The sequence below is a fragment of the Notothenia rossii genome, assembly GCF_949606895.1.
Source record: "Notothenia rossii genome assembly, chromosome: 5".
Lineage (NCBI taxonomy): Eukaryota > Metazoa > Chordata > Actinopteri > Perciformes > Nototheniidae > Notothenia > Notothenia rossii.
In genome coordinates, this window is record NC_136903.1 from 59,188,442 (window position 1) to 59,260,530 (window position 72,089).

General features: G+C 42.2%; 3 protein-coding genes across 4 annotated transcripts; 2 read left to right on the plus strand and 1 right to left on the minus strand.

Moving 5' to 3' along the window:
- Nucleotides 1-6,465: 6,465 nt before the first annotated feature.
- Nucleotides 6,466-40,041, minus strand: LOC307038846 (uncharacterized protein; the record flags this gene model as incomplete). Its single annotated transcript, XM_079680522.1, has 3 exons — nt 6,466-7,385; nt 39,875-39,944; nt 40,014-40,041. 3 exons carry the CDS (start codon nt 40,039-40,041, stop codon nt 6,755-6,757), a joined length of 729 nt encoding a protein of 242 aa, XP_079536648.1. The 3' UTR covers nt 6,466-6,754.
- Nucleotides 24,545-34,111, plus strand: LOC307040651 (uncharacterized protein). 2 transcript variants are annotated; one of them, XM_079683702.1, is made up of 2 exons: nt 24,545-24,657; nt 25,470-34,111. In XM_079683702.1, exon 2 carries the CDS (start codon nt 26,401-26,403, stop codon nt 27,847-27,849), a length of 1,449 nt encoding a protein of 482 aa, XP_079539828.1. In that variant the 5' UTR covers nt 24,545-24,657; nt 25,470-26,400; the 3' UTR covers nt 27,850-34,111. The 2 variants fall into 2 exon arrangements, with proteins under 2 accessions (XP_079539828.1, XP_079539827.1); XM_079683701.1 differs by having other exon boundaries at nt 24,561-24,833.
- A 24,299-nt stretch (nt 40,042-64,340) lies between the features above and the next one.
- LOC307038847 (E3 SUMO-protein ligase ZBED1-like) lies at nt 64,341-65,413 on the plus strand (the record flags this gene model as incomplete). The annotated part of the gene is made up of 2 exons (XM_079680523.1): nt 64,341-64,823; nt 64,951-65,413. The coding sequence occupies 2 exons, from the start codon at nt 64,341-64,343 to the stop codon at nt 65,347-65,349; spliced, it is 882 nt and encodes a 293-aa protein (XP_079536649.1). The 3' UTR covers nt 65,350-65,413.
- Between the last annotated feature and the right edge of the window lie 6,676 nt (nt 65,414-72,089).

Below are 72,089 nucleotides of genomic sequence, written 5' to 3' on the forward strand. Positions count from 1 at the left end.
TGGGGACAATGTACAGCTACTATTGGAAGAGATCACAGCTGAAATATGAAACTAAAGTTATGGCTAAACAGTAATAAGTTATCATTAAACTTGAATAAAACAACATTAATCACATTTGGAAATAGCAATACACAAGCAACCATTAAGATAGATGGGATTTACATTGAGAGAGTTAAAGAACATAAATTCCTTGGAATCACAATTGATGAGAAACTGTGCTGGAAACTACACATAAAACATATTGATTCCAAAGTCTCAAGAAGAATTGCAATATTAAACAAGGCAAAGCAGATTCTTGATCATAATTCCCTCTACATTCTTTACTGTTCATTGGTTTTACCTTATTTAAGTTACTGTGCAGAGGTTTGGGGCAGTAATTATAAAGCTACAACAAAATCCCTATTTATTCTACAAAAAAGAGCAATAAGACTTATTAAAACTGTCGGCTATAGGGATCATACAAACCCATTATTCTTAGAGCTAAAATTATTAAAACTGTCAGATCTTCTTGAATTCCAAATCACACAAATCATGTTTAAGGCAAAAAACGTTCAATTACCTGGGAATATTCAGTTATTGTTCAATGAAAGACAAGGGAATTATTATTTACGTGGGTTAATTTATATTCACTAATGTTAGGGTGCTCACAACAAAGAGAAGTTTTTGTGTTTCTGTTTGTGGGGTGAAGATCTGGAACAATTTGAGTGAGGAACTAAAGGGATGTCCAAATATAAAACTATTCAAAAAGAGGTATAAAGACACAATTCTCACAAGGTACAGTGATGAAATTGCTAAACCATAACTGTTTATATTCTTGTTTTGTATTCTATTTAGGAATTTGTGTATGTATGAATTTGTGTATGTATTTGTATGTGTACACATGTATATATATATAAATATGTAAAGACCATTCTCCTAACTTGCCTGTATATATTATATGAATGATTATATCAATTATTCAAGATTATATTACTATATATAAATATACATTTATATTGTTTGTTAACTTATATTAAGATGTAAAAAAAAGGGAGAAGGGAGTCGGATTAAATAAGTGTAAACTCCTTCCAACCCCTTTTCGGACATGTAATTAGCTAAAGCTTTGTTGTTTAGTGATATCAGACAATGATACTACGGATTATTCAATTATTAATTAAATGTTTCGTTTTGTTATTGCATTCATTTGTATAGGACTGTATCATGTCTGTATCACCTTTTGTTTCATTTGTATTTTCTTTAGTTTTACACGCTCTAAATAAATAAATAAACTAAAACTAAAATGTTACAAGCTGCTGTCTGTGCACTCGGCGCGAGTTGGCAGACTTCTTTTTGCTTGCTTTGACATAATTTTTCATGGTCAATCAATCAATCAATGTTTATTTGTATAGGCCAATATCACACATGTTACATTTGTGTCAGTGGTCTTCAGTGTGTACAGAATATCAGTAGGCTATGACAATACGACACCCTCTGTCCTTAGACCCTCACATCGTACAAGGAAAAACTTCCAGATAAAACCCCACAGTTTAAAGGGGGAAATGGGAGAAACCTCAGAGCAACAGAGGAGGGATCCCTCTCACAGGACGGACAGACGTGCAATAGATGCCGTGTGTAAATCAAAGAGATAATACATTTTACAGCGTAGGTAGACCAAATGTTTGGAAATGCATGTTCTATAATAAGAAGATGAATCCACGAGGATGTCAACAATCCTGTGGGAGCCATCAGGGAAGTAGTATGATGAAAGTCAGGCAGGACCACAGCCACGGCTCGAAGTCCAGGACTCAAATCCAGAACTCAGGATAGGGGATCCAAGACACAGGAGCGCAGTAACAAGATCAGCCACGACTCAGGATCCCGGTCTGGATAGACAACCCAGTCTCACAAAAAAACGTGTATATCTACGTTGGTCCACAACGTAGGATGTAGTATTTCTACAAAAACGCCTCTGAAATTGTAGGATCCCTACGTTTTTTTTCACCATTCATTCCAATGGCTGGCGTCTATGTCACGTGATCTTCAAATTTGTCCCTGCAGAAAAAAAAAACATGGCCGAACTTCGTTTTACTCTCGGTGTAAAATGCCTATTTTAAAGTTAGTTTGGCCATTAAAATGCGTTTTGATGTCATTTGATGCGAGAAATATGAGTTGTCATTTCAGATTATGTGTGCAGTGGATCTACATGATCTTTAGTTTGCTAGTTATTACGAAGATTACTTCAGGAAATTGTGTCTAAACAACGTTTTCATTGTTACCAAGGTGGTTGCTAGGGACGCTGCTATCGATATTATTTCTGTTATGTTGTGTAAAATGGTGTTATCTTTATTGCCACCCCCTTCCCCGTCAATGTATAGTGTTGGTCCACCGCGCAAACGTATTAGTTTAACAACATCCGCATCTAAAATTGTGGCATAGTGTGGCGCCAAGAGAGTCGGAGGCGGGGTATCAAAGGTACAAGCTATACTTGTATTTAGCATCTCAAAACACATGTTAACAGCTTCATGCCCGGGAAGCGAAGACCGGCGGAGACAGGAAGTCCGGCTCACAAAATGTTTCGTGCAGAACAATACCCTAACCCATAAATCCGTGGGTTAATAATGTCAATCACCACAATATATACGTTATTTTCCCCTGTGCAATTCTCCATTTACTCAACAATAACACATAATTATCCTTGTGTTTATTTATTTGTTTGATTAATAAACACAAGTTGGAGTCCTTCAGGACCGAGGGTCGGAGCAGCTCATTTGATTTACAGAATATTACACCCGGAAGTAAGTATTCTCTCCGCTTCGCTTGACAAACCCTTTGATAGTCCGCAAGCTCTGTAATTGGAGAGTGTGCTCCGAGGGTTACGCCGAACGTCGAAAAGCAATTGAAATGGGATGGAACCACGGCAGACTGTCCAAAACTGGATTTGAACTGGATTTGAACGGGTCCACCCCGTCCCCCCCTCCCCAGAACGACACATGCTGGCTATTGTGTTTCGCAACATGTTCTTTATCTATGGCACGTCTCTACTGGGAGTTGTAGTTTTAAAAGACGTTTTCATATTTCCCATAATAAGAAGTTGCCAGTATTAAACTGTGTACATCCCTGGAGGTTTAGGGGATAGGAAACACTCAAATTTAAACATATAATTAATAAATGGGTGAAAATTGCTTGTGCCCATAATGGGCAGCATTAATATTACATTACATTACATTACATTGTATTTAGCTGACGCTTTTATCCAAAGCGACTTACAATAAGTGCGTTCAACCAACAAAGTACAAACTTGAAGAAAACAGAATCATATAAGTACATCAGGTTTCATAGAGATAAAACATTTCAAGTGCTACTCAACTGGCTTTAGATAAGCCAGTCCTTCATACAACTGCTTTGTTAATAGTTCTATCGCTCGAAGTGGAGTCGAAAGAGATGAGTTTTCAGTCTGCGCCGTAATATATACCCACATGACAGCTAAGGTCAGAAGAGCTTTATTTAACAGCTGGTCTTATGCTTGTGACCCCTCCTGTTGTTAATTGATAAGCCTGAAACATGCACTTGTCAAGGTTCAGAGGCACATTTTGCAAATATGGCAGTAGCCATCGATCATCTTAAGATAAGATATACTTTATTGATCCCAAGTTGGAAACATTTGCGTTACATCAGCATGTGTAACAGTTTTAAATATGCAGTGGTGTTTATTTGTAAATCATTTAGTATATTCACACAAATTCTGTGTTTTATATTGAATAATTCTGTGTTCTTTATTTATTGATTGTTCAATACCTGACATGGCCGGAGATGAAAAACTTTGGTCGCAGGTTCCTCAACAGTGCATCACAAGACATCTATCAATATTTGTGTATACCTCCACCATTAAACTGTCGTATTCTGCACATTCCTTATACTATCTACATACATCTTATATAAGAGTATAATACATATGTATAATATCAGTTAAAATAAGTGCTTCAACATAGTTAACATTGCTGGAGGTATACACAAAGTTTTTCATTTATTGCATAACTACACCGTTTGTGTATATGTCAATAAACCTTAGAAAATCTTGAAATCTTGAAAGGGATGTGCAAAATAGTCATTATATACAGTCTTTAATTAACTATTAGTAGAGAATAACGAGTAATGAATATACTTTATAGGGATCCTATTAATATCTAATAATAAAAATAATGAAATTCAATAACATGCTTTCACCACTAGGTGTCCCTTTATATCAGGAGTGCACATTTATGGTGTAAATACCGCCTATCTACCAATTGGATCAAATATAAAAGACAGCCGAATTAGTCTTGATACTGTAAGGAGATGTATTGTGTGAAAATAAATGTAAGATGTTGTTTATATATTTATGATCCACGTCACGTTTTCAGTGTTGGCGGCAGTTCCTCATGTTTGTCTAGAAGTCTTCTCATCAAGGCTCTATAAATAGAGAATTACAGCAGATATGTAACATTTAATGCAGCCGAACCGTGTATTACAATGCCGTTATGTGATGACCTCCAAAGAGAAAAGCAAGCACACTCGGAATAAAGTGTTTTCGGTCTGTTTCTGGTATTTGTTTATGACGATGTGATGTGACATGTGAGACTGGAATTGCACAGGGGAAAATAACGTATCTATGCCACCATTTTAGATGCGGATTTTGTTAAACTAATACGTTTGCGCTGTGGACCAACACTATACATTTACGGGGAAGGGGGTAGCACTAAAGATAACACCATTAAACAGTTACACAAAATAACAGAAATAATATCGATAGCAGCGTCCCTAGCAACCACCTTGGTAACAATGAAAACGTTGTATAGACACAATTTCCTGAAGTAATCTTCGTAATAACTATCAAACTAAAGATCATGTATATCCACTGCACACATAATCTGAAGTAACAACTCATATTTCTCGCATCAAATGACATCAAAACGCATTTTAATGGCCAAACTAACTTTAAAATAGGCATTTTACACCGAGAATAAAACAAAGTTCGGCCATGTTTTTTTATTCTGCAGGGAGAAATGTGAAGATCACGTGACATAGCCATTGGAATGAATGGTGAAAAAAAACGTAGGGATCATACAATTTCAGAGGCGTTTTTGTAGAAATACTACGTCCTACGTTGTGGACCAACGTAGTTATTACACGTTTTTTTGTGAGACTGGGTTGGGATAGACACCAAAAAGAAATTTGGGGGAAGCTGGGTTATTCGGAACATGAGAGTACACAGGTACAGACAGAGAGAAGGAAGAAGTAAGGTGTCCCCGACAGTCTAAGCCTATATAGCATCAAAACTAACGTGTCCACGTACATGACTCCTTTAGTATAGCAAGTAAGAAGTAAGGAACAGCGGTGGAGAGGCACAACGTGTACATGCACTCCCTTAGGATAGGGTCAGGGAAAAGAGTAGGAACTAAGATGTATGTGTCACATCTATACCATGAGTGCATTGCTCCTAAACGTTTTTTTGGAACTGACCAATCAACAGTTGTGCGTCGACTCGGCAAGGATCAAGGCACGTATATGCCTCTCCCTGCTTCCACCGTCTAGACACACAACCAAATTACATACCATCAGTAAGGAAAAAGAGTAAGAACTCAAATGCATAGGTGAAGAGGCACAACATGTCTAAGTCAATGCACTCTTATTAGATTATTTTATCAACTATAAGCTTTATCAAAAATTAAGGTCTTAAGTGTACTCTTAAAAACGGATAGGCTGTCTGCCGCCCGAACACAAACTGGAAGCTGATTCCACAAAAGTGGAGCTTGATAAGAAAAGGCTCTGGCTCCCATTGTACTTTTAGAGACTCTAGGAACAACCAACAACCCTGCATTCTTGGAACGCAATGCCCCAGAGGTGTGGACTCGAGTCACATGACTTGAACTCGAGTCAGACTCGAGTCACCAATTTGATGACTTTGGACTCGACTTGACAAAATCACAAAACACTTGCGACTCGACTTGGACACCAATGACTCGGGACTTGACTTGAACTTTAGCCTTCTGAATTTGAGATTACTTGATACTTTAATTCAGAGGTCTCCAACACGCTGATCGCGAGATGCCGCTAGAAGAGCAGACTCCAGTCGGGGAGAGCAGAATCTTCAGCCGCTCCTACTCTTGCTGTGAATCCATGCAGGCAGGGGTGGGACTTTATTTTGCTGAGCCACCATGCGGCCAATCATATGCGAGGACACACTAGGATCATACCATTATGTGAAAGAAGGGTGGGGGGCAGACGCTCCAAAGACAGCAAGTGTAGAAGTACAGGCCAGCTACACAGAGCGACGGGGAGCCGGATTTAAATGCAAGCGCGTCGGAAAAAGTCAAGAAATTTGTCTAAAAAAGTAGCAGCATCTGGCTGCATTTCAATGATATTGGAGAAAGCAAAGCTGAGTCCAGGATTTGTAAAATGAAAATAACCTTCAGAGCAGGGTTTTTCTTTGGGTAACCACCATTTATTGCCAGAGGTGGGAGAAGTTCAGATCTTGTACTTGAGTAAAAGTACCAGAGTGTAGGAATACTCGGTTACAATAAAAAGTCCTGCATTCAAAATGTTACTCAAGTAAAAGTACAAAAGTATTAGCATCAAAATATACTTAAAGTACCACCTGCAGAGGGATCTTGTCAGGGTTGAGAGAGGCAAGCTGGCAGGACCCCCAGCGGAACCTCCATCGGCACAGGACACAGGGTTGGCAGGACCCCCGGCAGAGGAATCGTCGGCGGGGCCTCCAACGGCACGGGACATAGGGTTAGCAGGACCCCCAGCGGAACCTCCAACGGATCAGGACATTGGGTACGGACTTTAGAGGGAAGTCGGGAGGAGCCTCGAGAGGGAACTCGAGAGGAGACTTGAGAGATGACTTGAAAGGGGACTCGAGAGGGGACTCGAGAGGAGACTTGAGAGGGAACTCGAGAGGAGACTGGAGGGGTGACTTGAGGGGTGACTTGAGAGGAGACTCGAGAGGAGACTCGAGAGGAGACTTGAGAGGAGACTTGAGAGGAGACTTGAGAGGGAGCTGGAGATGTGGCTTGAGAGGGGACTTGAGAAGGAACTTGAGAGGAGACTTGAGACGGTCGGTTCGCCGACAGAACACGGGGAGCTGGCGTCGGCCGGTACGCTGACAAAATAAGGGGAGCTGGCGTCGGCCGGAGACGAGGGGCTGGAGTCGAATCCATGGCTGCTGGGGCCTGTACTGGAGCCAGAACCATGGCTGCAGGGGCCAGAACTGGGGTTGGAACCATGGCTGCTGGGGCCAGAACTGGGGCCGGAATGGATGCTGGGGCCTGTACTGGAGCCGGAACCATGGCTGCTGGGGCCAGAACTGGGGCTGAAACCATGGCTGCTGGGTAGCTCTCGGTAGCCTTACCTTACTGATCCCTCTTAAAATAGAAAAAACACATTACTTTATCAGCAGAGAGAAAATTGAGACTTGACTCGGACTTGAGCGCAAAGACTTGAGACTTGACTCGGACTTGCAAAACAATGACTTGGTCACACCTCTGTAATGCCCTAGTTGGACAGTAGGGTTTAAGGAGATGGCGCCTGCCCATCAAGGGCTTAGTAGGCGAGAAGAAGAATTTTAAATTCTATCCTGTGTTCTATAGGGAGCCAGTATTTTTTTGCAGCATTTTGAATTAGCTGAAGCAACTTAACTGACTTTTTGGTACACCCTGATAATAAAGAGTTACAATAATCCAGCCTTGAAGTAATAAATGCATGGACTAGTTTCTCTGCATCGTTTTGGGGCAAGATATGCCTGATTTTTGCAATGTTGCGTGGATGAAAGAAGGCGGTCCTTGAGATTGATTTTATGTGGGCGTTAAAAGATAAATCCTGATCAAATATAACACCAAAATTCCTTACAGTCTCACTGGAGGCCAAATTAATGTCCTCCATAGTTAATATATCTTTAGATAGTTTGTTTGATAGATTATTTGGGCCGAGTACAATAACTTCAGTTGTGGCCGTGTTTAACATAAAAAAATGAAAGGTCATCCACGTTTTTAAGTCCTTGAGGCAGTGTTGAATTGTATTTAGGTGATTGGTTTCATCAGGCTTGATGGATAGATATAGTTGAGTATCATCTGCATAACAATGAAAATGTACAGAATGATTCCTTATAATACTGCCTAACGGAAGCATATATAGGGTGAACAAAATAGGTCCGAGCACTGAGCCCTGTGGCACTCCATGGCTCACTTTGGTTTGCATGGAAGATTCATCGTTGACACACAAACTGAGAGTGTTCAGATAGATATGACCTAAACCAGCCTAAAGCAGTTCCCTTTATGCCAACTAAGTGCTCTAGTCTTTGCAATAGGATATCATGGTCTATAGTATCAAATGCAGCACTGAGATCGAGCAAGACAAGAATAGAGACAAGTCCTTTGTCTGAGGCTATTAGAAGGTCATTTGTGACTTTAACCAGAGCTGTCTCTGTGCTATGATGTGTTCTAAAGCCAGACTGAAAATCTTCAAATAAATCATTGTTTTTTAAGTAATCACACAACTGTTTTGCGACTGCTTTCTCAAGAATGTTTGAAAGGAACGGAAGATTAGAAATAAGTCTATAATTGGCTAAAACCTCTGGATCGAGGTTGTGCTTTTTAAGAAGAGGTTTTATCACTGCTACTTTAAATGATTGTGGAACATAGCCTGATAATAAAGACGTATTCATAATATTTAATAAACAAGTGTTAATTAATGGAAAAACTTCCTTTAACAGCTTAGTTGGAATTGGGTCTAAGATACAGTTGTTGATACTAGTTGATGGTTTAGAAGAAAGAATCATTGAATTTAATTGTTCAAGGTTTATGGCTGAAAAGCATTCTAATTTACTATCTAGTGTAATATTATAACTTATGTTTCCGGGAGCTGTTGATAACACTATACGGGTCAAAGGCAAGAGGTCACTCATTTTGTTTCTAAGAGTAACAATTGTATCATTAAAAAAGCACATAAAGTCATTACTACTGAGTGCTATGGGAATAGAAGGCTCAATCGAGCTGTGGCTCTCTGTCAGCCTGGCTACAGTGCTGAAAATGTATTTATTTTTACCTTTATTTAACCAGGATAGGTCTCATTGAGATTAAAAATCTCTTTTTCAAGAGAGTCCTGGCCCAAGAATGGTAACAGCACAGTTTCAGACAGTTTTACAGTTACAAACAATTAAAAAATACACAATCACAACACAGTCATACACCAAGTTTAGACAAAGTATTTACAGACACAGCGGCCTGCTTCGAGGTCAGTTAAAGTTGCTTTGAGTGTTTCAAATGAGACCAGTGTAATATTATGTTCTGTGGACATGTAAGTGTTTACATAAACAGATGAAGCGGACTACTTCTATCATTACGAGTGTCCATCTTTATTTCCACTGACGCGTAACATGCACACATACATCACGTCATCCACGTGATCTCTGTAATCAAAGATCTTGTATTCACCAAGATGTTACAACCAGCTCTCTGAGTTTCAGCTCAGTTTGAAGCAGGTTCCAAGTTTGAGGGGCAGCGTAACTGAACGCCTTTTTCCCAAGTTCAGTACGGACCTTTGGTACAGTTAAAAGGAAAAAGTTCTCTGAGCGAAGCCAATAGGATCCAGTGCATTTTCTATTTATGCACATCCTTAGATAAGGGGGAAGAGCACCAAGAATAGCCTTATATATAAGGATGAGCTAATGTTTCAGTCTACGCGTGGTCAGGGAAGACAATCCAACATGAGTGTATAGATTGCAGTGGTGCGTCAAGGATCTGAGGTTTGTGATGAATCTCATAATAAATCTTGCATTATTCTGTAATCAAAGATCTTGTATTCACCAAGATGTTACATCCCCCTTCTTTAGAAAAGAACAGTATAGCTGCCATAACAAATTATAACCATATGTATTTTAAATAAATGTACGTCTTGAGGCACTATATCTACTAATTGTGATTACTCTATCACTGAGGGAATATTATAAGGCTGGTACATTAACATTTAGTACTTCTGCAGTTTAACTTATCTTGTTGAACAGTTTCCCAGAAATAATAATAATAGAGCATGTAGTAGGCTACTGCTTCTGAAACAAAACTGTTGAATTTAATTTCTAAACAAACAAAAATCACAGTGCATTGTCAGTATTACATTTCTCTTCTCTTTTTCTTTTTTCACAGGTTTAACACATCTCTTGGCTTCACTATGCGGCCTGATCTTGTGATCTTATTGTAAACAATGTGTGATTGCTCTCTGGGGCCTGTTTGTTTCTCAGTGTCCTGCTGCAAAGTCTCAGTGTCCTCAGCCTCCAACTGCTCGTCTGAAGGATTCTCCTGATCTGTGTCACTCGCACACGTTTGTAGAAGGTGACGCCTGTTGCGCCGAAACATGTGACCTCCGTCCATACAGATGTTGTAGGATCTCTGGGTACCTGCTGGCTCGACTACTGTTGCAGGTTTCCATGTCCCTGTTGGAAGCTGGAAGCGGATCGTGGCTCCCACTGGTAGTGCAGGCAGTGATCTGGCATTCCTGTCATAATATTGTTTTTGTCGTGTTTGGCACTGTTCTCTCCTGCTGTGAACGGTGCTGCAACAGGCAAGCTCTGGTTGTAGATGCTTTTCAGTGGTGGGAAGGATGGAGCGCAGACACTTGCTCATGAGTAGCTGCGCTGGCGATTTCAAACCATCCACTGGTGTGTTTCTATACTCCAACAAGCAGAGGTACAGGTCAGTTCTCTGAGCGTGTGCTTTTTCCATGAGAGCTTTGGCAGTCTGAACTGTTTTTTCTGCTAGCCTGTTGCTCTATGGATACAGAGGACTGCTTGTGACATGCTTGAAGTCCCATGCATGAGCAAAAGCTTTAAACTCTTGTGAACTGTAGCAAGGTCCATTATCGCTGACTAGTGTCTGTGGTATTCCAAATCGAGCAAACATGGCCTTCAGCTTTTGGATGACTACTGAGGAGGTGAGGCTGGTGATTTGTTCTACCTCAAAGTACCTACTATAATAGTCAACTACAACTACATAGTCAGTACTGTTCCATGTGAACAGATCAGTGGCTATTACCTGCCAAGGTTGTTCTGGGATTGGGTGTGACATCATAGGCTCTTTTGGGAGTGAGCTGCGTCGCTCAAGGCAGGTGCTGCAGCTCCCTACTAGTGTCTCTATCTGCTGACCCATCCTTGGCCAGAACAGTACATCTCTTGCACGTTGTTTGCACTTTTCCATCCCTAAGTGTCCTGTGTGAATGCGTGAAAGCATTTCAGCCCTGAGTGAGTGCGGCACGATGATTTTCTCTCCTTTCAGTAGGATGCCATCTGTCTCTGATATCTCATCCCTATGATTTGAATACTCTGAGACTGCAGGTGAATGTTTTTCTCGGGACACCCTGCTTGGATCACCTGTCTCAGCACTGAGAGCTGCTCATCTTTGGCTGTAGCGGCTCTGATCTCTGCCATTTTGCGGTCGCTTACCGGAACGTTGCTGATCACAGTGTGTATTTAGTAGTCCATGCCCTCACTCATGGAGCGGTCGTAACACTCAAGTGGCTTTCTGGACAGAGTGTCTGCAACAGGGATTTGTTTTCCTGGTTTTGTGCTCGATAGTGATGTCATATCTCTGTATCATGCGTTGGAGACGCGGTGGTGCAGCTGCTAAGGGCTTACGCATGATTGACTCAAGTGGCTTATGATCTGACTCGACGATCACCTGTCGTCCGTACAGGTATTGGTGAAACCGCCTACATCCAAAGAGCACTGCGTATAGCTCCTTTTCGATCTGAGCATAGTTCTCTTCAGTTCAGTCAGTGTCTTTGATGCGTATGCGACTGGTTTCTCTTCCTGGAGCAGGACAGCTCCTAAGCCGTGTTTGGAAGCATCGACTTGTAACTTCACATCCTTTGTGTCATGTAGGTGAGTACTGGGCCAGGCTCCTGTGTTAGGATGTCTTTTATTCGTTGGAAGGCTGCATCATGATTTGAGTCCCACACAAACTCACTGTTTTCCTTTAACAGTTGCCGGAGTGGAGCTGTTGCCCCTGACATTCTCGGGGCGAACCTGGAAAGGTAAGTGACCATGCCCAGTATGGTCTCCAACTCTGCCTTGCTTTGTGGGTTAGGCATTTCTTTGATGGCCTTAATCTTGTTCGTGTCAGGGCGGATGCCTTCTCTTGTCAGCTTGTGCCCTAAATAGCTTACCTCAGGCACACATATTTTGCACTTGTCCTTATTCAGCTTTATGCCTTTTTCTCTGGTTCTCTCCAGCATGGCACGCAGGCTGGCGTCGTGCTCCTCTTTGGTGCGGCCGTAGACTATGATGTCATCTACGATGGCGGCAACGCCTGGAAGCCCCTCATAGGCCTCATCCACTCTCCTCTGGAACTCATCCTGTGCAGATATGATTCCAAAAGGCAGTCTCTTGAAACGGTACCTGCCGTAGATCGTGTTGAACGTGGTTAGCATAGATGAGTCGTGTGTGAGCTTTATATTCCAGTATCCAGATCTGGCGTCTAGTACACTGAAATACTGTGCTCCAGCCAGTTTTGGTGTGACATCATCTAGAGTAGGGAGTGGATAGTGGGGTCTTTGGATAGCTTTGGTCAGGGCGCAGGGTCTAGGCATATTCTCAGCCTATTTGTTTTCGGCTTTTCCAACACTACTAGTGCATTAACCCATTCAGTTGGCTCTGTGACTTTTTGGATAACGTCCAGTTTTTCCATGTCGTCCAACTCATCCTTGAGCTGGTCACGCAGAGCATATGGGATGCATCGAGGTGGACATACCACTGGTGGTACAGAGGGTTTGAGTTGGAAACTGCATTCTCCAGGAAACAGTCCGATGCCTTTAAACACATCAGCAAACTCTTCCATCAAGGTTGTGTGTGTTATTGGCTTTGCATCAACTACATGTATCATTTTGACTAGGTTTAAATCTAGACATGCCCTTAAGCCTAACAGAGGTGGAGCATTTGTATGGACTATGTCAAAACCTACCACGGCTGTTTTCTCATCGTGTTTACATGTCAGCCTACATGTTCCTTCTGCTTCTATCTTGTGCCCACCATAATCTGAGAGTTTGCTTGATGGGGGGCCTAGTATTACACTTCCATATATCTTGTGGAATGTGTCTGCTGGTATAATACTAGTCCGAGCACCAGTGTCCATTTTAAACTTCAGTTTGTTCCTCGCTTTTCCTATTTCTACTTTTGCATATGCCTGTTCTCTATCTGTGTTTTCATGCTCTTTTATGATAGCATCAATATAGAGTTATTCTAGTGACTGTTCTTCACTGTTTGAGATGGTATGCAATTTTCTGGGATTATATCTCGTCTGTGGCTGCTGTGTTTGTGACCTACACACTTTAGCAAAGTGGTTGGGCTTCTTGCATTTGCTGCATTGGCGACCCTTTGCTGGACATTCCTCAGTGCGGCTGTGCTCCCTCCCGCATGCTCCACATCCCACTTCTGACACCATGTAATATTCTGTTCTATGGACATGTAAGTGTTTACATAAACAGATGAAGCGGACTACTTCTATCATTCCGAGTGTCCATCTTTATTTCCAATGGCGCGTAACATGCACACATACATCACGTCATCCACGTGATCTCTGTAATCAAAGATCTTGTATTCACCAAGATGTTACAACCAGCTCTCTGAGTTTCAGCTCAGTTTGAAGCAGGTTCCAAGTTTGAGGGGCAGCGTAACTGAACGCCCTGTTCCCAAGTTCAGTACGGACCTTTGGTACAGTTAAAAGGAAAAAGTTCTCTGAGCGAAGCCGATAGGATCCAGTGCATTTTCTATTTATGTACATCCTTAGATAAGGGGGAAGAGCACCAAGAATAGCCTTATATATAAGGATGAGCTAATGTTTCAGTCTACGCGTGGTCAGGGAAGACCATCCAACACGAGTGTATAGATTGCAGTGGTGCCTCAAGGATCTGACGTTTGTGATGAATCTCATAATAAATCTTGCATTATTCTTATTCTCATCTATTAATGAAGAGTAGTAAGCTGCTCTCGCTTTACGCAGTGCTTTCTTATATTCATTGAGAGTAATATGCCAGATTAAACAAGATTCTTCAAGTTTAGTGGAACGCCATATCCTTTTAAGTTGTCTCGACTTTTGCTTTATTTTGCGGGTTTCGGCATTATCCCACGGAGCTAATCTATGTTATTTTATTTTATTCTTTTTCAAAGGAGCAGCAGAGTCTAATTTTATTCGCAGGGCATCTGTAGCACTATCAACAACATGATAAATTTGGGGTGGTGTGCATTTTGTATACGTTTCCTCCCCTACGTGCAGACATGGGCTCTTTCTCATTTCTCTAACTCCCCTCCTCGACTCCCCTCCTCGACTCCTATCCTCAAGACTTAGTCCCGCCCACAGGAGATGCGAGCGGAAGAGCCGAGGAGGGGAGCCGAGGAGAGAGGTGGGGAAGCAGCAGGCGGTTAGAGAAATGAGAACTCCTCTCCTCTGAGCGGTCATTTTAAAGAGACGTCCATTAATGATGACAGGACGCACAGCAGCCCTCTGTCTGATGGACAGATGTGTTCATGACGACTTATATATTTACTTTGATTCATTCACAGTGCGGTATAATGAGACAATAACAGGCTACAGATGCGGACACAAACACACACACACACACACACATATATATATATATATTTGTATATATTTATATAAATATATACGATTTCAGAATCAAACAGAGCGCTCTCATAATAACGTAACACTATCAGAGACTGGATATATCCCCCCCTCTCCCCTCTCTGGTCGCTACAATGTGGAAAATAAATTACGGGCCAAAAGTTTTATTTACAAGTATTAAAAATAAGCAGAGGACACCAAACCAACTGAGACCTGTCTGTTATGGAGCTATTTCAGGGTCATAAGTTTTGATCATTCAAAAAAATACAATTTATTTGAAAGTTCAAGTTTTTATCCTGAACTTTGAAAAATACAATGATGTATTCAAAATAAAAATAAGTATTTCAATGAGTATAATGAGTATTTGCTCGTGGAGTATGAAGCCCTCTGTATCGCGAATGTCAAAATGTTTTAAAATGTGTAACTTTAAAATATATAATTTCTTTTTTTAATCTTTAATACTTTTTTCATGCATGCTTTAGCTAGCATTAAGCTGTCTTTGGCTCTTCTCTGCTGTAACAATGTAAATGTATCCCCTGTGGGACTAATAAAGGTAATCTGATTCTGATCGCAAAAACCAAGCCAATACTATGCTGCGTTCATGGAGCTACGTGGAAGTGGGGAAGGACAATGCTTGATTGCGGACACGTAATTTCACATTCTAGCACAATTTATTGCTCTTATACCTTGATTGATGCCAATTACGATGCTCAACAGCTTGCTTTAAAGGAACTTTGACGCTGGTATCAGCTTACCACCAATCACGGGAGTATTGTGTATAGAAAGTATGGAGTTATACTTCTCGCGCTACCTAACATCCTTGAAGGCAACATGACAGAGGGAGGCCTGCCACTCAGGATGCCAAACTACTCTTTGCTAAGCCCCGCCCCCCCACGCAACATCAGGGCCAAAAGTCTGAAAGCGAAAAAAAAGGTCTGAAGGTGAAAAGCAATGTGAAACCTGAAAAAACAAGATTTGAAACTGAAAAAATTATTGTTTTGAATCTGAAAACGAAAAATCTGCAACTGAAAAAAATAAGGATTCAAATATCAAAATATGTATAAAAGTGAAATCTGAAAATAAATATTTTATTCAAAAGAAATTGCTGAACTGAATCAAAATAATATTCAACCTGAAAAATGATTTCAAATACTTATTTTTATTTTGAATACATCATAGTATTTTTCAAAGTTCAGGATAAAAACTTGAACTTTCAAATAAATTGCATTTTTTTGAATGATCAAAACTTATGACCCTGAAATAGCTCCATAGTCTGTCCGCTGCATCTACGCACACACCACACACACGCACCTACAGCTCCTAAAACAGGCTACAGCCGTTGTGCATTTTATTATGTGAAGCACTAAATGGTTTTAGAAAAATATGGACTCTTTGTTTGTAGATATCTTCTAAACTAAAGCAAATAAAGAGAGTAGGCCTGTTATACTGAGTGATATATATCTTACACACTGCTCTGCTTTCTGCACGGACCTCACAGCTGTTCTCACTGTAAACATCGCGTCGCGATGAAAGCAGTTAATAAAATAATATCCAGGGGATGCATGCAGAGCTGTCATTGGCTGAGATAAGTCCGGCCGTGCGTCACGACTCTTTGAAACATCTCTGTTCCCGGAAATGCATCTACGAAGGAGCCGTGGAGGACCCATCAGTGTATCCTCGGTTGGAGCTCCTCCAGAGAGCCTCCTCGACGCTCGATCCTCGGTCCTCGAAGTGCATTTAGAGAAATGAGATGTCCTTCAACATGGCGCGCTGAAATTCATTTCCGGGTCACTACCGGAGGACCGAGGAGTCGAGGAGTCGAGGAGTCGAGGAGGGGGATTTGATTAAATGAGAAAGGGCCATGCTATTGGGTTAAGTATTGATGGAATCTCTTCCTTCAATTTGGGTATAGCACTAATTGATAGGTTTCTGCTGCAGGAGCTTTTGACTAATGGTTTGTAGTCTAGTAACAGTACTTCAAAAGTTACCAAAAAATTGTCGGATAAAGCAGGATTATGCAGTTCGACTAATAGTTGTTCAATTTCAATACCATAAGTCAGAACAAGGTCGAGAGTGTGATTATAGCAGTGGGTTGGTTTATTTACACTGACGGAAACCAATATAATCTAATATAGGCCTAGAGTTAAATGCAACAGTAAGGCTGTTTTTATCGTTGTCAACATGAATATTAAAGTCACCTACGATAATTACTTTTTCTATTTTAAGTACCAAAGTTGATAAAAACTCAGAGAATTCTGATAACAATTCTGAATAAGGACCTGGTGCACGGTACACTGTAACAAATAAGATTGGCAGCAAAGTTTTCCAGGTCGGATGCGTAAGACTTAAAACAAGGCTTTCAAAGGAGGTATAATTTAGGTTTAGTATTGATAAGTAAACTTGAGTCAAAGATTGCTGCAACTCCACCTCCTCGGTCTGTGCCTCGAGCAATATGAGTATTGATATGGCTGGGTGGAGTGGCCTCATTTATGCTGATATATTCTTCATGTCTCAACCAAGTTTCAGTGAGACAGCATATATCAATATTATAATCTGATACTAATCATTTACTAATATTGCTTTAGATGCTAGGGATCTTATATTTAAGAGACCACATTTAATCTTCCTGTTTTGTTGCACTGTAGTAGTTGTTACATTTACTTTATTAGGTCATGATTATGTATGACATCTCTATTAGGTCTTACTTTAAATTGTCCTTGGCCAGACACACATGCCCCTTTCACACCAACATGTTTTCAGGTCCGGCTCGGAGCTAGAGCCTGAAAAGTACCGGGTTTTCCTCTTCACACCGCAGCGGCGCCGCCTCTTAGCTCCGGAATCCGGTTCGTTTCCAGCTCCAAAAGATTGCCGGTCTTGTAGCAAGATTCCCGAGCTAAGAGGGGGCGCCGCTTACGTCTCTCTTACGTCGAGGCGTGCAGGAAACTAAACCCACCTCCCCTGAACATGGGTAGACTGAAGAGTCTCGTCATGCCTGCCTACAAGCAGTAGTGCTGAGCAAAGTGACTAGAAGGCAACCACAAACTTGTAAAAAAAAAACACACTTAATAAAGTCAGGCAACACTAACCAGGCTTCGTGTGATTCTGTTTATTTGTACCTTACTTTGACCATCCGTTCGCTGTTATTGATCATTCTGGAGAGCAGGCAGACGTTTTGTATTATAGCAGCTATCGGATGGAATTAATACATGGGCTGGGCTGGGGGGGGGGGTAGTTCTTGGGTTATTGTAGTTCTGAGTGTTATTGTAGTTCTGAGTGCAATGCCTTGCGGCCTGTAGCACCATCCTCTTGATGGAGCATATGTGTGGGCTGGAACAGGAAAGGAGTGAGCAGAGGGTTGAGTTGTCGATTCTTGTTCTCTTTTTCTGTGACTATCTAGTTGCGCACGCTGGGGGTTTCACCAACTAATCGACTAGTCGACTACCTTTACCACTAGTTGGCGCTGTAGGCCTTAGTCGACTAGTCGTGAAAAAAATTGAGGTAAACGAGGTGCTGCAAAATGCTCCAAAACACGTCCGACATTCTTATGTATGGCAGTACTTCAACGAAGATGTAACCAACTCCACAGTGAAGTGTCAGTTGTGTACAGCTGTACTGAAGTACAAAGAAATGCATCTGCTATGCGCAACCATCTGAAGATGAGACACCCGCTGCCGACAGCTAGCACTAGCAGTAATGCTAGCACCAGTGAGCAACGGACCGGTGTCAGCACTGAACAGAGGCAAACGAACAGCAAGAAAACACGGGTCAACAGTGATGCGGATGATGAGCTACGGGATTACTGCCAGCGGACACCGCATATCCCCACAATGGATAATCCACTGGAGTGGTGGGCAGAAAACGTGCAACGCTTCCCTCCTTCCCTCACATGTCGATGTGTTGGTGTTCAAATCAAACCAAAAATATGGAAAGGTGGACGTTATCGTGGAGGACAGCGAATAAAGTGTTGTGCACTGGATTTACGTGGCATTTATGTAAACAAGAGTTTTTTGCTGTCGATTTTGGTGAGTCCAGTTACTGTTTGTTATTTACTCAGCCATGTAACACAAATTAAAATGCAGTGTTTAATGTTACTGTACATGAGTTCCAATATAAAATACAGTTGTACACCTCTCTTTGTGTGTCTTTATTATGACGTAACGACTAGTCGACTACTATTTTGAAAAATGTGTCGACTAGTAAATATTGGTAGTTGTGAAACCCCTAGCGCACGCTACTAAAGAGACGTGCTACCATGGAAACCAAACAATGGTGTAGCTGTAATAAAGTCAGAGTGGAAACAGTCGTGTGTAAATCAGATTTTGTCAGAAATTGGGAGAAATTCGGGAGAAATATGAAACCGGGAGAGGGCTATGAAATCGGGAGTCTCCCGCGAAAATCGGGAGGGTTGACAAGTATGGTGGAGAGAGAAGAAAAGAGCATATACTTGTGTTCGTCTGCACATAGTTTCTTGAAGAAATTGACGAGTAAAGGAGATGGGAAAAAAAGTATAAAAGTATCGATCCTATTGGCTCTAGTATCGATATTTTAAAACGTAACATTATCGGAAGTATCAATATTTTGGGATCCATCCGCCCACCCCTCCAACGCAGTCCCCCGTTGTTGTCGTTGTTGTTGTAGTGAGCGCTGCAACGCTGTTGAGGAGCTAATCAGTGACGTAAACGGTGAGGTCATGAAGCTCAGCGGCAGCACAAGTCGGGCTCTGGGCGGTGTGAACAGAACGGGAGCAGAAAAGGGAAAACGGAGCTGAACCAGAAAAGCTCTAGCACGGAGCTAGAACGGGAAAAGCGCTGGTGTGAAAGCCGCAACACACCGTTAATATTGGGTATTGAAAACAACTGTGATGCTCCTGTCACTCCCAGGAAAGAAACTTAAAATAACGAGACTAATGGAGTCTCTGAAAAGGTTCAAATGGGTACTTTAATTAAGTAACGTGGTGATAGAACAAACAGAAGGTAATGAAGAGACAAAAGCCGGCGTTGTCTCTGCTGGGTGCTGCAGCGAAGCAAAGGGCACAAGCTGTGCTCAGCCCTCTCCTTTTATCCTCTTCCGTGCTGTGGAGAAGGGGGGCCTCCCGCCTTATCGCGTTAAACAGAGGATTTCAAAATTTTACATTCATTGCTTATTTCCACACGCCTTTTCTCCTCCTTATCTCTTTCATGACTTTTTATTGAATGCATTATAAAGGCTGTAAATAGTTACTTTTGTAATAGGCTACTGGAAGTACTTTACTGCGGTTATCATTTACGGTAGTCCCGGACGTCGTCATATCTACACACGTCTGTAAACAAAACTTATTAAAATAAACTGTACCTTCATTTAATATTCAGCAATAGTAACATCTCGACGTGTATAGATGTAGTGTTAAAGTCAGTTGGTTTTGGTGTACAACACTCCGTGTCAATTCCACTTTACATTCACATCTCTAGAAAACGTAATATTAGCCATAATATGCTAAATGCTAACCGGAGATGAAGGATTTTCAGAATAAAAGCTTGGCATTAAGATTGTGCGAGAACTTCAGTTTTTTTCAGAATAAAACAGATTTTAAGCTGGCGGTATGTTTAAAATAAATTATGCCATTAAACATTGATTTTAATTTCTAACAATATTTTATTGGAGAGAGCGCAGAGAAGAGTGCAAGACTTCGATTTTGTCAAGGATTAAGTCCACAGAGCTCTGAAATGTTTGCCGAAATGAGATCTGCACCTTCCAGAGTAGGATGAATGCCGTCTCTCTTAATCAGACCAGGTTTTCCCCAGAAGGCTGTCCAATTGTTTACGAAGCCCACATTGTTTGCTGGGCACCACCAAGACAACCAGCGCTGAAATGATGACATGCGGCTATACATTTCTTCATTAATCAGATTGGGGAGGGGACCAGAGAAAATGACGGTGTTCGACATTGTTTTAGCATAACTACACACCGACGCCACATTAACTTTGGTGCATTCTGATTGGCGTAAACGAACATCATTACCACCGACATGAATAACAATCCTACTGTATTTACGTTTATTTTTAGCCAGCAGTTTAAGACGCGCCTCAACGTCACCCGCTCTGGCCCCCGGAATGTATGTGACTATGGAGGCTTCGGTTTCTAAATGCACGTATCTCAGAATAGAGCTACCAATAACCAGTGTTGGCTTCTCAGTGGGTGTCTCGCTGAGTGGGGGAAATCTGTTAGATACGTGAACGGGTTGGTGGGGACCTGCGGGTCTCGCCACTGGCAAGAGGTAGTAGACTGAGACTTCCAATTCACACTGTAGTATGAAAATGTTGCCTCATGTTGTTAGAAATTAAAATCAATGTTTTGACGGTATAATGTAGCTTAAACATACCGTCAGTTTAAACGCTCTTTTATACTGAAAAAACAGAAATTCTTGTGCACAAGCATTTAAGCTTTTATTCTGAAAATCCTTCATCTACGGTTAGCATTTAGCATGTGGCTAATATACGATTTCCTAAAGAGGTGAATTGAGTAGCGAAATGACATGGAGTGGTGCAAACCGAAACCTACTGATTTAACAATACAACTATAGATGTCGAGATACTACCATGCTGAATATTAAATGAAAGTACAGTTTATTTGAATACATTATTGTTTACAGACGAGAGTAGCATGTGACAACATCCGGAAACCAAACCAGCCGTGAAGTATTTTCTGTATATTTTGGAGTATTGATTACAGCGTTTAGAATGTGTTACATGAAAAGTGATGAAAGAGAATATGAGGAGAAAAGGCGGGTTAAGCATATATTGAATGTGAAAAGTACCAATCCTCTGTTTAAATGCAACAACGGACATTAGAGACGAGGCGAGCCGGCTGGCAGGGAGGAGCCAGCAGAGGATATATATAGCAGCTCCGGACGAGGGATTCGCTCTCTTCTCTTGCTCATGAGAGCCAGATCACAGCTGTTTTCTGCCTGAACAATATTCTGTCTGTAACACTACCGCGCCTTTTTTAATTAAAGTATCCCATTTGAATCTTCTCAGAGACTCCATTTCGTCTCATTTTAAAGCTTCTCTCCTGGACGCGAGAATAAAGAACATATTTAAAGTCCATGTAATGTCCAAAATAAAAGTTATTCTGTGTTAATAAATCGCTTCATCACTTTCCACTGTTTCATTTGACATATCAACATCAATGATTCTTTCCATAAATACCCCCCAAATAACATGAAATGTGTGCCACTTTCCCGTGTTATTCCGCTCCGGTAGCGAAAAGCTTGCCAGCCATTAACCCAGCTGTGTGACGTCACACGTGGCAAACACCAGCCTCGTCTGGATTGTTTGTTTTGTATCCTTCCGCTATTTTCGCTCAACATATGTGTAACCGGACCTCGCTAAACCTTTTTTTATCTAACAATTCATGATGGGGAAGCGATGTGTAGTTGTGAGCTGTGAATGTTTCCTGATTGCTATAAACATTGATCATGGGTGCTGGAAGATTGTGCACAAAACTCGGGTCAGAATTAAGTTACTACAGGTGTTATGCCAGCTTGAGCTAAATGTCACCAGAGTACAGTGAACTTGCCTAGTGACTGAAATATATAAAAGTTGAAGTGAAATAAGTAAGGCCAAAAATGAATTACGTCTGAATATCTTTATTATTTTTACCACTTTTAATTATTTGTGGGCTCGCACATATACCAAAATAGACTAATGTACACTGCAATAAAGATAAAATGTTACAAGTGAAAAATTAACAAAAGAACCCTTTTTTATTTATCAAACAGTAAATTAATACAATCTTACAAATTTGTGATTTGGAAAATGTTGTTATATTTACATGTTTCTTTGGAAAAATAATATTGTAAATGATGTACTTTGTAAATTATTTACATCATGCGAAACCATTTTAACCAGTTCAGCTGCATGACTTATGTCAAATTACAGATTTGGCTATTGAAATCCCTGATAGCGGCCTCCCGGCTCAGGGTAAGTCTTCCGTATCTCGGTTACAGCACATGCAGCGGGACTCTGATTTTTGGGCCGAGTAGGCCTACACCCCAGCACCAACGTACAAACTGTCGATAAGCTGTATATCGATACTTCCTAATGAAAAAAAAGTATACAGATTATAAATATATTTGGAGAAAAATAAAATGTTATGTAGTAGCCTACTATTATGTAGCAATTGTTACAAATTGGCTTATAACATGATATTTGTATTTTACTTGTACAAAATAAATATGAGGTTATACATGACTGCTTGACAGAATCATAGACCTCTTATATATTTCCTCACATGTGTAGTTGTTTCTTTTCTCAAGCATACATTGAACTTGCATACACAGAAAAAATAAAAGCCAAGCTGTTTTTGACTGCTTGAAAGAGTTTAATGGTATCTTTAAAAGTGTACCATATCTGTAGCGACTAAAAGTATTATATGAAAGCAAAGCTGCAATAGGCAGTTGGGTCAATCAATATTTACTTACTGGTGTAGTGGGCCATCAACTGCTCTGTGTTGTTGTTTGTATTGAAGATACGCTATTTTCAGTGTCCAAACACTGAGACAGCCTTCTCTAAAGCCTGGGTGGCTAATAATGCACCTTGGTTTCTCGTCGGTGTCTTCTATCTGGCAGAGTCCTGCACGGGTCTGATTTTCAAGACCCGCTCCCGCCCCGCACCCGTGACGTGCAGTACCGAACCCGCCCCGCTACCCGCACATATTGCCAATTAGTCCCGCAACCCGACCCGACCCGCCGGCACATGATCCGCAACCCGACCCGAACCCGCATATATATAAGCAGTGACAACGTGCAATTATTAACACACGCAGTTGCATATTTGGCTCAAAAAGCCTGGGATGTTGTTTATTTTCTCCATCTAGGATGACACCAAAAGCCTCCCAGACGTTGGATTTTGCTCTTGAGGAAGAGTTATTGAAAATGCTGTATTCTCCGCTATAGAGAGCTTCACCTCAGCCATTCAGAATGTGGTGCGCTCAGCAGCAGATAGATGCACTGCAGAGGTTATGATTATGCTCGGTACCGCGGAGGAGAGGTCTGAGGATTTAAACATTAAACTAAATTATTATTGTTTAAATATATTTATTATGCAACACCCGCAACCGGACCCGCATCATCTTTGTTTTACCCAGAAGCGAACCCGGAAAAAAGCGTTTGAAAAAATACCACCCGCAAATCACCTTTTTTGCGGGTCACCCGTCGGGTACCCGCGGATACCCGACCCGATGCAGGACTCTGCTATCTGGTCAGTAGGTTGCAAACTGTCTATTTGTTCCATCACCTGCCAGATCTCTCTGCAGCATACACATTCATCTGCAGTGGGCATGCTTTCACAGCATTGACATGTACACCTGAATATTGTACATAACATTAAAAAACAAAACAATATCTGCCGGACGTGTGAGGAACAGATGACAAATTAAGATCGACATTTAGTGCAGGTCAAACTAAATAAAACAGAATTTACCATTCAGTATTGCCGACTCGAGTCTCGCCGGCTGCGGAATCCGCTTCTCTTTCACAAGTTTCTGCCTCGTTGTTCGATTGCTGGGCAGGAGGCTCGTACTTATAAGGCAAAATGCCTTGAAGTGAAAGGCTAGCTGGTTCACTCTCTACTTCTGTAACTGAATCCAGATAACCCACTGAATCTGAGCTTGAATGATCGCTGTCGCTGTCGCTGTCTGAAGTTATCGCGTTGCTTGCCATTTGGACTGATTTGATCAAATGGCAATGTTTGCCACGTGTGACGTCACCGCTCGTTCGGGAGTGATCGGGGGCGTACTCGGCAAACTTCGGAACCAACATCGGTTTTTAACGTATATGTCATTTAATTATGACGAAACTTTAAACATTTGTATTTATTTTTATTCTGGTGATATCTAAACTACATGTTAAAAAACACCTGTGTTAGATGCATTACATGGCCTTTAACAATTGGTGTTTCCCTGACGTGATCCTCGCACAACCGGGAGAGACTACAGCAGGCTGCTCGCTGGACCCGCTGGCATCCGTTAAACACAGAGAGCTCAAATCAACTAGGTAAGGAGAAACCTGTTATATCGAATTCTTCAATAGTTTATGTAGGACAATGTTAGTTCTGTGTGTTTGACGGCGGCCAGCGGATCCTGAAAATAGCTGTGCAATTTAAGTTAAAACAAGCCTAAATTGATCATCATTGGTATCTTACCACGTGGCGTTGCTTTGTGACAGGCAGGGTGAGTTCAATTTATTTTGTTCTATTTAACCCTGCATGCTATTCGTTTGTCTGTTATTACATGTCGGCCAGAGGCCAATCACTTAAATAGGTGTCTTTTGTTGCGTTTTAAGTTAACGTGAATGGTTTTAGGCCATTAAGCAGTCGGGACTGCTTGAGGCAAAGACACAGCCAAAGTTTGAAGCCAAGGTTATTGGAGTGAGTGTTTTGTGTTAACAACAGTGTAAGGCTGTTTTAAAAAAGTCATTTTTCAAGGAAAAGGCCTGAGGAGTTTGAAGCTTTCAGTGGTTACTTTTTTCTGTCTTCAAAAAGACATTTCGTGTGGATTACGACGAGAAAAAGCGACATTCGTGCGTTAGATAGACAATATTCTTCTGATAGTGTTTGGATAGCGTCCCATTTTGTCCCATAATAGCGTATTTAAACAGAGGAGATGACCATACTGGTTCTTAAAGTCAAAACATTTACGTACATGGGTAGAGGGCTATGACGTAAGGGTATAAGGCCCATTTATCATTGTAAACTAAGTAGAAATGTTATTTTAAACTAGAGTGTTGTGTGTTGAATTTACTAGACAAAATATCACCCCACCATTATTTCAACTCCAGGTGTTTTCTCAAATCCCTTTGTTCTTCAGGTCAAAGGTTGGAAAACCAGTTGCCATCTTGTCTTGACCTCATGTTCACGGTGAGCCACACGGCAGTCGCCATTTCATGAAATGCTAATTGAAGTACTCTGTTTGCTTTAACACACTGAGGCTAGGCATTCCATCTTGTAAAGAACCATACTTCTTGTTAGAGTTAGAACTATTGGAAGTACTTCTGCTGATAAAAGTGTATTGGCTGGTTTTGTGAATATTGTTGTTTTGCAAATGTGTTTTGGCAGTTATGTGCTGTGTTGTTTAACCATAGTGTAATGTTCTTTCTATTTTAAAGATATTTTTAAGGAAGATAAGTTTCTCCTTGTTCAAAACAAGTCAGTTTTGCAACAGCTATTCCCTAGTGGATTAAGCTGGAAATTAAAATAGCGCACTCTGGTGGTAGTACAGAATTATTACACAAATAGAAGAAACACCATAACATTGTGAAGTATAATTTTAAGTGTTATAAATAAACACATGCTTGATCGCCAAGATAGAATTGCAAGTGGTTTCTAATTATAAGAGAAGAAACTTTACATAATACTTTTTCAAACACCAATTTATTGAAGCTAACAAAAGTAGTGACATTAGCATAATTTCATACATTTCGGTATGCACTGTACACAGGAGATTTGGATTTGAACCAGATTCATATTTCAAAGTCAAAACCATACACGGTACAACTTTATTTTAACATTTCATAATTTCAATTTTGCATTTTTTTTTTTATATATTAATTAACTTTATTAATATTTTACCTAAAACCCCAAAAAAATCTATAATTAAAAAAAAAAAAATAATAATAAAACCTTGAGCAATTAAAATAAATAAATAAATAAAAGATTTAAAGTTCGGACGAACAACAACGAAGGTGCTAGTCAGAAGATTAGTGCTTCATCTTTGATAAGTTAATAAATAATTAGAGAACATGTCACCAAAACAAACTAAGTTGAGACTAGACGCAGGGCCAGGCTCAACAGCAGATATCAAGGGAAGGATAAAAATCAGATCAGATGCTATAACAGTTCCAAATCTTAGACAAAAGACATGGAACCACATGGAGAAACTGATGGAACAATGGCAAACGAGAGAACTGTATCCAGCTGATGATCAACCAGCACCAACGAAAGCCCATAGAAAAGCAGTAATTGACCATGAAAATGGAGAATACCTGCGAGAACAACAAGCATGGATCAAAGCCGGACAACCCCCTTGGTATGGACCTGCTAAAAGCGCTATAAACAGAGCTGAAAAAAGAAAATCTAGAGTTACAAGTCTGGTACTCCATCTAAAATATGTCAGCCATGAATCAACGAACAGCATGTATGTGGCTCAAGGAGCAGAGCTCACAGCAAAGGAAGATAAGAAAGAAAAGACAGAAGAAGCTCCAGTAATCCAACCTTCAAAGCTCCTTCCAAGCCTGACAGATGCGCCTCCTCCCTACATGACAGAAGAATACAGTTTCTTTCAACCCCCAATACAAGCTCCAACTCTAGGTGTTTTAGGAGGAGTATTGGAGTTGGACGGTCTCCCCACAGCTACACGTGTCAAAGACTTGGAGTATGAGGTAAGACTCCTATCTGGTGAGCTCAACAGACAATTGGAAGAACTAGGCAGAAGAATGGAAGAGGAGCTCAACAGAAAGATGGAAGAACTCAGCAAAAGTATGGAAGCACAACTCAAGAGAAGAGAAGGCGAAGGTTCTCCAGACACCACAACCGTAACTGAAGCTGGAAGACTCAAGAACTGCTCAACACTCACGCTACCGGTGATAGCGGCTGGAGAAGGAGGATTGAAATACCAATCATGGACTCACAGAGACATGGAAGCATTAGAGGCAAAACTACCTCCACTTACACAAGGAGGTCAGAAGTGGGTGAATGATCTGGAGAAATACACAGTCCAAGACCACCTGTGCTTGGGAGACATGAGGGCACTGCTTGGACGGATAGAAGGAAGACTAGAGGCAAGAGCAGTGGATTCCAAGGCCAAATGCACCAACTCTCAAGATTACATTTTCTTCAACAAAGTCAGGTCGAGGTATTGGGCTGCCATTCATCAAATCTACCCAACAACACGGAGTTTACATGCCCTCAACAGCCTGAGAAAAGAACCGGGGGAAGACATGTATGCCTTCCTGAAGAGATGTGAAGGAGTGTGGGAGGACTGCACTGGAGAACGACATGACGTTTCACCGTCTGTCGTAATGCTGTGGAAGAACGCGGTCATTAACGCCCTTCCCCAATCAGTGCAGGCAAGCCTGGGAGATGTGGTGGCATTAGACGCTATACCCATTGAAGAATGGAGACAACATCTCATTTACCACGATATGAAATACCAAGCAACCCAGAGGGAAAAAGACGAAGAAATTAAATAATTACAACTAAGACTCTTGAAGATACAAATAGCTGAGAAAGATACCGAAGCTAATAAAAACAAGAAAGCGGCAAGGCAAATTGCAGCTACATCAGAGAAGGCAGTGCAGATTCCTCCAACAATTCAAGCTCAGGAAGAAACAGAGAATGCAGGGCAGACATCTCAAACAGTTGAATCTCAGATAGTGCCAGAGAATCAGATGGAGAACCAACAACCAGGAGGTTTCCGAGGACGCAGAGGCAGAGGAAAAGTTCTCCGGTTCGAGGGATGCTACATATGCAATCAGCTGGGCCATTGGGCTAGAGATTGTCCACAACAACAAATGAAATACCCACCACATGCACCAAACAACGGCCCACCATGCAGTTTCCATGATGACGACGGAGGCAGGGGGTCCCAGAGATGTAAAAGACGTACAGGATTTCCAAACATTAACCAAATGCCACTGACAGCCTGGTATCAACCACAACAATGAGGAAGCTTAGAGGACAAGACCATCAGGCTATGCATCTTCAGCACTAGAGTATTTTGAAATCCAGCTACATAGAGCCACATATGTCACCACAGGAGGGAGAGGTTGAATGTTATTTAAAAGAAAGTGAGTAGAATATTGCATTTACACATAGAGCATCCACAGATTAGAAGTAGCAGAGTAGAACATTTAGCAGACTATTTTTGTAATTATGAGAAGGAAAATACATTACGAGTGATGTTGTTCCCCCATACAGAAAACTATTGTGTCCACACAACTAGTGAGGTCAAGAAGACGGGCTTCCACCCAAAATATGCAAGGGGCGGCGATACACCTGACGTGAAGCTGTCCAGACCTGAAAACAGAAACTCGATTCTGCTGTGGTGAAGTCTGGCTACAAAGGGAGGTGTCCGATAGGGTCGTTTGTCTCAAACCAGTGAAGAAGTCAACAAGAACCCAGCTGAACTAGAGAGTGACTGTTAGCGGGAGAACTGTGACGGAGCGACAGAGACTGGCCCAACATTTTCCAGCCAGTACATAGATAGACCCCGTCAGAAGACCGGGGCTGTGTTTAAAGGGGAACTTCATTTATTCTTAGCCAGAAGTGCAGTTTTTAATCAAACAATTATGTGATTTATGGAGTCAGATTACATTTTTCTCATAAACACAATTTTATAATTGGTCTGAAGTATCTGTTTTAAGGCATGAGCTGCAGATTAAATAACATAACACTGATTAAGAGCTTGGAGGAAGAAGTTGTAGGGTTTTTACAACAGTTTCAAGAATCAGTCTTTATTTATTTATTCTTGAGTAACTTTACTGATTTATAGTGTAGTGCGTAAGGCAATATCTCATTTGAGTGAGGGGCACCAGACCTTCATGTAGGTCACTCTCTGTGAGAATATTTCATATTTTCCCTCCAGTTTGGAGAAATATTATTTTATCATATGTTAGTTCAGCAGTGTCAACCAATCCTCTAATCCTAGAATTATTGAGACGCATTAGCGACACCAGGGGTATTGTTTTTCGCAGCAACGATGGTGCATAATACCATGACAAAAGCCATTATTGAAACAAGTAAACTATTTTTTGTGCTAATGGCTGATTTTTTTGTGAATATGCATTTATACCATCAGAAAACCATACATCATACGATATTTTTGTACCCCTTGTGGGTACACGGAGAAGTTATATTTATTTAATGCAACGTTATGGGTTTTACATGTCCTATTCATAATAGGGTAATCATTGCAATATTAATTGAGCATTTTATGCTCAAAGGAGGGAGTGTCATGATTATACAGATATGTTGATTTCAGTGACGTTGTAGTTAATAAATAATAACATGTAGTCAACAATAGGTCTCATAACAACAAGAGGTATGCCGAAGCTTGGGCCTTCTCCAAGGAGGGAGTGGTCCAGTTTTAGATATTAGACAAATAGAAGTGGATGAATATGTCAGAACTCTGAGTAATATTATGCAAGTTTTGTCTACACAGGCTAGGAAAACTACAGAGATACCAGACGAGACACCAGAAGAGACTCCTGTTCGGCCAGGTGATTGGGTGAGGGTGAAAGTTCACAAAAGACAGTGGGCTCATCCCCGGTGGACGGAAGCGTGAAAAGTTGGAACAAACTTCACACGCGCTCCGGTTTAAAGGTAAAGAAAAAGGAGCAAATTGACACCACCTCACACATTGTCACCCTTCACTGGCAACTTCCAGAACATTATTGGGAGTAAGGACTGATTTGGCAGAGCTGGAACAAAACAATAAATAGAAATAAGATAAAGATAGAAACAGCTCAAAAGACAAATTGTCTATAGATTTTTATAGATTGTACATTAAAGTGAAAACCTATTTTTTGTTTTACATCTGAAAAAGAGTCACATTTTGTATATGTTATTTTTGTACTCATCATTTAAATTCTGTAACGAACACAACCAGGGATAAAATAGAGATGATGACAAGAACAAAGCCAAACCAATTGTGGGGTCCCCTAGGGATAAGAGGCAGAATAGCATTGTTGATTGTGCTCATTACACTTGGCACCTTTCTGGTTGGAAGGGGAGTACAATATCAAGTAAAACATGGAACCATTAGTTCACTCATAGAGAATGCCCACATCACTAACAAGACTCCAGCTGTGTTTCAGAGACTTTCACTTATCCCCAGAGCCAAAAGATCAGCTGAGCAACAAGAGGAGGAGTTAGAAATACTCGGTCCCAAACAAGAGGCGGTTATAATCAAGATGATTCACCCCCCCTATATGCAGTTCTTGTATCAAATGATGAGATGGGTTTAAGTGATCGGGATATGTAAGTGATGGGGATTTACAGATTAGGGGAATCTCTAAATACACTGGATCCATGTTTTAGTCTGTACCAGAAACACCCCCTGTTAAGCTATGAACAACCGACCGGTGACCTATCTGAGCACAATTATTGAAAATGATTGTTAGACACAGGCTACTAACCCACAAGTACAGCTTTGTATGTACAAACTCTATGAACAAGATTCCCCAGCAGATAGTGGCGACATTGCAGATATGTCCAGTCACAAAAGTTACTAAGGTTCTAAATAACAGTGGGATTAAAGTGATGGAAAAAATATGGAGACGTTCTTTTATAGTGTGTGAAACATGTGGTGCTTGAAACATGTAGGTATTTAAATGTATAGAAGAAAATGGTTTCCTGAAAGAGTTAATTGGAGTAAACATGTTACAGTGGGGGAAAGCAATGTTTAGGGATATGGTAAAATTATTAGTAGACATGAATTGTGTTTAGATGACATTTAACAACTAAGATGGATAGTAAGATTAGGAAAATAGAGTGGAAAAGGTTGGATTTATTTTACCTCAGTGTGTTAGAATTAACTATAGATAATGCGTCCCGAGATCTCTCTCTCTCTCCGCCTGTCAGAACGCTACGACCCCAACTTCCAAGCAGACAAAAGACCTCACCACGGAAGACTCCTCCTCCTCCATCGAACAGACAGAGAAGCAGAGCTGAACCAACAATGACAAGACTTTATCCAGAACCATCTCCACCTGAGGAATCCAGAACTACAGGTGACATAAAAAGGCACACTCTCATCGGTCCCCCACAGGACATGAAGTTCCAAGCTGAGCCACAAGACTTGGGCACAAGAGCAGAGTGTGGGACATGAGAGCGGAATACGCCCTCCATGCAACCAGTAGAGACTGTAAAGGAGGAGATGAAATGCAAAGCAGATGGGACACTGAAAAGAGTTACAGCGGAAGGATCCAAGAGCAGATGGACTGAGGAGAAGGTGGACGGAGGAGAGGAAAGGACGGAGGAGTTGGCTTGGTCCGGCAGAACGTGAGGGGGTCGTGGCTTGACAACCAGAGGGGGAGAGAAGGAAAACGGGAGTGAGTGAGTTTACACATAAACACACTTATTCACCAACAAGAAATACGTAAAGAAAAATATTTATTAGCCATGAATTAATCAATTGGTGAATTTATAAAGAAAAAAAGAGGAAACTATTAAATAACCCTAAAAACACACTGAGGGTAGAACATATTATTCAATATTTTCATCATATGAACAAATTATTCTTTAAGAGTTTTTTATTCATGTGTGAATTTGGGGAAGATTTAATTTGTTAGAGTATAGACCTACAGTTTAAAGGGATGGTTTTAGTAACCACTCTATAAAAGCAGACAAATCTTTATTTGTATGGAAAATGTTAAAGGTAGAGCTAGTACCAAGCCAAAGATAGTATTCCAATCTAGAGTATTGATTTCTCCATTGTAGCATGGTTATTACCTCAGGAGGGAAGATTAAGGTGGAAAATAACATTTGTTTTTCTCCCAAGATGTAGAGTTTTAAAAAGACACTGGGCAAAGAGAGATTGTGCATTTTAATTTAAAAAAACGAATATAATTGGGAGTAATACATGCGAGGCCTTGGATCACTCATTGTGATGGTGCATATTTGTTACAACAAATATCGTTCAGGGAGAAGGGGTCGCTCAACCCACCCTGCAGATGTTTTAAATCTTACTTGCAGCTTCACAGGGACACAGGGTTAGCATAGCTATTTAAGTAGACCAGAATTGAAAATAAATTAGTATAATGAGTTATTGATATTCCACGAGTTGTCACACCATTTCAGGGACTTTATCACTGCATTAGAACAGACCACCCAAAGTTACTGAGTAGGAACTTTTAAGTGATGAAATTCTACAACTGTTGTAACTGATCAAAGTCTTCTCCCAGAAATGACTGTCAGAATGCCGTACCCCAGAGTACAACGCACAACGGCCCCTTCTAGAGAACATATTACTTTCATACCTTAAATGGTATGAAAGGAGGGAGGGTACATTTCTCATGAGGAGACAGTTACAAATGCTAGCAGAACAAGACGACCAACCCCCGTATACAGGTGTTGATGACAATGATGAGTTAGTTTAAATGATATGGATGTTCGGAGATGAGATTGATCAATGAATGTCCAGCCGATGTGATTCTTTAAATGATGAAATCATGTGAAGAAGTCAGCAAAATTAAAACGGAGTGAATCCATTTCAATTTAGGCCTACTTCATACTATTCCAAGATAGTATATTTTTATTATTCCAATTAATTTTACACTATTCTAAGATAGTCCATTTTATTTGACTTTATTATTTTATACTATTCTAATATGGTAGATTTCATGTTGTATAAATCATTGCTATTCTAAAATGGTTTGTTTCTTTTCACTTTGTAAAAACAAGTGCCTTAACACTGAGCGTGGTATGAGAACGGTTTCTGTGAAAGGAGGGAGGAAGAAATGTTCTAATACCAAGCCATTGCTGCTATTTTTGAAGAATAATATTGAATGCAAACACTAGAAGTTATACACAAGGGAAAACTTTTATGTTTGAGCACAGGAAAATAATTTATTTTGTATTTTTTTAAAGTTAAGCCTATTGAACCATTCCATTTAGATTGCATGTTTTTAATATGAGATATGTACTATGCGAAGTTCAGATGAAGAACTCATTGATTTCAGTATTATACACACCTTTTAGGTGTGTAAGGAGGGACTGTTAGAAATTAAAATCAATGTTTTGATGGTATAATGTAGCTTAAACATACCGTCAGTTTAAACGCTCTTTTATACTGAAAAACCAGAAATTCTTGTGCACAAGCAGTTAGGCTTTTATTCTGAAAATCCTTCATCTACGGTTAGCATTTAGCATTTGGCTAGTATACGATTTCCTAAAGAGGTGAATTGAGTAGCGAAATGACATGGAGTGGTGCAAACCGAAACCTACTGATTTAACACTACAACTATAGATGTCGAGATACTACCATGCTGAATATTAAATGAAAGTACACTTTATTTGAATACATTATTGTTTACAGACGAGAGTAGCATGTGACAACATCCGGAAACCAAACCAGCCGTGAAGTATTTTCTGTATATTTTGGAGTATTGATTACAGCGTTTAGAATGTGTTACATGAAAAGTGATGAAAGACAATATGAGGAGAAAAGGCGGGTTAAGCATATATTGAATGTGAAAAGTACCAATCCTCTGTTTAAATGCAACAACGGACATTAGAGACGAGGCGAGCCGGCTGGCGGGGAGGAGCCAGCAGAGGATATACAGTATACAGTATAGTAGCACCGGACGAGGGATTAGCTCTCTTCTCTTGCTCATGAGAGCCAGATCACAGCTGTTTTGTGCCTGAACAATATTCTGTCTGTAACACTACCGCGCCTTTTTTAATTAAAGTATCCCATTTGAATCTTCTCAGAGACTCCATTTATTCTCATTTTAAATATTCTCTCCTGGATGCGAGAATAAAGAACATATTTAACAATGTCATTGCCAAGAACTTTGAATGACTAGATATCCTCCCATGTAGAACTGGTTAGGCCGCTTGGATAGTATCCATTGTAAACCCCAAGTATGCAATGACTTCTAAAGAAAATAAACAATTGGATTCCTGTAATTTTTTCCTGTTAAACATAAAATATAAAAAAAAATAACTCTTCTCTCTTTTACTTATTTAATATTGCACATTATAAATGTGCATTTCTTCTTTTGTTGTTTCTATTATAATATATGTGATTGTATTTTCTTGTTCACAGATCTTGAGTGAGGTGATCCTCTCTGTCATTTTGCCAGATTTGGCAGCATTACATGGGGGCAAAAGGTACAAGTAAGAGTACAATTATTCTAAGTTTAGAAAGCTTAACCATATTGTCTGCGATCTAAGAATGGAAACATCACCCTCCAACTACCCGCTTTGAATGGTAATGTTATATGGCCCTTATCTGATGTCGTTGCGAGCATATATGTGAGGTTGTATGGCCCTCGGTAGATCTATTAGCAAACTGGAGCCGGTTCAAAGTTCTGAGGTTGCGATCTCTAGTGGCCGTAGTAAGGATGATGGCAGCAAATAAATTACTCAGGTGACATAGAAGATCATCAAAGTCTGCATTAAGTGGAGGTGGGGGTGGAGGGATGAGTAAAACCAAACCTAACCTAAATCACTTACACCTAGGAGACCAAATATCACGTTGACTTATTTTAATTAATGTAACATACTTAACTTACTTGTAATGGACTTAAGTATGCAACTTAAATTACATAACAAACTTTACAATACTTGATCACTTTTTTACAATGTTGCTAATTAATTACCATGAATATGTTTTTTTATTATGTAATCTTGTTTTACTTTTATTTATTTGTTTTTTTATTGTATGTTTTTGTTAATTATGTTAGTCTATTCTTTATTTTGTATTTATTTATTTTTACATTTAACTTTTTGCCTTTATCTGCACTGTACCTTTGCTATTGTAACACTGTAAGCCTTTTTGCCTTTAGTAGATTAAAGGAGAGGGACGATAAAAGTAGAAAGAAAGCGGAATACATAGGTCGTATTCAGGATGGGGAAGACATACTTATTTAACTAAAACAATTATTTTTTAACCATATAGTTTACTTGCCTAAAACTACCAAAGGTGTGTTTTTTGCCCTGTCTGAAGCCTTATAATGATAGTGATAAAAGAGGATAATCATTGGTTGATAACCTTGTAAGTGGAGTTTTAAAGCATTTGTATCCATAGAATTGTTTTCATTCTAGTCATTCCCTCGGTTTGTAGAGAATTAATTCTCATTTCTAACAAAGGTCTACAGGTCAACTTAGAGCAGGAGGGCTCCGCCAGGCATTTTCATGTGCCAAGATGCCTTTTTTAGGAGCTTAATAGTTGGAATTGCATTGCCAGAACCCACCCAATGTATGATACTGTAGTTCTGTATTACCGTTGTGTTTGCTCATTTTACTATTTTTTGTTATGTAGGCCTAAAAAAACTTGGCTTGATATTAACTCAAATACTGTTTAACAGCATACACATGGATACACTTGCTGTAGAGGTCAGACCTCTGGCCTTTGCTGGCATGAGATACTTTTATTTTAATTAACTTACTTCAGATTCTGCAACCCACTGAAAAGCCTCCAAATGTTCTCCAAACCAACTCCGAACTCCAGTTTGGTTTTGAAAAAGGCTTCATGTATCTGATCCTGTGTCACGGGAGGTGAAATAACTGACGCGTTGGTGTCAGAAGTTAAGCCAGAGGGGGATTAAAAGGTGTCTGAACCTGTTAACCATGGAGGGACGCGAGCCAACCCCTTACATAATCTATTTTGACAGCCAAGCATTGTGAGGCGAACAGGCTGTAGAGAAGCTGCTGTGAGGAGTGCACCATCTTTAATTAATCCCACGCTGTAGAGTTAACATATAATAAATAGTATATGTAAGGGATAATGTGCAACGAGGCGTCATTAATGAAAATAGAAAAGGGAGATCATGGAGTCTGAAGCGATGGATCAAAGGATTTGAATCACAATATTGATTCAAAACAATTTTATTTACTTTTTTATTATCTTATTGCTAAGGCTAAGAAAAAATGGTCCGTTCCACTACGTACCACTTGCTGAAACTGACCGGACTTCTTTTGCGGATTCATATGACTGCACGATCTGTTAGCAAAAATGAACAACCTCTGAAATGTATTAAAAGGTCATATTTAACTTAAGATGAGGTATAGATGAATCAAACAAGACATTCTAAAGAAGGAGGAAAAGAATACAGAGAGGCTGGACCAGAAAAATTGAAATGTAATGACATGAGGAGGGGGGAGGGAGGGCTGCAGAGTGAGGAGGTGGTTCAGATTAGGAGGAAGTTCAAAGAGTGTGTCTAAGTGAGCTTCCCATGGCTGGGTTTCCTCTTTATCGCCTGGCACTCTAAGACCCCTTCAATGCTGCGGATGGAGGGGAGGGGAGGGGAGGGGGGGGTGAGAGGCACTCCTTCTACTGGATAATCCTCTCTACTAATACTAATCCCTTCTCTTTTACTCACTCTTCCCAGACAGTTTTACCGCCCCAACCAATCGTGTGTGTGTGTGTGTGTGTGTGACACATACTTGCATGTAGACACGCTGACAATTACAGAAGGAAAAACTAAAATGTTGAATATTTGTGATGTTATCAGTTGTGTCTTTTAAGCATCAAGGAAGTGGGCATATGATTACTGATAAGAAAATGCACCTACTGCAGATGATATTATCACGCACCAAGAACACAACATTTGATTATCTGAATGTTATTAAAAATTATATTTTCACGGTTTGAATCAAACGTATTAACTGCCTTTGACTATTTAGGGTCTGAGACCAGAGGTCGGCAGGCGACAACCATGCAAAGCACACACAAAACAGGGGAAAAGACGGACAAAAGCTCAGAAAAATGGTCGCTACTTTGTTGATATCGATAGCATTATTATTAGGGTCTGAGACCAGAGGTCGGCGAAGACCCTATTGTAACAACCCACCGAAACACACAAAAACATTTGGAAAACGACGGGCGAAAGCACAGAAACACAAATCACTACATGGGGCCGCACAATTAACGCACCACATTGAAACCACACAAACAATGATACGCAGAGTGAAGCAGGTAGGACCCAAACGTAGATAACACTTGATAATACCTTTATTTCAAGGACTTAATTACACTTGGACAAACAAAACACTCTACGGTGAACTAGGTCACAAACAAAAGAAGCACCAACACTGAACACAGGAAGAGACAAGACTAAATACAGGGAGGGGTAATCACAAGACGAGAAACAGCCGGGCAGGGGAGGAGAAACACAAGGGCCACATGTGAACACAATCAGACAACTAGACACACCAGGGAACCTAACGACAGGAAAAGGACCAGACAATAACCCAGGAGGAAAACATGACAGGGAGAACAGCAAAACACCCAAACCTAGACCCTTTCTAATTTCATCAAATCCCCCTCCTCCACTCCTCGGTCCTCCGGTAGTGACCCGGAAATGAATTTCAGCGCGCCATGTTGAAGGATATCTCATTTCTCTAAATGCACTTCGAGGATCGAGCATCGAGGAGGCTCTCTGGAGGAGCTCTAACCGAGGATACACTGATGGGTCCTCCACGGTCCTCCACGGCTCCTTCGTAGATGCATTTCCGGGAACAGAGATGTTTCAAAGAGTCGTGACGCACGGCCGGACTTATCTCAGCCAATGACAGCTTTGCATGCATCCCCTGGATATTATTTATGAACTGCTCTCATCGCGACGCAATGTTTACAGTGAGAACAGCTGTGTGGTCCGTGCAGAAAGCAGAGCAGTGTGTAAAATATATATCACTCAGTATAACAGGCCTATACTCTCTTTATTTGCTGTAGTTTAGTAGATATCTACAAACAAAGAGTCGATATTTTTCTAAAACCCTTTAGTGCTTCACATAATAAAAACACACAACGGCTCTAGCCTGATTATATGCTTTGGGGCTGTAGGTGTGTGTGGTACAGTGTGTAGGTGCGTTGTACAGTGCGTAGATGCGGCGGACAGACGGGTCTCAGTTGGTTTGGTGTCCTCTGCTTACTTTTAATACTTGTAAATAAAACTTTTGGCCCGTAATTTCAATTCCCCATTGTAGCGACCAGAGAAGGGAGGGGGAGGGGGGGAATATATCCAGTCTCTGATTGTGTTGCGTTATTATGAGAGTGCTCCGTTTGATTCTGAAATTGTATATATTTATATAAATATATATATATATATATATATATGTGTATAAGTTGTTGGGGCAGAATCTCTGCTCCGCGCCGTTCCTATATGAGCGGGTTCTCAAAAGAAGGAAAAATTCAAAGCAGCCAGGATAAGGGTCAAACAATAATCTGCTTTAATGGTGCAAACATACAAATACATCACCGAATCACGAAGCACTCTGCAGAGTAGTCCGGGCTCAGGTTCTACCACCGTGTGAGACATGTCTCAGGAACGGCAAGTCAAAAACAAGAGCGCCGATCTTCAAAATGATCATAACATTTATACACAGAGTTCACTTCTGAGCGAGCTAGACAGTGAGTTGGCAGTGTTCCATTGGTCGGTTTCCCTTCTGGGCGGGATCCCAGGTAGTAAGTCAGTTTGTTGATTCCATCTGTTGCTTCACAGTGTATGTGTGTGTGTGTGTGTGTTTCTGTCCCTCTGCCCTCAGGCAGATCCCCCAATCAATGATTTGGAGTCATGACAGAGGACTCTTTGACAGGACACATACTCATTCCCCCTAAACATCTTCAACACACACATCCTATCATGTATCTTTAACAGAAGTTAATTGTTCTTGTGGTTTAATGGCTTCCCTGAACTTCCCTTCACCCCAAAGTCAGCTTACTAGGAATGAATACATTTTATTGATAAGCTCAAAAGGACCTTTATCTCATTTACTGCTGGGTGACCCAAGTCTCAAGGCCTGCAGGATGTGTAGGAGATAAACATTAATTCTACAAGACTTTAACTGCCTTATATCTGAAAATGTATCAGGGAATTCCCCTGTTAATTGCAAGGACTATTGATAATTAGCAGAGAGACCCTAGGGGCCTCTTCTTGGTATCTGCTAGGCAGAAGTCACTCAATGCAGAAATCACAAGTTTAACACACATTCTATATAAGGTGACATTAAAATGAATATACCAGATTGAACTTTCCTGCCATAACACGTTACTTTAATACTTCAAATAATTCAAATAATACTTCAAAGTGTGTGTGTTTGTGTGTGTGTGTGTCCGCATCTGTTGTCTCATTATACCGCACTGTGAATGAATTAAAAGTAAATATATAAGTGGCCATGAACACATCTGTCCATCAGACAGAGGGCTGCTGTGCCTCCTGTCATCATTAATGGACGTCTCTTTAAAATGACCGCTCAGAGGAGAGGAGTTCTCATTTCTCGAACCGCCTGCTGCTTCCCCTCCTCTCTCCTCGGCTCCTCCGCTCGCATCTCCTGTGGGCGGGAATAAGTCTCGAGGATAGGAGTCGAGGAGGGGAGTTAGAGAAATGAGAAAGGGCCATAGAAACGTGACATGACATGAGAATCGTGACAAACAATGCTGCGCAGCGCCGCTCGCGCACTAACAAGACACGTGCATACACGCAAAAAATGTAACGGAACATTCACTAGCGGCTCTGCGGAGCTCTCACAGCATGATGGATGTGATCTTACCGGCTGCCTGTCCTGACTCGGTAGAAAAGCCTCCCGTCTACACGCTTCCGTCCACCAGGAGAGCACACAGCTACTATTTAAACCCTCCTTGAGGATGCAGCACTGGGCTCTGTAATTAGGGTGATTACACCCAGCTTGCCAGAGGAGGCAGGACTGCCTGCGATCATTACACCTGTTGTCTATCCTGGTTTGTCTTTGAATTAGGGCCGGGACTTTAACGCGTTAATTAAGATTAATTAATGAGACAAAAATTAACGCATTTTAATCGCACTTATTTTTGCACCGCGGAACGTTTCTCACTGGATGAGTTTCAGGGGTACCGATTATACTGGAGCACCAACTAACGTTCATGACTTCAGACAACAACAAACCACAGTGAACAATAGTCAAACATGAACGAAGAAGTTGATGAGACCGCTTTGGTTGGCCCCGTGGATGGGACCCTTTGTTTTAAAAAACGGACGGATGGAAGCGTCAATAAGAGCACAGTTGTTTGCAAATTATGCAAAAAGGAATTCGCATATCACCGCAGCACATAAAGCCTCAAGTATCACCTCAATGCAAAACATATAGCAGCTAGCGTGGAAGCTAGCGTGGACGTTAGCCCGACTCGGAGTACAAGGACCCACACCCAATTCGCGTTGATCAAACAGTGGCCTATGCAACAGAGAGATTTTATTTTTCATCAGGATATTGGAAGAATAGGAGGGATTGAGGTCAATCACTGGCACTTTTTTATTTTATTTTAAATGGTACACTTTATGTTGAACTATTTATTATGTTGTTGGTGCAACTGGCACTTTATGTTGAACTGTTTATTGTTTTGGTCAAGGTTATTGAGAGAGTTGGACTGAAATGTATTAGATTTTTTAAATCAACTGTTGGTAAATCAACAAAGTCTGTTATGGCCTCTGAAGCAACAGAGAGATGTTTTCTAATAGTCAGGGTTTCCAATGTTCTGAATGTACTTGGAAGTATTGTGTTTTACTTAAAAAACAAAGTGTTATAGTTTACAGAAGGTCTACCTACCTATAGGCTACCTGAATCTCTGAAATGTACTATATTCCTAAATATGCTATTGCTACACTTTATGGCAAAAATTGCACTTTTCTGTTGGTCTTGGTTAAGTACCACCTTGAAAAAAATAAACAATGTTTTGTTGCTTAAGCTTATGTATTCAGTCATTATTCAATGGTATACTAAAATCCATGTGAAAAAAATTGCTTCTCACTGTTCTCAGGTCAAATATTTATGTGTGATTAAAAATGCGATTAATTTTGATTAATTAATTACAAAGCCTCTAATTAATTAGATTAATTTTTTTAATCGAGTCCCGGCTCTACTTTAAATTAAACATATTTGTAGCGTTTATGATTTAAATTCTGAATAACGTTGAGATATTTTGTTATTCTATGTATCCATATATATTAATATTCGACTACTTGTAATAGGTTTTTTATTTTATATTTATTAAAGCCTTAGGCTCTGTTTGACTTTACACCTCCTACTCAATCTTCCTGTTTCTTTTGGAACACTGGGAGATCGCTTGCTTTGAGGCAAACAATAAACCCTAGTCACTCTTTCTGTTCTTCAGCAGGTAACAAGATGAACAGCCGCCGGGCGTCTCTGTGCAGAATGGTGGCAGGGATCTTTTCGCTTCCCCTCTTAGAGGTTAGATTTAGTGTCTTCTGCTGGGCTCTTGTCACAGGGACAGGATAGCTTGGGAAAATCCTGATGTTGACATCTCTTACTATTCCTTTGCTGTCCGGGTTGGTATCGATGACTTTCCCAAGCTTAAACTGGCCTCTTAGCGCGTTCTGGTCACACAGCCAGACTATGTCTCCAACAGTCACATTTCTCTGTGAAGTGTGCCATTTGTTCCTGACAAAAAGGCCCGGAACAGCCAGCTGGCTCCAGCTCTGCCAGAATTTGGCTACCTCTTCTTGCATTGCTCGGAATCTATTGTAGGGATAGCTTGAGAAGTTGAAGGTCCTGAAGTCCCCGCTTTGAGATCCTCGGCCTAGGAGAAGAGTATTTGGGGTGACATAGCGAATAAAGTATTTTCTGCTCTGTACTCTGGAATCGATCGGGCGTTCATTTGCCAAGTTAGCCGCTATGCTAGGGGTTGTTTGAAACTCACTATAGCTGAGCCCAGCTCCCCCTCCAAGACTCTGGAGTGCCCTCTTCACAGTCTTTACAGCAGCTTCTGCGGCACCATTCCTGTGTGGCGAGTCAGCCGGATGGATTTTCCACATCCATTCCGTTCCATTTCCTGCTGCTGTTTCTTCCAGGGCAACTTTGTTCTGGCTTTTTAGGAACCTGTATAGCTCTTCCAAGATCGGCTTTGCTCCAATGAAGTTGGTCCCTGGGTCTGACCAGATTTTCTTTGGGTGCCCTCTGATTGCAGTAAATCTTTGATATGCTATGAGGAACCCTTCAGTCGACACTGTGCTTACTAGCTCTGTGTGGATTGCTCTGCTTGCCATGCAACAGAAGACAACTCCCCAGACCTTCAGTATTGTTCTTTTCTTGACATCGTCTTTCACATGATAGGGTCCAAAGAGGTCGACTATTGTAAACTCAAATGGACAGGCAGGCTCTGTTCTTTCTGTTGGCAGATCTCACATAATTTGTTGACATATCTTTGCTTTGGCTTTTCTGCAGTCTATGCAGCCATCAACAACCTTTTGAGCAAGTTTTCTTCCCCTTATGATCCATGCCTTCTTTCTCACTTTAAGCAAGGTTCCAGCCACGTCATCGTGTCAAGCATTGTGCGCCTCTCGAGTCAACATCGACACCCAGGAATCATAAGATAGGATGGGAACACCAATTTTATATTCTTTGAACCCTTGTAATCTTCCTCCACAAAGCAAAAGCCCAGAGATGTTGTCCCTGTAGACTACAAGTTTGTCTGTGGTGGTGTTTGAGAATGATACACCTGCTTGGGCTGACAGTAAAATGTCTCGCAGGGCATCTTCTCGCTCCTTTACAGAGATGGCTCCTGAAGAGGATACCGCCTCCCACTTTTCACTTTCCACAGATTGACTGGGTTTGATGAACTTTCTTGCTGCCCTCCAGATCTATGCAACTGTCTTAATTAATTGGCTCAGCACATTGAACTGCTTGACATTCACCAGGTTCTGGATAGCTGACCCTGCAGTTGGTCTCCTCTGCTTGGATTGGGTTCTGCTTTTGCGGTGGTTCCTGTTTCTCTGTCTTGGCCCTCGTTAATGCAGCAACAAATGCCTTCTTTTGCAGCCTGTTGATGCCTTCTCTGGCAGTGTCAGCGAGGTTCCTTGCAGATTTGATAGGTCACTTGTTCGCTGGCAAGTTCAGAAACTTTAGCCCATTTTGCCACTCTGAGTTTTCGTCCAGGTCTTGAGGGCTTGGTCCTCTGGTGATTATGTCAGCGATGTTGTGTGAACCAAGAATCCACCACCGGGTCAAGTAGTTCTTTGGTGTCTGGGCTCGGATTTCCTCCTGTAGAAGGTTTTGACCAACTTGCATCTTTTTCTTTCTCCTGGAAAAGTGTTTTCCAACCATGACATGGAGTTTGTCCTCTTCCACCATGTAGCCCAAGCCAAGGGCCTTATTGTTCTCCTCACACATTTGGTTCGGTAGAATCATGGTCATCCTCTGATCCAATTCCAACTCGTTGCCGCATTTTCTTCCTCCCACTTTGACCAGAGAACGCCCATGGCTTGAGCTCAAACCCTCCAGCCTTTATGATCTGCTTCACATTTTCTGTGATGGTATACAGCTGTTCACGATCGTTGTGGGAAGTGAGAATGTCATCGACGTAGCTGTCCTGATGAAGTACCTGCCGCTCCTTTTCAAGGTGGGTGAAAGGAGACAGGTTAGCTTTCTCCCGCATGCTATAGCTGTGCGATGCACCCTGCAGGTTTATCTCCGATGTTTACCCTGGTGACTGCATAGTCCTCCAGCTCTTGATCTTCGGAGTCTCTCCAAAACCTGCCGACGACCTGTTCGTTTGGTGGAGGCTGCCTTCCAATGACCTCTTTGTCTTGGACAGCAGCTGCCCTCATTGACCGGGCAAAATGTGTCTTGGACATGTGAGCTGACCCAGTAACATCCTCAAAGAGTTCAGGGTGAGTTCCACCAACAGTCTTGCCCAGAGGTCCGTCCTATAGGACTAGGTCTCCAACAGCTCTGATTCTTTGAGGTGCTAGTTGACCTTCTCTGTGGCTTATCAGCAGACTTATTTCCCTGGGTATTTTCAGTTCACAGAGTGGTATGTCTGGAAATAGTTTTTGCAGTTGCCCTGGGTTCACACTTCCCTGGACATCTGCTATGCTGTCCAGACCATAACAAACCAATTGCTGTGATTTGAGGGTGCCCTCGGGAGTATTCACTCTGACCTTTAGAAGGTATCTTCGGGTCTCCACAAAAACTTTCCTCCCTCCAATTCCATGGATGACAAGTGGGATCTCTTCACTCCTTAGGTTCAGTTTCTTTGCTGCCTTGTGGGTTATATAGTTCGTTCGGAGGCCAAATCAATTAATGTCCCAACTTTTTGTCCAGCATTGGCTGTGACTTCAAGAAGCATCATCAGCACCGGTGGTTCCTTTAATCCACTCTCCTCTAGAAGTCCTAACTGGTCTTTTCTATTGCTGAGGGTTCTTGACGCAGCATTTGAGAACACATCCCGACACTGTTTCGCCAATTCCGGAGGTAGGTTGTTGAGGAAGTCTTCTTGGTACTCTGTACATCTCCTCCTGTCTTTATTTCCCTCTGAACCAAGTTATAAAGTAGTAGGGAATAGTTTTAGCGGAGCTATTTTACTGCACAACATGCTCGGCAGCAGAGCCTCTATGCCCCAGGACGCATTACGGAGCCCGGCCAACGCTTACAGCGGCACAGGGGACCGGTTTGCAGAGTTTATTCTTAATACGTAGTCTTAACTTAACCACCAACAGAATTGTGTAGGTAAGCACTTGATGCAAACTTCGCCCAACACCATTTGCACGAAAAAATAGACTACACATGAGCATGACAGGGCTGAGTCTAACTTTAACAGCAGTATTGGCGCTGGCATGCATTAAAATGTCGTTTTTTTGTTCGAAACAGCGAATACAAGAGAAGTAAATAACACTTGCTAGTTAAAAAGCAGTAATTAGTAACTCTGGTGGTATGCTTTCTTGTTTTACGATGATTTGAAGAGGATCTAATGCAAACATGTGTAGAACTGCTGAAGAATCACTGGAAACAGGAACCGGAAGTCTCACACCACGGTATTCTCGTTTGAGGACGTGTCATGACCGTGGCGTTGACAAAAGCATTTTTATGAAGTTTTCCAAAACGTATTTATAAGAAAGTTCAGAAAATGTGATATTAATTTATAAATTAATGAGTTCTTAAAACATGTTCTCATTATTGCTTAAGTGTTTACGGAGCCCTGGAGGGTTCATAGGGAGAAACATAAATAAAATGAGGCCACGCTTTATTAACTTGTGCGCGCAAGATGTAATTCGTGGCCTCAATTTAAATAAAACGAGGCCACGCTTTAATTTGTGTGCATATACAATATATACTCTCTCGTTCGTACGATATACTTTCTACTTCGCACGAGATTCTTATGGGAAAACACATCGAGCTGCCCGATTATTACGCAATATTATTAGTTTTAGAATATGTCCGGTTGCCTGTGTGTGTGTGTGTGTGTGTGTGTGTGTGTGTGTGTGTGTGTGTGTGTGTGTGTGTGTGTGTGTGTGTGTGTGTGTGTGTGTGTGTGTGTGTGTGTGTGTGTGTGTGTGTGTGTGTGTGTGTGTGTGTGTGTGTGTGTGTGTGTGTGTGTGTGTGTGTGTGTGTGTGTGTGTGTGTGTGGGCATTTCTTTATGAGTGTTGTTCGTTCCGGTGTACTCCGGCAGGACTATAGCACTACATCGAGATTAAGATTAAACACATTTCTTTCACTTGGGAATACATAACTATGGAGAACCAGATTTGTGTGAATTACTCTTCGTGGTAATTTGAAAACAAATGCCGGTGGTGTCGGACATACACAAACACAGAGCGGTGCTGAGAACAACAACCCTGTCTCCAAAAAATTATGTTTCCACCGAACTAAACTGCATTCTCAATTACGTTTAGCGAGAAACGTATTTTCATCCAAGTTACGTTTCTTATGAACGTATCTCAAATATGTTTATTTTCTACATATCTTCTAGAAACATATTTTCTCCCACGTTACGTTTCTTATGAACGTATCTTAAATACGTTTATTTTCCACATATCGTTGCCATTTATTGTCTTGCTTATAATAATGATAATTGTCATTTATAAATATTTTTTTAGAGAACACATTTGAAATCAAGAATCGGGCTCGATATATGGTTAAATTAAAATCAGTAGGCGAGGCTGTAATTTCGCCAGCTGTTACTCTCATGAGTGAGGCAGGTAGTCAGGTTGTACACCTTGTGCAGACTCACATTTGCTCTTGTTAAGCTTTAGTCCATACTTGTGTATGCGGTCCAGCGCCTTTTTCAGCCTCGGTGCCTCAATGATGTGCTCCATCGCTCTGTGAAATATTCCGGATGCTGAGATGATCCCACAGGGCAGTCTGAGGAAGCAATATCTGCCGACTGGTGTATTAAAGGTGCAATATTTGGTGCTGCTTTCATCCAGTTTCAGCTGCCAAAAGCCTTGAGACGCGTCAAGCTTTGGGAAGAAGCTGGCACCTGCCATTTCACTTGTGATTTCCTCACGCTTGGGTATCTGATAATGTTCACGCTTGATGTTTTCATTAAGATCTTTTGGGTCCATGTGTAGCCGGTCTGGGCCTACTTCTCAGCAGACCCTTGCTACGACTCTGCGTTGTGTTGTGCGTGTTTGATGGACAAGGAGATTCGGTTGTTGTCTTTAACCGAAACTGTGGCGTATTTATTCCTCTGCATGAAGTAAACACAATAATGCAGCAGCATTAATAAACATGGACGTCTGCAACACACCAGTCTCAGTCTGCCATACAAACAACTGAGAGACTAGTCCTTATAAAACATTCAGATATCAAATCTGTCACAATAGATCACAATACACTGTACAATTACAGTTACACTGGAAATGTATACACCACCGGCTAATTAGTATTTTTAGACATGTAAATAAAACAATAAAATAAACACATAGTACAAAACACAATAGACCAAAACATGGGAGCAACAAACATACCTGCATGAAGTAAACACAATAATGCAGCAGCATTAATAAACATGGACGTCTGCAACACACCAGTCTGTGGTGGGGAAAAGACGCCATTAAACATGCTGCAGGTGCTGTGTGTGAGTCCTCACAAGTGCTGCTAAACAGTACACTTAACTAAAAGTTTGCTAAAACACTCAAACTTCTGCAAAACAACTACACAGCAACACATTAGCACCATGGAATGATATTATAACCTTGTTTCACAGTTTAAGATTATATAAACACTGTAAACATCATTTAGAACAGAAATCTACAAAGAGCACATGACAAACTCCTCACCTCAGTCTGCCATACAAACAACTGAGTGAGAGAGGGTGCAACGCAGGTAGACGACGTCACTGCCGAAAGTGAAGACTTCAAAACAAAAGCATTAGCTCCCAAAACGGTCTTTTGTAGTCAACATACCAAAATAAAAGTGACAATAAATAATATTGGAACAATAAAATAAAACGTGAGGGATTATTGGTGGAATGCATTCCTGTATATTTATATACCTGCTACATTCACCCCTCCTGAATTACACCAAAATCCTGAGCGGCTGACAGGACATAACACTGACAGGGACATTAACACTGCGTTAAAACTGGCACGGGTTCACATAAAGATACTATCTTCACAATCAGCTAGAAGCTACCTGGTAAACAGGTTCAGAGAAATCAAAAGGGTGATCAACCCTTAGTCCCCTCTTAGAATTGCTTGGTGCCGTGTACACCAAACTACCCGGCCTACTTGAGTTCCAAACCGTACTCGTGAGCACAGACAGTAAACAGTACATCACTTACAGTGACACATTGCAAAACGTAAAAAAAACAACGATAAAAAAAAGAAACATCTCAATAAAAGAAAACAAACAAGAAGAAATAATACAGCCCCTTCAGAACAGGGTAAGAAGAGACTGGGATCTCTTACTGAAAGAGTTTGCGAACCCCCTCATGCTGGTCGGCCTCTGAACCATTGTCTCTACAAAATGGCTGACTCTCTTAACAACCCTGCCAGCACGTGTCCTGACCACACCCTGCGTGTCTGCTTGAGTGGGTGCTTGACTGTCTCGGCCCTGTTCTGCAACTGTTGGTAAAGTGTCAGAAATAACGGTCGGGACATGGCCTGTGTCAACCATCGACACTGAGTCTGATGTGTCAACTGCTGACGCTGTAACCGGTCTGAATGACTGGACACTGCTTGCGTCGATCACTGATGCTGTATCTGGTACACTTGACTGATCTAGCTCTGCATCAGACTGATCTTCGTCTGTATCAGCTTCGTCACAGGACCGGTGACTGGCAGTGTCTTCCGCCCCACTCAGTGCCCATGCGCTTGTCCTATCCTCCGAACCCTCTTCCTCTTCCAAAGAGTTGACGAGATCCTCCATCCGAGACCCGTCCTCTGAATCATCAAGACTGTCCTCAGTCTCCGGCATTTCTCCTTGAGCAGATTCTATGGGTAGGAAGCTGATATCCAGGATAAGGTTGCGATGCACTACCTTTGTTTTACCCTTGTCATCTTCCAACATGTAGACATGAGTCTGTGGGTTGCTGTCCACGACAGTATAGACTGTTGGTTCCCACTTGTCCGCAAGTTTCTTCTTTCCCCTCTCACCTTTGTTGGCGAGAAGTACTCTGTCTCCCACGTTCAGGCAAGTCCCCTTGATCTTTCGATTGTAACCTCTGGCTTGCTTGTCTTGCTCCTTGATGGCATGCTTTCGAGCAATGTCTGCTGCTTCATGGAGGTGGGACATAAGCGTTGTTACATAGCTGCCATAGTCAACAACCACTGGGTCGTGTAGGACCTGTTTGAACATCACATCAACGGGGAGTCTTGGAACCCGACCAAACATTAGGTGGAAGGGTGCGTACCCAGTCGTCTCATGCACTGTCGCATTGTATGCAAATGTCAGGGTCTTGATTCGCTGGGGCCACTTGGCCTTCTCTCTCAGTGGCAGTGAACGGAGCATACCCCCCAGAGTCCTGTTAAATCTCTCAGTCCCTCCGTTCCCCATGGGGTGGTAGGCTGTAGTGTGTGACTTGGAGACACCCGATAGTTTAAGCAGTTCTGCGATGAGCTCACTCTCAAAGTTGGCTCCTTGATCTGTATGTATGCGCCCCGCAAACCCATACACACAGAAGACGTTGTCCCACAACTTCTTAGCAACTTGTTTCGCTTGTTGGTTTGTGCAGGGAAAGGCATGGGCCAACTTTGTGAAGTGATCTGTCAGGACAAGAACATCTACTGAACGCTGCTTGCTATCTTCCGCACTCCAGAAATCCAAACACACTAGTTCCATAGGAGCGGTGGTCCTGATACTTTCAAGCGGAGCTCTGGCAGAAGGATCCGGTGTCTTGGCCAGGATGCACCTCTGGCAGCACTTCACATAGTCCTTAATTTGGTGCTCCATTCTAGGCCAGAAGAAGCGTTGTCTTGTCAGGTAAATCGTTCTTGCCTGCCCTTGATGACCGGCCAAGTCATGTACACCACGCAAGGCCTTGTCTACCAGACTTTGGGGCAAGACAAACTGACGCCTCTTCTGTTTGCTCAAGGGATCCTTGGTGACTCTATAGAGCACTCCATCAATGACATTAAGTCTCTCCCACTGCTTGATGAGTACCAGAGCACTTGTGTCCAGACCGTCTCTCTCCCGCCTTGAGGGTCTTCTCTGTCGACTCAGAAAAGGCATGACTCTAGAGATGCCAGGGTCAAGCCCTTGGCTTTTTCGGAGCTCTTCGAGGGAGAAGGCAGGTAGCAGATCCTGCCCTGGTGGAACAAGGTGTTGAACGGACTGGATCAACTCTGTCGCCCTGGACTCTGCAGCTGCATCCCAGTGGTCATGAGAATCAAGGACAGCTTTCACAATGTTGTTACACAGGGGCGGGGAACAATGGGACTGAGTCACAGCACCTTGTTTTGACCTCTTTGTCCGCTGACACTGGACCTTTAAGCGAAAGACATCCTGAACTCCATTTTCTCCAACTTCATCAGATTTGGCAAGCAGATTGCCATAGGACTCTGTAACAAGTCTACGCCCAACTGTCTTGGCAAACGGGTCCCGACTGAGAGCATCAGCCACTACGTTCTTGGTTCCTGCAATGTGCTTCAGACTGAAAGTATAAGGAGCAAGCTTTGCGACCCATCGTTGTTCGCAGGCGTCGAGTTTGGGCTTAGTCATTATGTATGTGAGTGGATTATTGTCCGTCCATACTGTGAAGGAATTGCCCTTCAGCCAATGGCTGAATTTGTCACACACACACTCCACTTCAATGCCAAAAACTCAAGCCGGTGAGCTGGATAATTCTTCTGAGAGCTGCTCAGTGTCTTACTTGCGAAAGCTATGGGACGGGCTTTACTTTCACCAGCTGCTACTTGTGACAACACTGCGCCAAGCCCGTCCAAGGAAGCATCAGTTGACAGAATCAGGGGACGTGAGAAATCAGGATGTGCAAGAACCACACAGTCCAGCAGACTTTCTTTAAGACTGTCAAAGGCGATGTCACACTCTAGAGTCCAGTCATCAGGTTTCAGTTTCCTGAATGTTCCTGCCTTCACATTCACTTTCACTTTCATCCTTCCTCTTCTCTTTTGTCCAGCAGTCAGAGCAAAGAGTGGCTTGGCAATGGAAGAGCAATTAGGGATGAAGTGCTGGTAGAAGAACACCATGCCCAAATAGGATTTGATCCTCCTTACTGAGGGTGTACATCCGTCATCTTCCATGAGATCAGACTTCGACATAGTGGATATGACTTCCACCTTTGCGGGATCCACAGCTACTCCGCCGCCATCTATGATATGACCCAAAAACTTGACAGACGATCGCATCAGGTGACACTTCTTAGGACTCAACTTGAGGTTGTTGTCTCGCAGGCGCTGGAAGACGACCTCCAGTCTCTGTAGGGCCTCCTCTTCAGTTGATGCGAAAACAAGCAAGTCATCCAAATAACATAATAAGCTGCTGAAGTTCATGTCCCCAAATATACTCAGCATCATGCGCATAAATGAGGCAGGACTATTGCACAGTCCCTGCGGCATCCTGTTATACTCATGCAAGCCTAGCGGTGTGGTAAAGGCTGTGTATTTTTTGTCCTCTTCAGCCATGGGGACGTTGTAGAAGCCGGACGTTAAGTCCATCGTGCTGAAGAAGGTGTTCCCTCCCAAGGCAGCCAAGCAGTCTGACTGATGTGGAAGAGGATGGGCGTCCTTGAGTGTTCTCGCATTCAACCACCGGAAATCGGTGCAGATCCTCAAGTTTCCGTCCTTCTTCCATACCATCACCAGTGGTGAGGCATACTCACTCACAGATTTCCGAATGATCCCTTGCTCCTCCATGTCTGTCAAGACTTGACGTAGTTTCTGGTAGTGAGCAGGGGGTACTCCCCGGTAAGGAAGGCGGAATGGGCGATCATCGGTAAGTCGAATGCGGTGGACAAAGCCCTTCGTCTCACCGCAGTCCATTTCATGCTTGGAGAAGACATCGTTGTAACACTCGAGCAGTTGGACTAACTTCTCCTTCCCTGTGTGGCTAGTATGACAAGGTTGTATGTCAAGTTTGTCAAGGCCAACATCTCGCAGCCTCTGTTCGAGATCTGAAGGACTGGTTGGTGTATGGTGCTTGCCTGGGACAGCCTTGTCAATCTGACTAGAGCCTTGGAGGAGCTCAAAATCTTCTACAGCTAAGCAGGGGGACACATCTGCCAGTTTACAGTTCCTCTTCAGCGTAACTGGTCTATCAGACAGATTGGTGACCTTCATGGGGACCCACCTATCCCCCCACAGAGGTGTCACGATCCGGTCAACCATGATGTTACGTGGCATGGACTTGGATGAGGTCGGCTCAACTATCACAGTGCTTCCCGGTGACATGGGAGTATCGTTAGGTAGCTTACCCCAAACGAGGTGTTCTTGCATTGCTAGGAGAGTGACTGACTGCTTCAGCTTGACTGTGCCAATTTTGTCTGGTAGCTCCTCACCCCTCCAATGGGATGTGTTCGCCATGAGGTCCAAGAACTGTTCACACTCTGGGGATGAGGAAAGACTGCAAACGGAGATAAGCCGCCAGTAATCATCACTGTTCTTCAACTTGCGCATGAGAAACTTGATCACATTTGTGCCAATGATGAGCTCATCTCGCTGGCCTGGCACCACAAGAACTGGAACGATGCAGCTCTCCCCATACACCTTCAGTTCAACTTCGTACATGCACTTCGGTTTAGTGAGTTTCCCTCCACACCCAACTAAAACCACTTCCTGAGTCATCGGTCTTGGTTCTGACAATACTTTTTCACTCAGCATCTTTTCCACTGCTTCTTCACTGAAAGTACAGGCCATGGAACCTGAATCAAGCATTCCCTGCATCTGGAACATATTATTCACATTGACTGGAGCATAGAATAGCTCATCATATGGCTCAAATCTATGCGTGTTCTGTGCTATCATCGTCACACCAGCCGGTGCTGCACCGCACAACTTCACATAACACTGTTCATATTCACTGTCACTTCTGAGGGTTTGTTTGTCCTCACCCACACGTCCCCTCTCCAAATGCGGGCCAGTCAGTTTAAAGGCTGCTGCTCTCGAGGTGAATGTGCGGCCTGGTCCTCTCGTCCGGGAGTGTAACTCTGACAGTCTTTCTTGATATGGCCAGGCATAAAACAAGACAAGCACAGGCGCTCCCGCCGGCAGTGTGCTAGAGTGGAGTGTTCCATAGACTTGCATACCTTGCAGTGTTTTCTCTGGTCAGACGGGTGCTGCCTATACATTGGCTGGTTGTTTTGAGCCATCGGCTGGCTGTTCTGAGCCATCGCCTGGCTGTTCTGAGCTAGTGTGCGGTCAAGCAGGCCAATCAAAGTCTTTAGGCAATTACCATCAAACTGAGGAGCAGATGTGACATTCGCTTCAGCCTGGACAGGGGGCAACACTGGAAGGCTAGGCATAGACACCTCCTCAGACACAGGTGTTTGAACATGAGCTGCCACATGTCTTGCTGCGCTGGGGCGGTTTGGTCTGGTGTTCAGCTGTTCTCTCATTTCGATTTGATAACGGTCAACATGCTCCTGTATTTCACCAGCTGTCCACTTCTCTGGCGCTTTGAACCGCAACACTGCAGCCAGGGAGGGATCTGGACAATACTTGACAAACATCATGGTTACTTCTCGACGGGGATCATCAATATGTCTCCCATGTCTGCTCAAGCCCTCCTCAGCTGCATCAACAGCTTTGTTAAGGCGGATCCAGTACTCGACAGGGTCCTCTCCTGCTACAGGCACAGTGCTGTAGAAGTCTGCAAGGGGCATACTCGAACATGACACACCACCAAAATGCTGTTTCAATATGTCAGTTATAACTTTTGGGTTCTCGTGAGGCTTCAATAACAGATTGCTACGGAGCGTTATCTTCACAATGTCTCTGGCTTTGCCCATTAATCTAGTCAACATCTCCTGATGCTGCTCACCCAGCTGTATGCTCCTCTTCCTTAAGTACGTATCCATGAGCTCCTCCCACTCATGCACTGAGAGCTTGTCAGACCCATCTCCTCTGTACACAGGAGGCTCTCTCACATCGGACTGCATGACTAACTTCACACCAGTCAGGTTAAGTGTGGAGTCAACGCGCGACTGGCCTGCACCTGAGTTCTGAACCCGTGCTTGACTGGCTTCATTCGCTTGACTCTCTTCCTTTAACTGAGCTGATATAGACTGTCCCACTTGCTGGGCGATGTGTGCGATGAGATCACTCAAAGCTGGGTCACTCCTGTCTGGGATGGCCGAAAGTGAAAACGTAGGTCTGTCGGTAAGGGACGGGTGGCTAGGTAGACGGGTGGAGGTGAGAACTGGGGAACCTCCATTGTCTGGAACAATAACTGGGCGGGTGTAGCTGGGCGCTGGCGACATCATGTCACCTGGACTTGCAACTGAAGAATTAAACAGCTGTGCCCCCCTCCCAAAAGAGTTAAACAGCGGTGCACCCCTCCCCAAACCAGCAACTGGAGAGTTAAATAATTCCAAACCAGGAAGTTGCGCCCCCCTCCCAAAACCAGAAACATTTTGAACAGCTTTCCCCATTACATTGAAATCCATCTCTTTTTTTGTTTCAAAAAAACGTAGTTAATGTCAACAAAAACAGAAAATACTGATTCACAATGGACAATTTTTTCAATGTCTTTTTCTTTCACTTGACACACATTTTTCCAGAAAAAACACAATGTCCTTGTAACTGTGACAAAGCCACTTCAATATAACCTTCATAAGGGAACCTCTTTTTTGTTGTTGTTTTGACGTCCGACAACCTCCGGTGACCAAGCTGGTGTTGATCCACGATGTGATCCGGGTCACGGCACCAATGTAGCCGGTCTGGGCCTACTTCTCAGCAGACCCTTGCTACGACTCTGCGTTGTGTTGTGCGTGTTTGATGGACAAGGAGATTCGGTTGTTGTCTTTAACCGAAACTGTGGCGTATTTATTCCTCTGCATGAAGTAAACATAATAATGCAGCAGCATTAATAAACATGGACGTCTGCAACACACCAGTCTCAGTCTGCCATACAAACAACTGAGAGACTAGTCCTTATAAAACATTCAGATATCAAATCTGTCACAATAGATCACAATACACTGTACAATTACAGTTACACTGGAAATGTATACACCACCGGCTAATTAGTATTTTTAGACATGTAAATAAAACAATAAAATAAACACATAGTACAAAACACAATAGACCAAAACATGGGAGCAACAAACATACCTGCATGAAGTAAACACAATAATGCAGCAGCATTAATAAACATGGACGTTTGCAACACACCAGTCTGTGGTGGGGAAAAGACGCCATTAAAGTTGCTGCAGGTGCTGTGTGTGAGTCCTCACAAGTGCTGCTAAACAGTACACTTAACTAAAAGTTTGCTAAAACACTCAAACTTCTGCAAAACAACTACACAGCAACACATTAGCACCATGGAATGATATTATAACCTTGTTTCACAGTTTAAGATTATATAAACACTGTAAACATCATTTAGAACAGAAATCTACAAAGAGCACATGACAAACTCCTCACCTCAGTCTGCCATACAAACAACTGAGTGAGAGAGGGTGCAACGCAGGTAGATGACGTCACTGCCGAAAGTGAAGACTTCAAAATAAAAGCATTAGCTCCCAAAACGGTCTTTTGTAGTAAACATACCAAAATAAAAGTGACAATAAATAATATTGGAACAATAAAATAAAACGTGAGGGATTATTGGTGGAATGCATTCCTGTATATTTATATACCTGCTACACATGCACACTCTTAAATCACCACTTTTCTTCTTTACTGTACACAGACCATCGAGTTAACCCAGTCCGTTGGCTCCTCAACCTTTTTGATCACTCCCAGCCAATGGTGACCAAACCATACAAATCTTTGAGAAATGACCCCTTAAATTATGACTTCTGGTGATATTAGAGGGTGGGGGGGGGGGGGGGGGGTAGGGGGCTGGGGAGGAAGAATTGAGGCTTAAAAATATGAGATCATCCATAATCTTCAGTGTGGTTAGCTATGAATGTTCCAAAACTGTGCAACAGTACAGTAGGCCCACACAAACTGCAGAACACTGGTGCTTTGGGAACACTCAAATTATTTAATTCCCATTTAAAGTCAGGAGACTAAACACGAATATTATGTGTGTGTGTGTGTGTGTGTGTGTGTGTGTGTGTGTGTGTGTGTGTGTGTGTGTGTGTGTGTGTGTGTGTGTGTGTGTGTGTGTGTGTGTGTGTGTGTGTGTGTGTGTGTGTGTGTGTGTGTGTGTGTGTGTGTGTGTGTGTGTGTGTGTGTGTGTGTGTGTCATACTTGCCAACCCTCCCGATTTTCGCGGGAGACTCCCCATGGGCGAAGTTTGAACTTTAAGGTTGGGGGTGCCAAAAAATAACTACAAATGTAATGTATAGCTATAGGCTGCAACACAAGGATTCATACATGAAAATTTATCAGGATAGCCTACAGGCTACTGCAGGTGTGTTTTCATAACTAATATGCCCAATAGATGAAATTACTATGGCAACGGAACTCGCCGCAAAATAAAACGGCTGCTGCGGCACATACTGCTGCTATAATTAGGCTATAAAACAGAGGTCTGTAGGATCAATGTTCCCCAATGCTCACACACTTTTTAATGAACTGTATAGGCATACTAACTAATAACTGTAGGATATAAGCACAGCAGTTTTATCACATTTTGACCCAATTTCAGCGATGAAAACAAAGCCAACCAACAAAGTAATGACTTTTGTTCACCGTCATCTAGTGATTATGATCTCCATGCATTCAGGGTCTCTGCCCCACAACTGTCAGCAGCGGCCGCTAGCAGGACCGAAGCATGTGAGCACAACGCAAACGGGAGGATTTGGAGGATTTTGGTTTGAGCGTGGAGCGGTGTCTGCTGCTTACTGCAGCTGGCTATCCCCGGATGCAGATGCTGCGCAATTACGCATTTAAGCTCAACAAAACGAAATAATTTGAATGAATGGCTTACCTAGTGCAGCATCAGGCGCCTCTTTTTCCGGCTGGCATAGATGTCCACTATCTTCTCAACTGACAGTTTTGCAGTCAAATCTCCCTCAATGTGCAGCAGGGCCAGATCAGAAAATCTCTCCTGGATCATTGTAGTTCTCAGCCAGTTTCTGATCCTCCTCATTGCTGAGAAACTTCTCTCTGATGTCGCTGATCCAATGGGCAGTGTCAGTGCAAGCTGGAGTAATGGGAAGAAGTTTGGATAGCTCTCCTTGCTCACTTCGTTTTGCAGGTCCTTCAGGTTAATGGGAGATTGGACAGCACATTTTATCAGGTCCATTTCTGCTGTCACCAGCTGTGGATGGACGATCTTGAGGCTTGCATATTTTCTCAGAAGTGGTTCAATGCCTTTCTTCTCACACTTTATCACAGCATCACATGCCGCTGCAAGCTCCATGGCTTCACCTGAAAACCGTCTGTCCAACTCGGCCATCATATTGTCCAGCACAGGGAGATATAAATGACAGTAGATGGCGTGAGCCTCAAATTGTCCGTCTATTTCCTCATTCCTTTCATCTCGTTGGCGCTGCCCAAGTGTGGCCCCCACTACATCCTGGTAAAGCGACAAAGGGGGTCTTGAACTTCTTTTTCGCTTTGCCATGGAGGGGGGGTCACTTTCTGCAGTGGCAACTGGCATGCCGACGTCCTCGCCAAACTGCTTGATCTGGCTCCATATGTCTTGCCAACCTTCCTCCTCTCCTCTGCGTTCCCTCAAGTGTGCTCTCAGACTGTTGATCGTGGAGGCAGCATCTGCAAGTGTTGTGGATTTGGACTGAAGTTTCTTGTGAACAACGTGCACAACCCGCAGTAGGTCCTCAAGGATAATGAGGCAGGCGATGAAGCCAGGTGTGGTCATGTGATTATACAACCCACTTGCTTCCACTGACCATTTCTCTCCTTCATCCACCATCTCCTTCAGACAGCGTGTGATAGGCACATAATGTGATTTAACCGCAAAGACGCATCGCCATTTGCTCGCCCAACGCGTGTCACTGGGTTGCCCAATTTCCTTTGCCTTCATCTCGAGTGTTTTCTGCATCGCCAGAAACCTGTGGTGGTTGCTTGGTTCTGAAAACACGGAGTACAGCTTATCAATAACATTTAACGTCATTTTGATGTCTCTGTTGACTGTGCATGATTCCACCAGGACCAGATTAAGTTTATGGGCCATGCAGTGTACGTAGATGGCAAAGGGGTAATCTTCCTTGATACGCTGCTGCACTCCAGTTAAATGCCCAGACATAACTGAGGCCCCATCATACGACTGTGCGACTATTGGGACGTCCTGCAGTCCACATGACTCCAACCCCTTCTTGATACCCTCAACAATCCCAGCAGCATCTCGGGAGGCAGAGCAGTCAATGAAGCAGATTAATCGCTCCTTAACCTGTAGCTTTTCTGCATATCTGATACACACAGACAGTTGTTCAGACTTTGATGATTTGGCCTCATCCGCGATAACCGTGAAAAAACCAGTCTCACGCACTGCATTTGCTGTTTCCTCTCTGACTAGCTCTGCACACAAAGAGATGACCTCGTTTTGAAAATCTGGACTTGTACAATTAAAGTACTTCTCATCCTGCATTTTGCGGAAACTTGGGTCATACTTGCCGAGGAAGTCGCACAGACTCAAAAGGTTTCCCTTTGTTTCATCATCATCATCCGGCTTGCTTTTATCTGTTTCTGTATCGACTGTATTTGTGTGCTTTTTTTCATTTTTATTTTCTTGTATTTCCTTTTTTCTCCATTGTATTTCCCGATGTCCACGGAAAGGGCGGCCCAGTTGAGACAGCAGCTTAACGACATCCACGACCTTTGTCAAATACTCCCTGTTTTTATCCACTGTGTTCTGGTGACTGGTTGACAAGTGGACTCTGACAGATCCATGCTTTTCAGTTTCCTTGTAGCCCTCCCATAGTCTCATGCAGGCCTTGTGTTTTTCACAAGAGCTATGCTTTATCAGCCTCTCAGTTAGCTTACTCCAATATCGCCCGCCTTGTTTAGCTAGTGTGTCTTCCTCCTCTCCAATCTCCTTGGAAAAGTGGCGGCAACAAAAACAAAACACTGCGTCCCTTGAAACCGAGTACCACGGATGCTTGTTATAAAAGAATGCAGAAAAGCAACGATTTCTATCTCCAATTTTGTGTCTTGGGAAAACGGGAAGCACTGGCTGTTTGGGGCCCACACTTTTATCTCCTAGGTCACTGGGAAGTTGACCGCCATCAGAGGCTGTCTCACAGGGATTGCAAGCGGCGGGAGCTGCGGTGCCGACCGGCGCCAAGATGTGGTGGCTGGTCGACGGGCGAGGCGGGACTGGCAGGTCCGGAGCAGGTGCAGCTTGGGTGGCAGCAACGGTGGCGCTGGAACTTGAATCCGAAACTGGAGTTGTTTTGGTTGCGAAGAACCTGCGTATATCCATTTTTTTAGTCTTCTCCTGTCAGGTTTTGGCGGCTGGCAGACTCGACTTGTCTGAATTTGAGTGCTCAAAGTGCGCATGTGCGTGCAGCGTGTGAGGGCGCAGCAGCTGCACAGATCGTCTGTGTAGACTCATTTTTGAGTAATGTTCTGTCTCTGACAGCAGTACACACTGAGACAATATGTTTGTGGATTTAAATGTATTATGTTTATTGAGTTTGCGTTTATTGATATAGCGTTCCAGAGTTATATTTATCTAGGCCACCTACTATCTGTACATCATAAATAAAAAAAATTAAAAAAAGAATCCGGCCACCAGGGGGTGTCGGGCACCCCGGGAACCCCCCCAAACTTCGCCTATGAGATTCCCGCATTTCTCCTGATTTCTGACAAAATCAGATTTACTCACGACTGTTTCCACTCAGACTTTAATACAGCTACACCATTGTTTGGTTTCCATGGTAGCGCCCGCAACTCAAAGCCTGAAAACTGAACAAGAATCGACAACTCGACCCTCTGCTCAGCTCCTTTCCTGTAAAATACAGGTCCAGCCCACACATATGCTCCATGGTGCTACAGGCATTGCCCTTACAACTACAATAAGCATGTAAATGTTAATCTACAGCTCCGGCGATCCACTAGCACCGGAGTCTCCACCTGCAGACGCAGCAATCCTCGACAACTACTGTAGCGTCACATTAGCCGCGTTCACACCGGAGTATTTTTCCCCTTTAGTTCTTTTAGTAGCCCTTATGTTGCGTTCACACCAAAAAGAGTAATTAGTGCCAGGAACTTTTACCCCCATTGTTAGTGCCTGCTAGAGAGGTGGTACTATCCTGGGGGTAAAAAGTGCCCCAGTCCTGATTGGCTGGGCGAATTGCAAACCACGCCCCGTAAAACTCTGAAAAGAGTTGTGAAGCCACCCTTGTATTTGTGGCGTTAGATTATTAGCATTAGCATTAGCCCCGCGCACCAACGGAGAGAGAATAACTTCTGGCAACACAAACAAAAACATGGGAGCGGTGGAGTGATGAGGAGGTGTCGACGTTCTGGCGATTTACTCTGAAGACTTCAGTAGAAGCTGCTGGGAGTCCCAGCAGCTTCTACTGAACGCAGTCCCCAATTCCGGGGACTTCCGGCCGGAGAATTCGGGTGGCAGTATATGCTGTGAAGTTGTTTGCAGCCTGCCAGTAAACCCAAAGCAGAAGAAAATGAAGTGACGTCAGCGGCTCATTTGCGTAATCTTCCCTCAGGGAAAAGTACTCCGGTGTGAACGCGATTGGTACTTAGTGCTCTGGGGTAATAAGTGCCGGGGCATTAAGTGCTGGCACTAAGTACTGCAAAGTATGCGGTGTGAACGCAGCTCTTGGATACGAGTCCAAACAACTCACATACACACAGGCCAGGGCGCTGACAGGGCACCCTTTGAGCATCAGATCTGACGACACTGATAGGCTGAAATTATGTTTCGGCGGCATAGTTTAGAGATAGCAACGGTCAGCTTGTTGGTTGCTGCTGCTCTGTGACTGATCAGTAACGGCCCGTCTACACTACAGGCATAAAAAAATCTTGAAGCTGGGCGTGTCTGAGGCTTGCCGATTTCTCGCGCCCAAGGCGACCAACAACCAGTCAGGAATCTTCCGCCCGCCCCCGGCATACAAAGCAAAAAAAAGCCCGCTTCTTCAACGAAGTAAACTCCGGTTTGGGTCCCGGTAGGTGAACAGAGTACAGTCATACAGGACTGGGACACTTGCCACGGCAATGATTTAATTTTGCATAAATGGGATTTGATTGGCTGTTGCCAAGCATCGAGCCTCAAAAGTTGAACACCGGAAGTAAGTCGAACATTGTTCAACTTTTGATGCCGATAGATGATCGTGATGCTTGCAAAGCCATGCCATGCTCCCCACAATGCAGTTTGGCGAAGATTAAAAATCTTCTACGTCACCCCATTCAAGTGAATGGGCAAAGCGTTGAAAGCATTTTTCGATGCCTGTCGTGTAGACGAGCCATAACTTTAGACATTGTAAAACAATTTTAAACAAGATGTTATTGTCGATTATACATTTTACTGATAACAACTATATAATATTTACCTTGTTCATTAAAAATAAAAATAAATAAAAATAAATATATTTTTATTAATTTTTAATGACAATCAAACATGTTGGAAGAGGGGGGGCGGCGCCTCTAGCGCCCCTATGGGCTGGCCGCCACTGCTCCCAACATTGTCATTTTGTCCAACACGTTCTCACTCCCAACCCATCACATATTGACGGAGGGTCAGGGCCCCTCCCCGTCACTCTATTACGTACAGGGTACCCCTTGGAAGTCAGTTTTCAACGGGCAGGGCGTCCCATTGACTTGCATAGAGCTCCCTGAACGTTGTTAATAGAGGAGTTGGGATCGCGGCGAAATGCTCTCCGCAGATCCATTCTCACAGTGTTTATCAACCTTTTTCTTACTCAATATCAAGCCACATTAATTGTTTTTACTTCTTTATTTTAATTGAATAATGTAGGACTTTTGTTGCCGTCAGTTATGGGGAGAGTAGGGGCTCAGAAAACTGAAATCTGTATTGTTTCATCGTTTTTTCCTTCTAATTTTGTATTATTTTCTAAACCACACACTGTTATTTACTCAACAGTAACACATAATTATCCTTGTTTTTATTTATTGGTTTGATTAATAAACACAAGTTGGAGTCCGTCAGGACCGAGGGTCGGAGCAGCTCATAGTAGTTGCTTAGAGAATTTTACACCCGGAAGTAAGTATTCTCTCCGCTTTGCTTGACAAACCCCGTAATAGTCCTCAAGCTCTGTGATTGGATGTTTGAGTGTGCGCCGAGGGTTACGCCAAGCGTCGAACAACACTTTGAAATGGGATGGAACCACGGCAGACTGTTCAAAACTGGATTTGAACGGGTCCACCCCGTCCCCCCCTCCCCCACCCTGTCCCCAGAACTACACATGCTGGCTATTGTGTGTTTTGCAACATGCTCTATGGCACGTCTCTACTGGGAATTGTAGTTTTAAAAGACGTTTTCGTATTTCCCATTATAAGAAGTTGCCAGTATTAAACTGTGTACATCCCTGGAGGTTTAGGGGATAGGAAACACTCAAATTCAAAACATATAATTAATAAATGGGTGAAAATTGCTTTTCTGTGACCCCTCCTGTTGTTAATTGATAAGCCTGAAACATGCGGTTCAGAGGCAAATATGGCATAGCCATCGATCATCTTACATTACATTGCATTTAGCTGACGCTTTTATCCAAAGCGACTTACAATAAGTGCGTTCGACCAACAAGATACAAACTTGAAGAAAACAGAATCATATAAGTACATCAGGTTTCATAGAGCTAAAACATTTAAAGTGCTACTCAACGGCTTTAGATAAGCCAGTCCTTTATTAGTAAGAGCTTTGTTAGTAATTTTATCGCTCGAAGTGGAGTCGAAAGAGATAAGATATACTTTATTGATCCTAAGTTGGAAACATTTGCGTTACATCAGCATGTGTAACAGTTGTAAATATGCAGTGGTGTTTATTTGTAAATCATTTAGTATAATCACACAAATTCTGGGTTTATGTTTAATTATTCTGTGTTCTTCATTTATTGAATGTTCAATACCTGACAAGGTCGGAGATGAAAACCTGGGTCGCAGGTTCCTCAACAGTGCATTACAAGACATCTATCAATATGTGTCTATACCTCCACCATTAAACTTTCATATTCTGCACATTTCTTATACTATCTACATACATCTTATAAGAGTATAATACATATGTATAATATCAGTTAAAATAAGTGCTTAAACATACAGTCGTTAACATTGCAGGAAAGCAATATATTAGTACTTTGTCAGGCTTAATATGTATACCCCCAGAACTTTTTTCTTATTCAAAATAAGACCTTAGCCTAAAGTATTCTTTAATGTTTTAATAACACCTTATTAGTTTGTCTGTCTGTGTCTCCTATAAAAATTATAAATTTCAATAACGTGCTTTAACCACCAGGTGTCCCTTTCTATCAGCTTTGCACCGTTATGGTGTACATATTAGGGATGTAACGATATACCGAATACCGCGGTTTTGCGGTAATGAAACGGCTCAATACCCTCGTGAGACTGAAAAAATCTACCGCGATATTACCGTTCATTCATTTATAACTCGCCCTGTAAATAAAAACTGTAATGTTTTTGTTTGAACAGTAGAGGACGCCATAATACTAGTCAAGAATACTCCCATCATCCTTTGCGTGCAAGCCCGCCCTCACACTCAGACCCAACGAGAAAATGGCGAACGGAGTAGACGAACGTGCTGACCAACTAAAAAGAAATTGTGAAATTGAGGATGCTCCATCGACTTTTAAAGCTGTTGTGTGGCAGCATTTTGGTTTTCTCGTTTCAAGAAATGACAAAGGTGAAAAGCAAACTGCCAAACGCCAAACTATTTGCAAATCCTGCCGGGCGACGGTCGCCCACAATTCGGGAAACTCATCGAACATGAGAAGTCATTTGTCACATCACCACCCAGAAAAGCTCCGAACACAACAACCTACTGTGAGGAAAATGCCTAAGCCAGGCCAACTGACTCTGACAGAAGTATTTGGAGCGCCACTTCCCCCTAACAGTCCAAGAGCTCAGGAAATAACAAGGTGCATCGGTGAGTACATGGCCAAAGACTTAAGGCCGTTTTCTGTGGTCGACAACAGTGGATTTCGGAGGTTAGTAAACACGCTGGAGCCCAAGTATGCCATTCCATCACGGCCATACTTTAGTCGAACAGTGCTACCCGCTCTAGACAAAAGCTAAAGTGGCACAGAGCCTCAAAGAAGCAGAGTGCATCTCAATAACAACAGATGGGTGGACTTCACGAGCTACGCAGAGCTATATTACAGTCACGGCTCATGTTATGACCAGCGAATGGGAAATTAAAAGTTTTGTTTTACAGACGCGGCCTCTTTTCACATCACACACTGGACTAAACATTGCTGAGGTGTTAAAATCTGCTGTTTTGGAGTGGGGACTCAACAATAATCAAGGCATTGCTATCGTAACAGACAACGCAAGGAATATGGATGTAGCGGTGAGAGAGGCCGGTCTTTCCCCACACATAAAGTGTTTTGCCCACACTTTAAACCTCGCTTCAAAAGCGGGTTTGAACGTAAACCGGGCAAGCCCTCTGCTTGGTAGAGTGAGGCGTGTAGCTGCGTTTTTTCACCGCAGTTCAACTGCCACAGCTGTGCCGGCCACCAAACAGGGAATGTTAAACCTGCCTGCGCATAAACTCATCATGGATGTGGTCACAAGATGGAACAGCTCGCTTGATGTGCTCGAGCGCTACCTGGAGCAACAACAAGCTATCGCTGCAACGCTACTCAGTGCTGAAGTCAGGCGCAACGCACGCGAGATAGACACTCTTGAACCAGCTGACATCACGGACGCCGAGGACATGGTTCGGCTTCTCTCACCGCTGAAAAAAGCAACCACCGTGCTGTGCGATGAGTCTCGACCTACAGTCTCTCTCATTGTGCCCCTCAAGCACATGATAGAGCAAAGCATGGCACAGTGCGATGAGGACTCCTCCACCATCGCCCAAATGAAGAGAGCCATACTGAAGGACTTTACAGACAGATACCAAGGGGAGCAAAACAAGTTTCTGCAAGAGAGCACTGCGTTGGACCCCCGGTTCCGGAGCTTGCACCAGCTAAATGACAGTCAGAGGGAGGACGTTTTCGACAGGCTGAAGTTGAAAGCCACACAGATGCAGAACCAGGTACATATTTAAATATTCTTTTTGTGTCTGTGTAACTTTTTCAGATAACGTAAGTTGTGTTTGCCTCTGTTGTTTTTGTGAAAAGAAAGATAAGACGTTTTTTTTCTACCTCTGCTTGCTTGCATAGAACCCTAGTGAAACAGAAGGGGAAAGAGCACATGACGCTGAGGAACAATCTCCTCCTTCCAAAAAGACAGCACTCGAAGATCTCCTTGGGGAGTCTTTCAGTAAAGAAGTGCACGTCGCACAGCACAACACTGGTATTGAGGCTGAAATTGACTTGTACCGCAAAGCGACCTCTATTTTACTCTCTGACTGTCCTCTCAAGTGGTGGAGAGAAAATGCAAAGTGTTACCCACTGCTGTCACCCATGGCCAAAGCATATCTCTCTGTCCCAGCCACATCAGTGCCGAGTGAGAGAGTTTTTTCCACAGCAGGGGATATTGTAAACGCCCAAAGATCCCAGCTTCTACCTGGAAATGTTGACATGCTCATCTTCCTGAAAAAAAACCTGTCTGATGAGTGAGTGAGAGAGAGTTTGAGTTGAGTTACTTGAAATCTATTTTATTGCAGGGTCTGATTATTGAATGTTCTTGTTTATTTGCATAAAGAAAATGCATACTTTTGTTTGGTAGTACTTGTTCTTGTTCCTGTCTGTTATTGTTTTGACACTTTAAATGTACTACTATACTAAAATGCAGTACAAATCAGATTTATTATTTAATAAAGAAAACATTTTGGAGTAAAAAAAAGAATTTGTATTTTTTTTTTGAATTTTTTTTTCCTTCAATATATCGCGATAAATATTGTACCGTGGACTTGTTATCGCGGTATTACCGTACCGTGAGTTTTTGGTATCGTTACATTCCTAGTACATATGTGACCTGCTCTATCGAAATCAGTCGCATTGACCGGAAGACACATTTTGAGTTGTATACACTGCTGGAAAGAGGATATTTTATGTTTTTGTACTCCAAATATTAAGCGAAATATGTCACATTATATAATGACTGTCACCGAGTCATCATTTTGAGAAAAAGGCTTTCAAAGTTTTCTCTTCTCTGGAATCCATCGATCTGATTGATTATTAGCGGAGCAAATAATAAAAATACTACGGAGGGAAGATATTTTCGTTTGGATTACTGGTCTGGGGGAAACTCGCGAGTGTGTGTGTGTATACGTGTGTTTGTGTATGTGTCTTTTTGCATTTGTGTGTATTGCGTTTGTTTCCCGGGGAAAACCCTCACGAGAAACACCGGCTATTGTTATGCCTGCTGTGACATTACATTACTCCGTTCTCCGCTTGTAATTATGCCGTTACAAGCTTCAAAGTTGTATTTATCATCTGAATTTGCCGAAACAAGTTTAATATTCTGAAAGCCAAGACTTTGTTTAATTGAAATCAGATGAAAACAAACTGTAACGGACCCTGCCGTGTTATTTATGATTACTCTACGCTTACATTCATAATGTCAGCCGGAGGGAGGGGGGGCGGCGCTGCGGAAAAGCAGATTGCCTGTCATCTTCCCTTTACAAGCTTAAAGAATATATTTATCATGTGAGTTTGGAAATAAAAGTTTCATATTCTGAAAGCCAAGACTTTGCTTGTTTAAAATCAAACAAAACACCCGAACCCCGAAAAAATTGTTTTTTACGCAATCCATGTTTATTTTGTAAAGAGCCGTTGCGACTTCCGACTGATTTTCGATAGAGCGGTTCCCATATACCAATATACCGATTGGATCAAATATAAAAGTCAGCTGAATTAGTGTTGATACTGCAAGGAGACGTATTATGTGAAGAGAAATTGAAGATTTAGTTTGATTGCTGATATATTTATGATCCACGTCACATATTCAGTTTTGGCGGCAGTTATTCCTGTTTGTCTAGAAGTTTTCTCACCAGGGCTCTATAAATAGCGAACTACGGCAGATATGTAATATTTAATGCAGTCAAACCGTGTATTACAATGCCGTTATGTGATGACCTTCAAAGAGAAAAGCAAGCACACTCGGAATAAAGTATTATTTTATTTTTAAAAAATGTTTTTGGATTTCACATCAACAGGAAGTCCGGTTAACTATAATGTCCCCGTGCGCAACAATACCCCAACCCATAGATCCGCGGGTGAATAATAATCACCACATTACACACATCCCTTCACATTTAAATTTAAATTTACATTAAAGTATTTCGTGAGGCCTTCTGAAATATTTTTAAATATAATTAGGGTTGTAGTTGAAGAGTTTGGAAATTATTGAGCTGCGCAATCGCACAACGGCACGTCCATTAATTCCCCAACCACACACATGGATTAACATCGATTTAATACATTAATGTAGCCTTTGTTTCTGCTAAAAGAGGTGTCGACCAGCTGGGGCAACAAGAAAATCGGCAAAATCGAGTGTGACTATTACAAAATAAATAATTGTTATATTAATATTTACAATAACAACCGACCGTCGGGGTAGCATTTGCCGGGGAGCGTTCTCATGGCGTCTATTATCAATGCTGTGGGAGGTCTATGAAGGTCTATGGGATGCCCTGCCCATTGAAAACTGACTTCCAAGGGGTACCCTGTATGCAGTGATGTACCTGAACGCGTTCAATGAACGATCGTTCATGAACGCCTTCATATTTTGGGCGAACGTGAACTGAACGTACTATATTTCCGCTAGATGAACGTAATTGAGAACGCGTTAATTCTCAGCACTGTATAACGCCGTTCAAAAGTGTGCCAGATTTCATATGCCTTTCAGCCGAAAACCCAGTTAAAACACACTGTGAACAGGCTTCAAAATAATGCGGAAAACCACCCAATCTGGCAACAGCAAGCTGCCTGTCGCACTAAAATATACGTCATCAGACTCCTCACAACAAACAATGTGGAACCGCGGAACCGGCGAGCATTGAATGAATGAATTGGTATGGACGAAGCCAAGAGCAGCTGCAGCAGCACTCGCTCAGAGTCAGACTCTACGGCGTCGGCGCATGAGCATTTAAAAGAGTTTTACGTTAAAGTCAGTACTGACTCAGACGGAAAAAATCTAACGTTTGCCTGTAAACTGTGTCCGCCAAGTTTGAAAAAGCAAGTCCGTACATCGACGACGTCGACAGCAAACCTTAAACGGCACATTGAGAATAAGCATACGACTAGCCTTTCAAGGTATGTGCGAATGGCGAATAAAAAAGAGATCCGAAACAGATCCTCTACCACCCAAATCCCATTAACATCATACAGGAGCGGCCCTGTTTTCACTGTCTCCCAGCCGCAGCTAGACAACCTGGTTTTGCAGTACATCACTGGAGACCTGCAGCCTTTGAGTAAAGTGGAAAGGCCAGCTTTCATAAACCTAATTAAAGGGTTGCACCCATCCAAAAAGGTGCCATCAAGAAAAAGAGTACAGACAATGCTAAACAAGCAATTTCAAGAAAACATATGTGAACTTAAATCTGTACTCTCTGACGTCGATGCTGTGTGTACAACAGCAGATTGCTGGACAGCTGTGAATAAGTCCTTCATAGGCATCACTATACACTGGCTAAACAAAACTGATGTTTCTGAGAGACACTCTGCAGTACTGGCATGCCGGCGGATTAAAGGAGCACATACACATGATGTATTGGCAAAAGTATTGTCAGATGTGAACAAAGAATTCAAGATCCACAACAAGGTTGTGTGTACAGTAACAGACAACGCTTCAAATTTTGTCAAGGCATTCAACTGTTTTGGGATGGACATGGCTATTGATGCCGAAGAGCCAGAGACAGTGGTCAACTTTGATGAAACTGAAAGTAAAGATGCCAATGAACCAGATTCAGCCTTTGCTGCCGCCAGTGAGAGCTCAGATGAAGATGACCAGATGGAGCCTGAGCCTCTGTCAGATTTGGGTCATCCCTCTCTCCCCCCTCACAGAAGGTGCATGGCTCACACCTTGAATCTAGTGGCCAAAGATACAGAAAAGGTAACTGAAAAATGCTACAAAGCAATGTCGAGGGCTGTTTTTGCAAAAGCATCTGCTCTGTGGAACAAGGTTAAGCGGAGTTCAAAGGCTTCTGATACTGTGGAGGAAAAGCTTGGGATTAGCTTTGTTGCGCCAAATGACACAAGATGGAACTCTGTATTTCTTTCCATGGAGCGACTGTCTCGCATTGCAACACTAACTACCAAGGCAGAAATGAATGTGGATGAGGTCACCTCTGCAAATGATGCCACCCCCCTACATGACAAGCTGCTCCTGCACAATGTGAGTGATTAGTTTGGCTTTCGTCGATTCTCACCAGATTAAGTCAACTTCATATACAAGTTTGTGGATGTGATGAGGCCTTTGGCACTTGCACTAAACATCCTCCAAGCAGAGAAGAACATCTTTCTTGGGTACCTGGCTCCAACCATTGTGCAACTGCAATGTCATATGAATGACCTGTTGGATGAGAGCACAAAACCCACTGCTGCAGAGGGTCTCATTACATGCCGTCCCCTCATAAAGAGCATCTTGCAGTCACTGAGCACAAGGCTGGCAGGTCTTCTGGAGAAGAGGGAGCACATACTGTCCGCTATACTGGTGCCAAGATTCAAGCTTGACTGGGTCCAAGATGAGGAGAAACATGTGCAGTACAGATTAATGCTGAAAAGAGAATTGCAAACCAACTCTGATGACTCGGATGCAAGAGACTCAGGTCAAACCCAGTCCAGTGGCGAAAGTAACAAGAAAGATCCTGCAGCTTCATTCTTCAGATTTAACAGAAACCCTCAGGTTCCTCAAAAATCTGAAGTGGACACTTATTTGGATGCCCCAACCACAGATGGGTTTGATGAGTACATGCAGTTTCCAAAACTCAAAAGGCTGTTCATAAAACACAACACAGCACTGCCCTCAAGCGCTCCGGTAGAGAGGCTCTTCAGCATCGGTGTTCAAATATTCAGGTAGGGATGAGCTGTGATTATATTCCTAATCTAATTATTTCAGTAATTGCCATTTGCCTCATTACACAATTCCTTTAATACAGTTTACTGTTACAATGTTTGCCACAATAATCATGATGCCTTCTCTTCTTCTTCTTTCTTCTTCTTCTTTCATCTCATTCAGGCCCAGGAGAAACCGGCTGGGAGATGACAACTTTGAGAAGCAGCTGATCTTGAATGCCAACAAATATATTTGAAGGTATATATATTATTGTTGTGACCTGTTTTTTGGGCTATAGAAGTACAATGTATTGCTAATGGAGATGAGTATATTGGTGTGCAGAGGTGAGCTGCATAAAAATAACAGTCAGAGCATATCTTGTTTTTGTTTTTACAGGAAGCAAGAAACAGCAGATCCACCAGGGAGAGACCAGACCACTTTGACCAGTGCAGAGGATCTTCCTTCAGATAAGGCATTTTCAGGATGGACAGAAAGTAACAATTTCCTTGCCCCTTCAAACTTTTGGACTCTTTTTTTAATTTCACAAATTATTATTTCTGATTTAGTTATTTTAGTTATTTATTTGAACTGTAACCAGTGGTGACAGATCTTCACTCAGTATTTTCACTCACACTGGACAGAAAGTAATAGCAGTACTGTCCATGGGCCTTGGACTCTGACTGACTCTTTAAGTTATTGGGTTTTTTTTACCTATTTTTTCACCTTTTTTACCTCATTCATTTGGGCTGAATATTGCACCCAAGTTATGACCCAAGTTATAGAACTTTTTGTTCTTTGGGCAAACAAGTCAGGAAAAAAAAAGAATGCGACTGACTTAATGAAAAGAGAATTAATGTTTAAATGTTTTGCACTTTGAATATTGAACTACAACCTTAGTTTCATACCTCAGCCTGGTTCCTACCTCGTGTTGTGTTAGTACAGAGTTATGTCGGCACATGTTTATATGTTATATGTTTGCACAATGACTACTTTCACTTTTGGTACTTTAAGTATATTTAGATTATTATACTTAATAAAGACCATTCAAGCAGCACTTTTTTCCTCATGTTTTTGAAAATATACTGTAGAGATGAAAGCTGCAGCTGCTACTAGTGTGGACGGAATGGGCGGCAGCAAAGCGTTATGGAAATGCCAGTATTCTGATTGCTGTCTGTGGTTCTATATGGGTTGTGGCAATCATTTTGACAAATAATAGCTCGCAGCAACGTATTGAAAAAAGAACTATAAACTATAAATTAGTTCATTTTTGAAACCATGAACTTTAGTTCAACATTTTGAATTATGAACTATGAACTGAACTAGTTCATTTTAAAATGTGTGAACTGTGAACTGAACTAGTTCATGTAGAAAGTGAACTTTCCCAACACTGCCTGTATGTAATAGAGTGACGGGGAGGGGCCCTGACCGTCCGTCAATATGTTACGGGTTGGGAGTGAGAACGTGTTGTTCTGTCGAGTTATTTCGTTAAACGATCTCTGAGTGGCGCTGGAACTCTTCTTGCAGCATGCACAAATGACTATAAAAGTAATCAGTTGATCAGTAAAAGTGTTGATTATGTGACTGATAAAAATATCTGGGTTTGAAATGTTTAGTTGCAACTAATTTAATACAAACATAGTATAAATAAAGCTGCATTTATTATTTCTTTGGGGAAAGAGAGACTGAATCAATATTAAAATGTGCTGCAAAACTAAGAGCTAAAAAGCTCTGATTTAACCGTCTTTATTTACAAAATACTGAATCATGTAAGGACACTGCCCACTCTTTGTTATACATGTATTATTCCAGACTCATACACTTCTTTACCAAACACAATGTCTTGAGTAAACGTCAAATTGTATTTATACCAAAACACCACACTAATATTTACACCCTACACAGCTTAAAGAACAAACACATGACACATGCCAAAACAATGACCAGATATTTGCACACTTCATAGATTTCAAAAAGGCATTCTATGTGGCTCAATGGTCTTTTTTCGAAGTTATTGAATCCGGGGGGTAAAACATGACATAATTAAATCAATGTACACAAGCAATAAGTGCGCTATAAAAGATTGGCAACAAAAGAACAACATTTTTCTCTGAGAAGCGTGGAGTGAGACATGGCTGCTCTATTTAACATCTATTTCAATGAATTAGCCACTCTCCTAGAGACTTCTGAAGAACCTGGCCTCACTCTAGAGATGACTCAGAAATCAAACCCCTGTACTACGCAGATTACCTGGTTCTGCTGTTTCCTAAAGAACTATGATTACAGCAGACCTGCTACGACAGGCCAGACCTGGGCTCTTTCAGTAAACATGAACAATACAGAGATCTTCCAAATAGATCCA

Excerpts from the sequence above, each read along its gene's own strand:
- LOC307040651 (XM_079683702.1), top strand. The coding sequence starts at position 26,401 with ATGTCACCAAAACAAACTAAGTTGAGACTAGACGCAGGGCCAGGCTCA.